At 44.5% G+C, this 72,089-nt stretch overlaps 2 protein-coding genes and 1 pseudogene across 3 annotated transcripts in view; 2 read left to right on the top strand and 1 right to left on the bottom strand.

The window, feature by feature from the left end:
* Positions 1 to 43,091: 43,091 nt before the first annotated feature.
* Positions 43,092 to 46,030, bottom strand: LOC136503983 (uncharacterized). Its single transcript, XM_066498884.1, has 5 exons — positions 46,018 to 46,030; positions 45,758 to 45,956; positions 45,347 to 45,584; positions 43,467 to 44,614; positions 43,092 to 43,359 (listed from the first exon to the last, which is right to left on the bottom strand). The coding sequence occupies exons 1-5, from the start codon at positions 46,028 to 46,030 to the stop codon at positions 43,092 to 43,094; spliced, it is 1,866 nt and encodes a 621-aa protein (XP_066354981.1).
* Positions 46,031 to 48,882: 2,852 nt separating this feature from the next.
* Positions 48,883 to 60,552, top strand: LOC136505297 (disease resistance protein RGA2-like; annotated as a pseudogene).
* A 10,089-nt stretch (positions 60,553 to 70,641) lies between these two features.
* LOC136504928 (plant cysteine oxidase 2-like) overlaps positions 70,642 to 72,089 on the top strand; it is a 2,668-nt gene continuing 1,220 nt past the window's right edge. Inside the window, exons 1-4 of one of the 2 annotated variants that reach the window (XM_066499980.1) lie at positions 70,642 to 70,912; positions 71,461 to 71,582; positions 71,685 to 71,862; positions 71,969 to 72,089. The exon at positions 71,969 to 72,089 is cut by the window's right edge and continues 83 nt beyond it. In XM_066499980.1, the coding sequence (XP_066356077.1) occupies positions 70,642 to 70,912; positions 71,461 to 71,582; positions 71,685 to 71,862; positions 71,969 to 72,089 (692 nt within the window). The remainder of the gene's footprint in view (positions 70,913 to 71,460; positions 71,583 to 71,684; positions 71,863 to 71,968) is intronic. The other variant, XM_066499981.1, reaches the window with a different exon arrangement.

Below are 72,089 nucleotides of genomic sequence, written 5' to 3'. Positions count from 1 at the left end.
ATGGCCAGCGAATATATCAACGTTCCGCTGAATACCTCCCTAAAAGGTTGGAACTCTAGATGGTTCTATATCAAACAAAGTCACCCTTTGATTCGATGCGACGTCCACCACATCCTGGTTAACCATAGTAACTGGTCGAAGAGACCCAACAACGCTGACATGGAGCAAGTAATGGAACTTCTAGAATTGAGTAAAGGCTTGGAGCTTAGGGGTGAACTGGTTGCAGCTAGTTTCATAGTTTGGCGCATCCAACCCTGCAAAGAGAGGGCCCACCCGGCATTTGACTATAAAGGTGACAACGACCGTACCTATGAAAATACAGACCGTCTAACGAAGAAGGAAGTGATAGACCGTGCCATGGATCTATTTACTTCGAATGTCTCGTTCAGCTGACCAAAAGGAATGAAGGCTTTCAACTGCACCAACCCGCCTCCTTAGGTAACCATTTCGCTTCGCGTCTATCAGGCATTAATCGCCGAGCATAGGACTGACTCACTTATGAAAAGATTCATTCGTAGGATAGGGCAATATACTTTTCAGACGTGCCGAGAGCCGATTGGCCAAAAGGAGTAGATCCTCGGCGGCCACTGCAGCATGAAGAGGGTGAGCCGAGCTCCTCGTCGGATAGTCCATCCCTAGTGTTAGAGAAGGTCCGCGGGAAGAGACCGGCAGTAGACGAGCCGGTCCAAAAAAGGAGAAAAAACACCAGCTCTCATGCACACAAACTAGGAGGCATCTCTCTTGGAGAGGACTGAGCAGTTCGGCCACGACGAACTGCTGTGCTAGAGTGGTCGGACAATGATAAGGATCAGTCAGCACTTCCGCCAAGCATGACGGAGGTACCGGTAGATGATGTCGCTCCCAAGCATCGAGCAGGGGAAAGTTATGGTCGGGCAATGGCGAACGCCCCGGCGATGCAAACTACCGAAGTCCCCGAACAACGCACAGAAGGTGGGGCCTCCGAGCACCAAGAAGAGCGGCAGCCCGCTGCGGAGGCATAGGAGTCCTCCCACAAGGCTGACCAAGCAGTCACACCTAGGGGGTCAGGCAGGCATCACCGATTCAAGAAAATCAATCAGAAGACCAAACTATAAGTATATTTGCCTTGGGTTAATTATATTGTTCTTTGATTTCACCTTGTTTCTGAGAAGCCGATATTACGCAGTGCGACGCCGATGCCCGTGACCTCAGAAGAAAAAATGATGACTGCTCCCATCCGGGAATCCCCTAGTGCTGGACGAATAGTAGACGGGCCAGCCGCCGCTCCCAACAGACCCAGTGATGGTGAATCATTGGCACATACGACCGGCACGTCGGCGACCGCAACCGCGGCTATGACCGAAAAAGTCGTTACCTTGGAAGCGGAAACTGTGGCTATTATTGATGCGCTAGAGGTTACAGATGCGACTCCATCAACTACTGAGGAGCGAACATCGTTACCCGTAGGGGTGCCAGGAGTGGTCGGAGCGGCGGTCCGACCACGGAGCCCCTCGAAGGTGCCTCAAGCGACCGGAGGAGGACGAGGTCATGGAGATCGAGCGTGCCGCGCCTAAGCCCTAGTCCGTCCAGATTCTCCGGAAACGCGGGGAAGAGGTGGTAGTCGTCGAGGAAGAAAACACCACTAGAGAGATAAAGAGGTTGAAATCCGCCGTCGCCGGAGTAATGACTCAAATCAAGGTGAGTGCCACGCCAATAACACCAATATATGTTGTCGGAAGATCAAGGTTTATCTCTTGCATTGTTAATCCGTAGGGGATAGCTCGGACAGCCGACCAACGGCACCAACTGATAAAGAGGATGGAGCCCCTTGCCGAGGAAAATAAGATACTCCGGGAGGCTTTAAGTCTTTCGGAGAAAAGTATTCAGAGGGCCCAGCGTGAGCGGGACCTTGTGGTGTCGAATTCACGGGACCTTAAACATCAAAATGGGGTTCTATCCGAGCGACTAACGGCTTCGTCCGAGCAGCTGAAGAAGACATCTGAGGAGCTGGCAATTGTATCCGAGGAACTTAAGAAGATGTCCGAGCAGTTGAGCAAGAAAAATGGGGAGCTCGATAGTAAAACTAAACAGCTCGACCGGAAGTGTCAGCAGTTGGAGGATGTATCCAAGCTGAAATCCGGTATTCTTTTTCACATAATGTGCTTTGTAGCAAGTGGCCGTATACTTTTCCGTTTCTTATATTTTGTGCTTGCAGAGCAAGATGCAGAACTCAACCAGCTTTGCTAGACCGTCGAACAAATCTGACAAGAGAAAATGAAGGAGTCAGAGCGAGCCGACAAACTGGCCGAAGAATTGAAAGGTAGGTTTCCCCTGATCGGAAGTGACGCCGTAATACTTTTTTACCATGACGAACTATTGTAATTCTTGCAGATTATCGACATAAAACCAAGGCACAGTTCGATGTGCTGGTGCAAGAAGCCAAAGTCCAGAAGGACAACTTCAACACTATAACTGCCGCAATAAAACCAGTGCTGGACTGTGTCGACGTTGAACCGGTGCCCCGTCCGGATGGTAGGCAGCAAGGGCCAGACACCATCATTTAGAGATGCAAGGCAGCGTGGGAGAACTTCAAAAACTTCAACTGCAACGCCATTTTGACCGCCGCTACTCATGCCCTTATAGTGGTTCAGTCCCATTATCCATCCGTCGACATCCAGTCGATAGGTGGTGGGTTCGCCGATGGGCTGAGCGACGCATAGACCCAGCAGCTAGAGGATGACGTTGAGGATGTGGCGAAAGTGCTTGTCGGTGATATAGACCTGTTTGGCAAAACAGAAGCTGTTGGCGAAGCTTAAAGAACTGCTCGGATATTACCGCCTGTAATACTTGATTTGTCTGGCTATGAAGAATCTGTGTATTATCAACCCGATGCACTTTTTCCCAATATAAGCTGTGTTCGATCATTTAGTTTTCACTGAACTAGATGCCTTAGTTAGGTCGTGATCCATAACAAATAACGCGGAGCCCATGCGTATGTTGGAGAAATAGGTGTTGTCATAAGACCGTGTCCTACCACCCAACACGTAGAGCACCGAGCTCATGGTACGTTTGGTGGGATGTTAGAGCCTTGGTGTCCTCTAGAATTACTATTGCGAAAAAACGTTCTGCCCAGCAGCCAACTTAAGTAACGTGGCGAGAGAAATGGCTAAAGCGGCATCCAAGCGGTTAGTTCATATCTGAAATCTAGGCCTTGACTAGCCCATAGTCCATAACGTCGAGCATAGAGGCGCTGACACGTGTAGGATGAACAGGCATGGCTAAGGAACCGCAGCCGACCAACTGTAACGCAGAGGGCGGAGCCCCTAAGCACGTGTAGGATGTAGTCTAGGACTGGGTTGTTTCCATAGAAAATAGAAGGAAAAAAGGTGTCCTGTTTGACGATCGGTGGGCTATGTTGCGAAAATTGGAAGTGCAACACCGTCGTTGTTTTTGTAGAAAAACCTACGCGACCCGGAGGAAGCATAGTAGGCGATTTTTGGAAAAATCGTGTTTGGTGATTGGGAGTTAATGTGTTCTTTGAATTGGAGATATCGTGTTTAGCGAATTAGAGAGGTGGTGTTCGGCGAATTGGAGAGGTCGTGTTCGGCGATTTGGAGAAATCGTGCTCGGCGAATTGGAGTAATCGTGCTCGGTGATTTGGAGTAATCGTACTCGGTGATTTGGAGTAATCGTGCTCGGCGAATTGGAGAAATCGTGCTCGGTGAATTGAAGTAATCGTACTCGGCGAATTGGAGAAATCGTGCTCGGCGAATTGGAGTAATCGTGCTCGGCGATTTGGAGTTGTCGTACTTGGCGATTTGGAGAAATCGTGCTCGGCGATTTGGACATACTAGTCGAGCGTATTAGAGGCCGTCGTGTAGTGGCTTACATCCCGCTAACGGTAGTTGAAGCTTATGATGAAGGAAAAAATGTAGAGAAATTATGGAGACCAGAACTTTATTAATATTAAAGTAAAGAATACATGTCTATGTTATTTCAGGGGTAGAAACGTATAAGGTGCTCTATGTGCCAGGAGTTGGGAACATCGAGTCCATCTAAGTCGCATAAGCGATAAGACCCTGGTCGAGTAACACCTTTTACGATGTAAGGGCCCTCCCATGGTGAAGACAGCTTGTGAAGCCCATCGGTTTTTTTGTTTCCGACGTAAGACGAGGTCGCCGATCACGAACGAACGACCTTTGACATTACGGTTGTAATACCTCCACAGACCTTCGAGGTACTTGGTTGTGTGAACGCAAGTAATCAGACGTTCTTCCTCGGCCCGATCAATGTCTTTTGTCCGAACAGCTGCGGCTTGGTCTTCATCATAGTTTTCTACTCTGGGTGCTCGGAATGCAATATCCGCTGGAAGTATGGCCTCTGAGCCGTAGACCATAAAATATGGAGATACGCCGGTACTGCAACTAGCTTGAGTGCATAGTCCCCAGACCACAGCTGGTAGTTCTTTGAGCCATCTGCCCAAGTGCTTTCCTTCTTTCTGATAGAGCCTTTTCTTGAGGGCGTCGAGGATCATACTGTTAGCTCGCTCGACCTGACCGTTAGCTCCAGGATGAGCAACGGAAACGTATTTAATAGAGATGCACCTGTCCTCGCAGAAGTCCCAAAAATGATGGCCGATAAAAGTTGTCCCGAGGTCGGTGATGATGCTGTTCGGGAGACCGAATCTATGTATGATGTCTTCAAAGAGCCCGACTGCTTTCTTGGCAGTAGCTGCGATGAGTGGTTTGTACTCGATCCACTTGGAGAACTTATCAATGGCGACATACACATACTGAAAACCTCCTGGCGTAGGTTTGAAAGGCCCGATCATATCCAGTCCCCAGCATGCGAACGGCCAGGAAGCTAGAATGGTCTGTAATTCTTGTGCCGGCACATGTATTTGTTTGGCGAAAAATTGACACCCCTCACATCGTCGAACGAGATCTTCTGCATCGGTAATAGCCATGGGCCAGTAAAAACCTACCCAGAAAGCTTTGCCGACCAGTGTTCTTGAAGTCGCATGAGTGCCACAGGAGCCAGAGTGAATTTTAGATAGTAGCTTCACATCGTCGTCTTGGATGATGCACTTCTGCAGTATCCCTTCCTTGGCACTTTTTCTCATCAGGCTACTGTCCACCAACACGTAGTGCTTACTTCGGTGAATTAATCGTTCGGTTTCAATTTTGTCGGCGAGTACTTCGCTGTTGGAGAGGTATTTGATGAACTGTTCCCTCCAATCGGTGACCTACGAAGGTATCATGAGTACCAACTGCTCGGCAGGGGTTACTTCTACAACTTCCTTATCTTTCTTAATGGATGGTGTCAAGAGGTCCTGAACAAAGACCCCCGGCGGAGCCATAGTGTGAGAAGATCCTATCTTCGATAGTTGGTCAGCTACTTGATTTTGATCCCGTACCACGTGGTGGTACTCAATGCCGTAGAATTTCCCTTCAATCTTCCTGATTTCGGCGCAGTAAGCATCCATTTTCTCACTGGAGCAGGACCAATCTTTATTAAGTTGATTGATAACCAGTGCGGAATCCCCGTATACCATAAGGCGTTTGACGCCGAGCTCGACGGCTATACGGAGGCCGTGGAGAAATGCTTCATATTCCGCGGCGTTGTTGGAGACATGCTTCTGAAGTGTATGAACAGAATGCCCGCACTGGCCCCATTGATATTAAGGGCGCTGTCGAAGTACATCACCCAGTGCTCGGGGCAAGTGGCGGCGATGGGTTCTTGGATTTCGGTCCACTCAGCGATGAAATCAGCGAGCGCCTGTGACTTTACGGTCGGCCTGCTTCTGAAGTCAATGGAGTAGGTGCCGAGCTCAACAGCCCACTTGATGATATGACCATTGACCTCTTTATTTCAGAGAATGTCTCCCAGAGGGAACTCAGTGACCACGGCGATCTTGTAGTATTCGAAGTAATGTCGGAGCTTGCGTGAGGTGATTAAAATTGCATATAACAGCTTTTGCACCTGAGGATAACGAGTTTTGGGCTCATTAAGTACCTCGCTGATGAAATAGACCAGACGCTGTACCTTGTAGGCGTGTCCAGTTTCCTCGCGTTCGACGACAATAGCCATACTGACAACTTGAGAAGTGGCGGCGATGTAAACCAGCAGAGTTTCATCTGGTCGTGGCGCTGTCATAATTGGAGGTTTTGTTAAAAACAATTTGAGTTGCTCAAAAGCTGTGTCTACCTCCTCCGACCAAGAAAAAAGCTTGGAGGCCTTGAGGAGCTTGAAGAAAGGTAGCCCTTTTTCACCGAGGCGCGAGATAAATCGGCTTAACGCAGCCATGCAGCCTGTAAGCTTCTGTATATCCTTGACACACGTCGGCCGTTTCATGTTGGTGATGGCGGAGACTTTGTCAGGGTTTGGTTCGATGCCCCGAGCGCTGACGATGTGGCCGAGCAGGATACCGGATGGAACTCCAAAGATGCACTTTGAAGGGTTCAGCTTCCATCGGTATTTGCTTAGGTTGGATAAAGTTTCTTCAAGGTCGGTGATAAGATTGTCGGTGGTTCTAGTCTTGACGACCACGTCGTCGATGTAGGCTTTGACGTTGCGACCGATCTATTGGTCGAGGCATGTCTGGATAGCCCTTTGGTAGGTTGCGTCGGTGTTCTTTAGTCCAAAGGACATAGTGGTGTAGTAGTATGCACCAAAAGGCGTGATGAATGATGTTTTAACCTGGTCTTCCTCCTTGAGGGAGATTTGATGGTAGCCTGAGTAACAGTCGAGAAAGGAGAGCAACTCGTAGCCGGCGGTGGAGTCTACAACCTCATCTATCCGAGGCAAGCCGAAGGGGTCTTTAGGGCAGTGTTTGTTAAGATCAGTATAATCAACACACATTCTCCATTCTTTATTCTTTTTCTTAACAAGAACAGGATTAGCTAACCAATCTGGATGATACACTTCTTTTATAAATCTAGTAGCTAAAAGCCGTTTTATTTCTACCCTAATAGCCTCCTTTTTGTCCGGCGCGAATCGGCAAAGTTTCTGCTTGATCGGCTTAGCGGTCGGCGAGACATTCAAGGAGTGCTCGATCTTCTCCCATGGTACCCCTGGCATGTCTACAGGTTTCCAAGCAAACACATTGGCGTTGGCACGTAGGAAGGAGATGAGCGCGCTTTCCTATTTGGGGTCAAGGTGAGCCCCGATTTTCACCGTCTTGGAAGGGTCGTCGAGGCCGAGGCCGATCTCCTTGACTTCCTTGGACTTGGCAGAGGCTCGGGGAGGCTTTGGGATCTCCATGTCAGCAGATGCGATCTTGGCTTCGGCGACCACGCTGGCCATCTGGATGGAGAGGTCGGTGGCTTTGGTGAGGGCAAGACTTTCCGTCTCGTAGGCATAGGCGACGGAGAGGTTGGCCCGCAGAGACAGGACTCCTATAGGCGAAGGCATCTTCAACACCAGATACGTATAGTGCGGAACAGCCATGAACTTGGTCAGGGCCGGACACCCTAGTGTGGCGTGGTAGGCAGTGTCGAAGTTGGCGACATAAAAGTTGATATGCTCCACTCTATAGTTGGTTGTCGTGCTGAACTATACTGGTAGGGTAATTTCCCCAAGTGGTTTGGATGCCCTACCAGGTACCATGCCCTAGAAGGAGGAGTCTAAGGGCGTGAGGTCTGTTGTCCTGAGTTTGAGCTCCCTTAAAGCCCCGGCGAAGAGTAGATTCAAAGCGCTCCCACCGTCGATGAGGACTTTTCTGAATAGCACCTTCTGGACAGTCACATCAAGGACAAGGGGAAAACACCCTATGTAGGGTATGTCCACCCACTGGTCGGCTCTGCTGAAGATGATGGAGATTTCGAACCATGGCCGATAGCTGGGGTTGGCGGTAGTTTCTTTTGAGACTACGGCGAGCACTCGTCGGGCGGCGAGCTTCCGTTCCCTTCTGCTTTTGTTGGAGGCAAAACCCCCGAAGATGGTGGCGACCACCTTGTCGTGGTCCTGGAAGGCGTTATTATTATCCCCTGGTGGTCGGCGTCCTCCGTTCCCACCATTGTCGTCGTTGTACTTTTTCTCCTAGAACTCCTTAGCCAAACCAAGGCAATCTTTCATCTTGTGTTTGGCGTTTTTGTGCAGGGGGCACGGGCTGTCGAGGATCTTCTTGTACTGCTCATCGTAGTTACGCTTTGCGCGCGGCTCATTGACGTTGGCAACAAAGTGATCTGGTCGGCGGCGGCGATTCTGACCAAGTTCGAATCCGTCTGGCCGATCACGTCTGCTGTCCCAGTGGAAACTATGGTCATCGTAGTGGCGATCATTGTACTATCGGTTGTCGTTGCGGTCATCGTGGTGGCGAATGTTGTGCTGTCGGTTGTCGTTCCGGTCGTCGTGGCAGCGAGGCGAGCGATTAGTGCCTGTATCTTCGTTAAAACGTACCTCCGCTTCCTCGGCGTCAGCGTACTAGTTGGCGGTTGTGATCATCTCACCGATGCTGGTAGGTGGCTTTCTATTGAACTTAGAACGGAGTTCTCGATGATGAAGTCCTCGGACGAAGGCGGTGATGACTTCGGCTTCCGTGATGTTGGGAATAGAATTCCTCATCTCAGAGAAGCATCTGATGTAGCTGCGGAGTAGTTCGGACAGCTTTTGGTTGATGCGGTTGAGATCGTGCTTGGTGCCCAGCCGCCTACAAGTGGCCATGTAGTTGTCGGTGAAAACTCTCTTTAGATCTTCCCAAGAGCTGATGGAGTTCAGGGCGAGGCTTGTGAACCAGCTCATGGCGGCTAGCGTGAGCATAACAGGGAGATAGTTTGCCATGATGTTGGTGTCTCCTCCGGCGGTGCGGACGGCAGTGGCATAAGCCTGTAGCCACTGAGTTGGGTTCATCCTTCCTTCATAGGGCTCGACTCCGATGATTTTGAAACCACGGGGCCACTAGAGCATTCAGAGTGCCCTGGTGAACGCAGGGGGCCCTTCCGGGCTACCGGGACCGACATTGGCAGTATTGCCTACGACGATCGGCTCTAGAGCCAAGTCTGGGTTGCCGTATTCCTGCTCATACTCCTGGCGATGTCGTACTTCATCTTCATGGTGCCCGAAACGTCGTTGGTCGATACACCGTCGTGCGTCTCGAAGGTTGCTGAGGTGTACTCGAGCGTCCTGTTCGACCTCTTGGTCATGCTGGCGATGATGCTCGGCACGGTGGCCTCCAACTCCCCCCTAGGGAGGTGGTGACTGGTCGGCGAAGCGGCTTTGACTGGGGCGACGATTGGATCTAGGATCAACTGATCGGCGGATCACGCTTGTGGAGCACGAAGGTCTCTGAACTTCTCGGATCTTGTTAACTTGACAGTGTGCCGCTTTAAGCATAGCGGCGACCTTGGCGAGCTCAGGCGTCTGCGGGAGGTGAGCAAGTTCGTTGGCGGCCATGACCAAATTAGCGCTCAGAGTTTTGAAAATGTCGTGGCCGTCAACACGAAGGAATTCTTCGTTGAGGTTGCGATGGAGGGGCCTTCCTTGTGAATCAAACTAGTTATCATGAGCGGCCTCGACCATCGCGATGGCACGTTCGTTATCACGCCATTGCGTGCGGTTGGCGTTCCTATTTTCATGGGCGGCGCGTTCCTTGTCTATTTCGCCATTCTGGGGGGGCTGTCGATACTGACGTTGAAAATCGCACCACCCCGGAAAGGTAGGAGAGGAGGTTGCTTGGTGAAGGTCTCGGCGAGGGGCTCGGTGGATCCTTGAGATTCGGAGTCCAGATTTTCCTTAAGGATAGTTTGGAGAGATGCTCCGAGACCCCAACCGGCATGCAGCATGTTGACGGTTGGTGGAAATTGGTCGGTGAGCTGGTCGGCGAATTTGCCCCTCAGGGCGTCCTGATATGTAGTTGCGGTGTTGGCGAGCCTGAAAGGCAGGGCGGCGGGCCCTGGAGTCTACCGAGCATTGAACGTTGACAGATCGGGATCGGAGGGTGCTCGGCGCTGAACAAGGGTGTCTAGAGCCAACTCAGCAATGGAGAGGCAATCGGCGAGTTTTAGGCCGACCCGATCGATAGATTCGATCAGATCGTCGTTGTTGACATGCCTCCTCTGGTAGCAAGGAAGCGAGCGGCGGGTGGCTGATGGAGTCAACCTCGGAAGCAGTTCCGAGATTGGATTTGCAGTTGCCGGTGTGAGGGTGGTCAGTGCAAAACAGATCTGCACCGGCTCGAGAAGCTCTCCAACTCCGTCGGTGCTAATGACCCATGTGATGGATCCGACCGTGAAGATCTGGCTAGGCTGCAGGAGGGACGAAGAGCCTGTGGAAAAAACCATCTTGTTCGACAAGGAAATAGCACGCACACTCCTACCTGGCGCGCCAACTGTCGATAGAATATCGTCAGCAGTCCACCGAGGGGCACCCCGCGATGGTAGATTGATCGGTAGAGGAGCGTGTAATCAAGAACAAGAAGGCAACAGAGACACACGAGTTATACAGGTTCAGGCCATCGGTACGACGTAATACCTTACTCCTGTGGTCTGTTGGTTTGCATTAGCTATCGTATGATTTTTCATGAATTCGTAGGGGGTCCCTGCCCGCCTTATATAGTCTGGGGGGCAAGGTTACAAGTCGGTTAGATCTAAGAGATAACCGGAAAGTAATAACAGATTACAAGAAACATGGGATCGTACATATCCTATCAGATCTCGTAACATCTTCAGGATATCCTCTCCGTGCCTTGTGGGGGTCGCTGAGTAGAATCGTGCCCCGCAAGTCTCCTTCTTGCAAGCTGGGCCGCCCCTAGGGGCATAGCCCATATAACCTGCCGTGGGTATCCGGGGTCGTATCCCCCACAAACACATAGAGGCATTGTGTCCCATTTTAAAATACTTGAGGCACTTGACATGAGTCATCTTCTTCTTCTCTTGAATCTTGCTCATGCCTTTGTTTTCTTTCTTCAAGGAGCAATCTCTTACATGGTGACCCTCTTCTTGCACTTGAAGCAAGTGATAAGAGTCTTCTTTGGTTGAAGTTGCACCTTGGTGACCTTGGAGGCTTTGTTGTTCTGTCTAGGTGCGACACTACCACACTGGGATGTGGCACTGTCGCATCCTAGAACCTCAGCGGCCTTGAGCTAAACTGTTGTATTTTGGACATATTACACTTCTTCATATTTCCCCTTGACTTTGCCACTGTTGGACTTGTGATCTTCTTGATGGGGCTTGATGCATGCTGTGGTTGATCCCTTCACAAGCTTCTTCACCATGTATTCACGATTATCTTGAGAAGGTTAAGCATTGCATTTTCCCTTCTATTGAATCAAGTCTCTTTTTGGCCTCTCAACCTCTTCCTTGAACTCTTTATTTTCTTTTGTAATGGAATCGTCACAAGTTTCTACAAGTACATGATCAACGGAAGGTTGGCTTGCTTGAGAGCAATAATTGTTAGCACGTGATAAAATATATGAAACTTGTGTACATGTGCACTTGTGAGTGTGAGGTTGGTATGATTTTACCACTGTTACCACAACCTCATGATCAATTTCTAGCATGAGATGAGAGTCCATAAGCTTCTCATGAGAGCACAAGAGCCTATCATGACTTTCTTGCAAAGTCTCATTCTCGCTAGTAAGACTTTCCACCTTGTCCTTGAGCACATAATTCTCATCTTCTAATTGAGCAACACAAGATAGAGAGTTAATAGTATGAGTTTGCTCAATTGACAAATTTTCATACCTTTCGACCAAACTAGCATGAGAGCACTTAAGCTTTTCATGCTTTTTAGTTAACTTCTCCAAGCATTTAATCTTTTAGACGAGAAGCCCTTCTTGCTTGTAAAGAGTTTCTTCTTGCTCATTAATTTTCTCTGAGTTTGAGCACCATCAACTTGTCTTTCTTGCTTAGATGTGCTAAGTGTTATTGAGCTCATCATCACTTTCAACGTCATTCTCACTTTCACTCTCACTTTCACTTTCGTTCTCACTTGCCACATTCTTCTCTTTCTTTGCCATAAGACCCACATGAGAAGTGACATAGAGAGTTGAGCTTCTTGGTGAGGTGGATTCATCATTTGGCCTCCATCGACCACAATCTTCTTCTTCCTTCAAAATGTTAGTCTCACAAGAACTAGAGGAAGTAGAAGTACCACATGTAAACACATTGTTCTCACTAACCATTTCATTACCTTCCATCAAGTCATATGTTGGTGAGGAAGTGGATGTGGCATGATCAATTAGGCCTTTTGGGAGAATCACTTGAGGCTCTTCATTTGTTGGTAAAGTTGAGCACTCCTCAAGTGGTTCCTCCAATGAGAGCAACTTCTCATCACATTTGGACTTGTCATATTTTTCTTTGAGTGTGGTCCAAATGATATGAGCATCCTCAAGTGGTTCACCATCTCCAAATATGACGGCATCAAAAACATCTTCACTCAAAGCACTAAATAAGACATTAGTAGCTTGTGCATTGTATTGTAAGTATTTCACTTCCTCTTTAGATAGATAGACCAAATCATCGCTAGGAGGTGAAATGCTCACATCTACAATCCGCTCGATATGAGGACCCATGTCCTTAAAAATAGTAAGCGCACTAGCGAACCAAGATACATAATTTGAGCCATCTAAAAGTAGAAGTTCAGAGATACCTCATCACTTGTCGACATCATCTCTCAAGGTGGTTAAGCTCGAAATTAAGAGTCTAGCTCTGATACCAATTGAAAGGACTTTCATGTCGCATAGGGGGGGGTGAATAGGCTTGTTTAAAACAAACTTGCAGACTTACTGTTAGTATAGGCGTGGCACTACTGCTCCCAAGGTATGGCACTGCCGCAATACAGCACTACGGCACTAAAAATGCAGCACTGCTGTGCCTATAGACAAGATCGAACTATAATTCAAAAACTGTCCAAGGAATATTAGATCGGGTGAATTACTGAGCTTCCTGGGGTAGTGTTGAACCTATTCCACCACTTGAATCACAGCGGAAGCTTATGCACAAGTAGATCAGGACCAAACCCTAGAATCACCGCAAACACAAGTAGCAATACAAATCACAAGAACACTAGTGAGATACCGATTTATCATGTGGTTCAGCTCGCCACTAAGGCTTACCTATGTCCACGTTATTGAGGTTGCCACAAAGGCTTTGGGTCTCTTTCAACCCTTTCCTTGTTCTCAAGTCAAGAGAATGAACTCTTGAGATGAGGGGTGATTTCACTAGCTGATTGAGGTGATTACAAACCTCCCAGAGCTGCCACACAAGTTGGCAAGCGCCACGGGCGACGCTCTAGCTAGCTAGGAGCAAGCTCCAAGAGTAATAAACGCAATCCATCAGCTTCACCGTGAACCAAGTTCTCTAGTAGATGAAGATCAGTTGGAGCTGCTCTCTAATGTAGTTTGAAAGCTTAATCTCACAAGGATTTGATTGGAAATCAAGATGAGAAGCTTGGGAGCCTTCCAATGGAGAGGAAGGAGCAAGAGAGAGCTCTGGTCGCCCTTGGGAAGAGAATAGTCGAGCTGAAAAGTAGGTGACCGTTGTGGGAGAGAAGAAAAGGTATAAATACCCCCTGCTCCCAATGGTCAGTTAAGTCGCAGCAGTGCCATGGCTGAACTGTGGCAGTGCCTCACTACGGCAGTGCCTCATGTGAACCAAGTGCTCAAGGAGATGAAGATCAGTTGGGGCTGCTCTCTAATGCAGTTTGAAAGCTTAATCTCACAAGGATTTGATTGGAAATCAAGAGGAGAAGCTTGGGAGCCTTCCAATGGAGAGGAAGGAGCAAGAGAGAGAGCTCTGGTCACACCTGGGAAGAGAATGATCAAGCTAAAAAGCAGGTGACCATTGTGTGAGAGAAGAGAAAGTATAAATACCCCATGCTCCCAATGGTCAGTTAAGTCACGGCAGTGCCGCAGCTGAACTATGGCAGTGCCTTGCCTAAACTGCGTCAGTGCCTCGCCTTAGCATGGCAGTGCCTCACCTTCCAAGCAGCACAAAAGATAGGATTGCAACGCTTGTTATCTTAGCTAAGGCTTTAAGGATATTTGGTGGGTAAATGAGCACTTGGTTGCACATTAAAGCTTGTGCATTGTATCCTCCTTTATAGTACGACTTTTTTCTAAACTCAAATTCAAAATATCAAAGAATTGAAACACCTTTGAGTTGGTCATCGCATCCTTTTATAATTGGGTGTTTCCACCATCACATGTATTATCCTCTTTCTTAATATTACTTCATAAGGTTTGCAATTATCTTTGTCTCATCTCTTCGAGCAAACACATGTTGATCTTGTGACTTGAATCTTTCTAACACAAGTGAGTTCAGTCTATTGCTTCAAGTCACTTTCACTAATGATTTGATTCTTACCACAATATGACTCCACATAGCTTGATTAGTTCCTCGACTCAATGCAAGTAATCTCTTCTTCACCTTAGCCATGGTACCTCGGTCCTCAAGCCATCGCTTGCCCTTCACCTCCGCTTAGTCCCTCAAAGCCCTTTCCTTGCTATCTTCACCTTATCAAGCCATACTCAAGTCACATCATACTAAACATCCATTGAAAAACCATTTCTTCAATATTGTGATCCTTGCTTGAATATTCTTCTAGATATGAAAGTTCAGATCAATCAAGCTTCAGTTAGACTCGCATAGAGACATATATAGATCAACATCAATGTGGTCAAGCCAATTCACGATTTCTTATATCTTTTTCATTTTGACTTGACATTCCTAACACCCACTTCAGTCTCTATCTTTATACTTCTAGCTTGATCATATTAATGCAAAGTGATTTTCTAAAACTTTATTCATACAAGCAAACCAACATAGAAATCGACATATATCCAATATGAGTTGTGTCCTTTGTTATTTAACCTTTGCTTGGTATTTCTTCACTTCTGCATTCTTGACTCATTCTTCAATCCTTGATCAAAGCTAATCCACTATGAAACTATTCTTGTTCATGCAAAGCAAGCCATTATAGAGATCAATCCATAGTTATCAACTCATGTCTCTTTTGCGATATGCCAAATATGCTTGCTTTCTCATGATACTATGATATCCCTCAACATAGAAGCCATTTCATCAACTTTATTTGCATTGTTGTCTTTCTCTTGAACTATATTGTTTCCATGATCTTCCAACACAACAATACACAATTTTGGCCTTGATTTGAACATTACGTGGAATATCATCAAGTTTGTCCTCTTGTTGAACTTATATACACTTCTCATTCTACAATCCATAAGTGTATGCAATAAACTCAATTTCTCGTTCAATACTTAGCAAACTTGTTGGACCTTAATTGGTGTTGTCTTTCAATTCACCAAAACCCACTAAAAGAATAGATGCATTTACAGATGTACGGTTTCATCGATTCGAGATGGCATGCTGAGACTCCTCCAGTCCACCGCTGGTCGCTCCGTCCGAATTCTATCTGGTCGCGTCCGATGCATGGACTCCCAAATTCTAATCCCCTTGTGTGGCCAAGGCAGGCATGACCATGTAGGGCCGGCCCTCTTGAGTCACATTGTGTGGCCACAGCATGCTCGCAAGCCACGTCACGTGTGAGGCCGTGGGCTTGGAAAGGGAAAAAAAATCTCATGAGCGCTGTCTGTATATGACGGTAGGCGTTTTCGGCGGCTGACTGCGTGGGAGCCCAGTGGGCCTAAGCACGGGAGCCCAGTGGGCTAAAGCAAGGGTGAGGAGTGAATGACAGACGTCGATTCTCCTTAGGTAGACACGTGGCAGTCGATAGGAGCATGTATGCACGAAAGCTGAGTGTACACTGTATGCATAGAATTTTTTTCCCTGGAAAGTGGAAAGGCCGTCCCAGCTGGTGAGTGGAAAGGAGCCGCATGGCTGCGGCGTGCATTTGCCAAGCGAGTTTCTTCTATTTTCTTTTTATACAAAATACAAATATACAAGTATATGTACTCTATACTTGCTGGACCTACAGGGTTGTAGATCCGCCCCTGTGTGTGAGATCTAGATCTCTGCCTATCGCATAAAAAACAACAATTATTTTGTGAATATTAGAGCTTAGAACACTTCTTTGGTATCTAAACGCGCTACTACTATATAATGTGTGGTTTTTGGTTTTGCAACAAAAAAATGTTTGTGCCATTTCTGTGAAAACTGCATTGGCCCCGTTCGATTCGCTGAAAAAACAAGCCGAAACACTGTTCTAGCTGATTTGTTGTGAGAGAAAAACACTGTTTCGGCTGAAAAAAATAAGCTAAAAAGTATGGATTATAAGAGAAGCGAACATGGCCATTATATGTCAACATTGAAATATATTTCATTAAAAAAGTTGCAATGAAAAAAAGCTCACTTGCGATGGAATCGGAATAAATCATGCTTTCTAACCGGCGTTAGAGACAACCAAAAATGCAATTTCTTTCCTTTGCTTGGATGGAGATAGAAACACATTTTTTTTAATAAAAAAGCTCGAATCTAAGAACTTTTAGTGAAAAATGTATACACTTTTAGAGGTGTTGAGAACAAAATATCCACATACGAGTAGCCATTGTTGTGCTAGAACCCATTTGGATGGTGAAGAGAATTTCATGCTCATTAGCTCATACATGCTGTGGACGGGCTCATGTACGTACATGGGCTCTCAAGTTTAGTCGAGCTTTGAAATTTTAGAAAACTTGTGCAACGGTGTGAGTGGAAAGGGATATGGTGACAGCTGAGTGTGAGTGCTGACGGTGCAGACACGTTTGTGTGGCACCGCATGATTGGGATTTGGTGTCCGTGTCACGCGGCGGTCCAGTCCAGCAAACGGCCGGCCGGCCAACCGGACGGTGAGGAGAAAAGGAGAGATCTGTTTCAGCACCTCATCAGCAGCCGCGGTTACAAGCCTTTTTTTATCCTTGAAGGAACGTACTGCCTCGGTCTCAAAAAGAATGTGAATCTCACATTTCGAGGTCATATTAGTGTTCTATTCACTTAAACTATTTCAGCAGTACTTTTCAACGAATGAACAGTATTTTTCTCTCATAATAAATCAGCATAAGCTAAATTTCAGCGAAACAAACATGGCTGGAGTGGGCTTTTAAATTGATGGGTCACACTGAAAAAGCTATCCAAGCCTATGATCATATTCTTTTTTAAGACAAGATTTGAATTATAGGATTACGTTTTTTTTGAGACGGAGGCAGGGGCGGATCCCAAGGGGGGGGCTAGCCCTCCTATACCTGATGCATCAATAGAAAATTGGGAGGGTGAGGAAGAATAAGAGGTGGAGGAAAGAAAAAAAAATGAAAAGAGAGAGGAAGAAGAGACCAGCCCTCCTTCGATATGTTCTGCATCCATCACTGGACGGAGGAGTAGGCAGTACACAAGCTTTGTTTGTTGCCTCCAGGTTGTATTGTTCCTGCGGGCTTACGCCACACGGATTTGCTAAACCACTTCATTTGAGAGTGGAGAATGCGAGGTAGACTCAGTGGCAGGAGGGCCAATGGCAGAGCCTCACGTGTCCTTGTCTGTTTGTCAGTACGTGGAACAAAAGATGACACACGGACAGACACAATGTGCCAATGCGTCAAAAGTGGCACGCACTTCGAGAGTGACCGCCGACATGCTGCAAAAAAAAATATTTTTAAATTTTAACCTTGTCTTGGCTCTTTTCTACGTATACTCGATTTGTAACAAAAAGAGGATACAAATCTAAGTGCAGAAGAAACCAATTAGTTTTAAGCTTGATCAAGTTGAATATTTATGTTTTCAAATTAGTTTATCTACGTATTATAAAAAACATTTTATAATTATAATGATTTTTGAATTACAGTACAAACACAATCACTCGTATATGCACGCACATTCACTTTTACGAACACACACATCCTTCCCCTTCGAGTACCTCCGGAAAATCTAAGCTCGAGATTGACGAAGTCGCTGTAACACCCTAGGTGTTTGGCTTCTACTAATTGCATTTCGTTTCATAAACATGTGCATCATCTATCTCATCATGCCATGGTCCCTGAAACATACATATGAAACATTCGCATATTCTGTTTGTTTTGTACTGGATTGCTTGTGAATGGTAGTAGTGCAACATATGAATGCAACATGAATTTCTCATATCTTGAAGCATGGCAACATGGTAGTAATGTGACAAGTATAGGATAACAAGGTCATGCAACATGTGAAACATTGTATTGAAACATATGTATGAATTGCTTGTTTTAATTTCTGTATCACATGTGATCATTAGAAGTGGTATAACAATTTTGTAAAATGGTTGATCATGGTCTATTACACCTTAACTATACTTAGGTTACTTGTTGGAACATTGTTCATGTAGATCAAAATGACCAAAATGTCCTCAAGTGAAGGTTTGACTAGAATTGACCCTTGGTGTGTCACTGTTTGACTGATTCAAAAGACCAGCTTAGAGACTTTGCATGGCTGTGCACTCTTTACCAAAGTTGTAGCTAATTTATCAAGGAACAAAAGTTGTTTTATGGCCAACTCATGAAAATGTGTGGAACATGGTCAAACATGGCCCACAAGTCAGAATTTCAGACTGATTTCATACTTAAAAATTTTCCTAAGTCTTTATGTGTTTTGCAGTTTCGTGTACCCAACTGTTTCACCTTGTATCTCCCTAACAGAGCCAAACCAGCTCGAGCTCCGATAACAAGAGTTGTAGTTCACATATAGATGATCAACTTTGTTAACTATGGCATAGTCTAGAACGTCATGGTTTAGGAGCAATTAGCCGTCCAACTCGCTCTGTCAGTCACCTTCGATGATCACTGAATCGTTGTTTTCAGAAATCAGTCAGTGACCGTCATGGCCGACCGGCTCAGGCGATGTTCACCGCGTGGCGTTCATGCGCTGCCAAGGTCACCACGTCGAGCGTCCACGCTCTAGAAGAGGGCCAGCGCCTGCTGAACGCGCTTGCCGCTCCATTTCTCCCTCTAGCCTTCCCCGCGCGCAGCGCCGTGTTCACAGCAGCCGCCCGCCATTGCCGACCGAGCATCACCGCCGCCGTGCGCGCACGCCACCGCGAAAACGCGTTGCCTCGTCCGCCTGTAGCCTCGCCGTGGTCTCCTCTACCTTCTCCACCCCACTATCGGTTCAATCGAGCCTCGATAAGGGCGAATCGCCGGTTTCCTTCCACCGCCGCCGTGGCTGTTCTCACCGGAGATGGCGCTCCGCGTGGCCAGCTCTCCTCGCGCCATTGCTATCCCTCCTCTACCTTGAGCTAGGTCCGGTGAACCCTACTGAAGCCCGTAGAGCCACCCGTTAGGGCTGCGACGCCGTAGCACCGTCGGAGCCGGCCGTGCAGTGACCGAGCGCTGCCGTGGCCATCACCACCCCCCTAGTTGCATCAATAGCTGCGAATAAGGGTTCCCCAAGGTCCACTAGGATGAGGCGAGCACGTATACACCCTTGCCTTCGCCGGAGAAGCTACCGACAACGAGCTTCGCCGCCGTCTCTTTCTCCTCCCCTGCCTGTCTCGCTATCACGCGGGACCCGACTGTCAGCCGCCGAGGCTGAGGCGGGAGCCCAGCGTGGGCCGTGCCACATCTTGGGCCGCGCCTGTACGCTTCGCGGGCCGCTGTTCCTTCGGGCCGGCCCAACTGTGGCTGAGTTTTGTTTCCTTATTTGTTTTGTTTTATTATTTCACAGATTTGTATTGATATTCAAAAATCTGTATTTCTTAGTATATAGATCCAAATGCTATGGTTCTAATTTTGTTGAGTTCCTAGTATTGTCTAGTATTTAATAAAAATATTATATGAGCACATGTTTTAGAAATTCTGGATGAATTAAATAGGACTTTGAAATGTGTTTTTGGATACATGCAAACTTGTTTGAATTTTATCTTGAGTTTCTGTGGTCCAAAAATTATGAAATTTTGTAGGTAATCTGTTATTGCTTAGTAGAAGCTCTGGTTAAAATTTCAGAGCTAGTGCATGTGTAGTTTTTAAGTTATAGAAATTCCTTTTATTAATGGATGGATCTTGTGTGAATTTTTATAATTTTTCTATAGATCCAGTATAGGTAAAATTTGGTGAGTAAGGTTCTTATGATAGAATGATGCTAGGAAAAATGTGAAATATGTCGCTTGACACTTTTCATTATGGTTTCCTAATTATGCTCAAATTAGACATATCATCTGTTATTTTGGATACAGCAAGTTATGTTTGCCCAATGGCTTTGAAATTTTTATGGTAGTTTATGTGCAGCATGAGATAGCTACTGTAATTTTTGTAGATTTTTATGAATAGTTTTACTATATATTACTTAAATCACCTAATTAACTAAATAAATTGGAAAAGGATATTAAATAATTTATTTAGAAGTTGGCACTATACTTTTTGATGTTTCTTAGGTATGAAAAACAAGTTGGTAAACTTGGTTTGATCAAAGTATGCTTTTGCACAATCATTAAATAATTAAGTTAGTAACCCTGTCATTCTGGACAGATTCTAGGTTTGCTGGAAATTGAATTGGTTAACATCAGAATCATGCTTTGCTGTTTACCATTGATTTGTAGAACATTTCATAAGCTTTCCAGAATGTCCTCATACAAGTCATTTGGATTTGTATAACTCTTGTTGTGATTTAATTACGGGAATACTTGTATGCATATGAAACTTTAAATGTTAAATTATGTATACCGTTACTATTTCTAAGTTGTGGTAATGTTCCTAGGTGTTAGGCCTTTAACTGAAGATGAGCATCTTTATCTTAGGTTATGCAAGTTAGGTAAGTTGATCTTGTTCTTTAAGTTAAGTTAGATACATGCTTAAAGTGATTTGAATAGGGCTAGTCTTACTCGGTAAACAAGTGTCCAGTGATGTTTTCGGTAAACACTTACTGTGATTCATTCATCATGAGCATCATGTCATTCCTTATGCATCCATGGTATTTATCTTTTGCATCGGCATGCAATAGGTGTACCGGAAGGAGTGACCCTGCTAGAATTCGAGGAACCGAGCGAGCAGCAGCAGCCGACACCGAAGATTCAGGAGGAGCAACCTTCAGGAGAAGTGCCAGACGAGGTCGCCGTTGAGTGCCCGGATCACCGTTCTTGCAACTTTGTGAAAGGCAAGCCCCGGAGCATATTAAGCCTCCTAATTTCTGAAATGCAGTTACAGTATTATTATTACATATATTGTTGCATTAAGTTTAGGTGTTGGATGCAAACACTTGCTGTATTGGTTATCCGATCCTTGTCCAGTTATTGTTTGTTACCCTGAATCCTATGTAGCTCAGGCTCGTGTAGTGCTTAGCCCTGCTTAAACACGGTAGAAGTCAGGTGATTTCCTATCACCTACGAGATATAGGAAGATACATGTGGCACGGTTGGCTATATTTGCTATCGTGGAAAAGAACCAGTCTTAATTTGAAATGAAGACCGGACGGAGGCTTGCCGGTTTGCAGTGACCCCGTTTGTGTCGCTTAAGGACTGATTCTTGGAGCCTTTTCTGTTCATATTGAACGCATGCCTCTCTCTTAGTTGGCCGGGTCTGGAGACTGACCGCGAAGCCGAGTAGCTCAACTTAGGTCGGGAGTCGATAAGTATAAAGTATGCCTCGGAAGGGAGCCGTAGGCGTGAGTCCAAGGGCAGGTGATTTAAAAGTCCTGATCGTCCTGGCAGAAGGGTAATCCCTGAGAGCGCTGGCGCTGATCGAACCCATGAATTTGGTTCCTGAGTTGTACCAAAGGTAACCCACGGCTACCCTTGCTAAGTATGCCAGGGTGAGAGTTAGGAATACCCCCTCAGCTAAGTTGTAATTCGATTCGAGTCGCCGTCTCTCCCGGTTAGTGAGAACTTGACGAGCTTATCTCCAATGTAGATACACTTAATAACTTAATGGTTCGGAAATGAGGATATGATGATGACAGCCTTATGATACCTGCTATGGTTAATATTGTTTGCTCCTAATAAGTGAGTGCTTTAGTACAGGTGCTAATCTAGTGGACAGGTAAATAATGATAAGCTTGATGCTAAGTTTAAATTGGTTACTATAATCATAAGCTCTTTTATGCAACTGTGTCAAGCTAGTCCACCTGAAAAGCCTTATATGATCCTTGGTGTCTTTTATTTCTGGTTTTGACGGGTAAGTCTAGCTGAGTACCTTCTCGTACTTAGGGTTTATTTCCCACCTGTTGCAGATGACCAGTTCTACTTTGGTTGCTGCAAGTATTGCCTTCTCCCAGTTGGGGATGAAGACTAGACCGTTGGGCACGGTCTCTACTAGTTCTCGTACCTGATAATGCTTTTGTGGGACATGACTCAAACTTGGCAACGTAATTGAAAACTATGATGTTTGTACCAAACTATGTTGCTTCCGCACACTCAAACTTGGTTTGTAATATTCTATTTCAACTCTGATGGATGTAATCCGAATGCTACTTGTGAAATATTGTAACGGATGATGTGTTGTGTTGAATCACTACGATCTTGGTTTGTATGTCGAGAGTTGGTTGAAATCCTTCGTGATTTCCGGACTACCGGGATTATGGGAGCTTAAGTACAGGAATTTGATCACTTCAGTGATTGTTTTTGTACTTACGTTCTTATGATTTGGTCGGCTCTGTTACAGGATGTAACATCCCGGCCCAGGGCTTAACAGGATTAATAGGATACTCATACCAATAAGTTGCAACTTCTTTTTCGGAAGCCCATCTACAAATAACTCCGAGGTTAAGCGTGCTTGGCCTGGAGCGATGGGTGACCGACTGAGAAGTTCTTCCGGGTGCACACGAGTGAGGACAAGGTGCGCAAAAAAGACCTGTGTTGGTCTATGAGGGCAGTCTATATCCTAGAGAAGCTATCAGATATAAGCGGGCCTGGCCTTGGAGAGGCGGGACATTACAGAATGGTATCAGAGCTGACTCTCGCGGTTTCACGGGCGCGTGTGTCGTAGTTGCGCAGGCATGGTGCGCATGGCTGGTGTGGATCCAGCGTGGTCACACAGCATGGCACATGCGCTGGCTCTGGACACACAGACGTGGCCAAGAGAGGACGCTCCTGGCTTGGGATTGATCGACGAGGACGTCGATCTCTTAAGGGAGTGAGGATGTAACATCCTGACCTAGGGCTTAACAGGATTAATAGGATACTCATACCAATAAGTTGCAACTTCTTTTTTGGAAGCCCATCTACAAATAACTCCGAGGTTAAGCGTGCTTGGCCTGGAGCGATGGGTGACCGACCGAGAAGTTCTTCTCGGGTGCACACATAAATGCGATGAACTTAACCAACAACGAGATCCATAGACCGCAAGGCGAAATTCATCAAAAGCTCATATACGTGGAGCATAATACGTTCGATAGGTTACATCCAAGCCATAGTGGTTCCAACTTACATCAAGGGTAACATAGGGTTCGATATTACATCCCAACGATTAACTTGCTACAAAGCTACTCGTTCATGCATAAGGATCAACAAAAGACTAGATCTTAGCGCATTAGCTAAGTAGTAAGCTAAACTACGCATCGTCCTCGGAGTCAGTGTCGAAGATCTCTCCTCCATCTTCATCACTAGCAGGCTCTAACTCCTCATCTTCCTCCTCATCAGGTGGAACGTCCTCAGGTCCATTGACCTCCATGTCATCATCACCTTCAGCCATGATGACACCAGAACCCATCTCATCCTCATCATCAGGTGGAAGGAGAGGGTGAAGTTGATTGTGTAACAGGTGGACCTCCTCATGGAGATTGTCATTGTACTCTTCAGCAACTACCACTTGCTGCTCTAGCTCCAACTGTCACGCTCTCAACACATTCTCTTCGTGCCAGGCTTCATTCCGTTGGTTCATCATGTGAATCAACATACGTTCACAGTTGCAGTGAGCAACTGTCAACCTCTGAACCTCAAGGGTCTCTTGGTCCCGTTCCTGTGTTACTTGCTCCAAACGGTGCTGAGCCGCATTCCTCTCAGCGGTCACCCGAGCCAGCTCTGTCCTCAGCCTTTCCGCCTCAGTAGGCTCAGGATAGGGCTCACGAGGAGCTAAACGGTGATGAGGCGCCCTGCCTCCAGTGGACTTGCGAGCAGTGAGTTTCGTGCGTGCCATCTGTAGCAAAAAGTTGCAACGTAAGGGGAGGATCATTTAAGGGATACGAAATTTAATTAGTCAGGACAATCAAATTTTAAGGGAGGGGGTAATGCTAGAAATGCCATGTATGCTTGAACATGATGCATGCACGATCCATACGTCCTCACAAACCTAGAAAAATTTAAAGGCTAGCGAAATATACGGTGGCATACATACGTTCTCTCATACACGGTAGCTAGTCGATCTACAACGATACGTTGTTAGTGTACCTGCAAAAAAATTCATTTCAGCCCAATAATTTCCCAAAAAGCATAGAAAACAAGCAGTAAACTACATACTTTCATACATACATCCCCTGATGCATATATTCTAGTATCACAGCTACCCGTCAGAGATACCCACAATTAAGTACTCTCATAGATATATGATCGAACATGTAAGTATGCGAGCAACCACAATTATTCTCCCCTAGACCGACGGTTGGACGGTCATGCTCTCACAACTCCCACTTACCAGAGCGTAGAGGTATTTTGATCCATACATTACCACCCAAGCGGATGGCATCCATATAATAGCACGCCGTATGGACGACGAAACAGAAACAAGTAGGAACCCCCAAGTTAGTACTTTAATAAGCCACCTAAGAGTCCTTATTTGGGCATAAGGGATATGACCACTGGCAATACTTAGTATTTAATTTAGGATTTTCACAATTACTTTTGTTTTAAATACACAAATGACATGTTTAGTGTCAAATCTTGCTCCGATACTAGCTGAGCTAATGTAGACGGTTGTGGAAAGTCAGCGCATGCTAGCTGAGGCTATGTGCCAGATGGCTAACCGTGAGGATCGGCATGTCCGCCAGGGACCCGAGCCGAACCAGTACAACAGCTTTAAGGACTTCATGGACACAAAGCCTCCTATCTTTCGTGAGGTAGAAGAACCCTTACAAGTGGATGAATGGTTGAGCACGATAGAGCAAAGGTTTGGATTGCTCCGTTTGACTGAAGGCATGAAGGCTTCGTATGCAGGACACCAACTCTAAGGCCCTGCAGGCATCTGGTGGACCCATCATAGGACCACCTTCCCTGCTAATATTGAGATCATTTGGAACCAGTTCCAGGCAGCCTTCAGGGGACACTTTATCCCTCCTGGCCTCATGGCCATTAAGCATACTGAGTTTATGAAGCTCACCCAAGGCAACAAGAGTCTCAATGAGTACCTCTAGGCATTCAACAACCTAGCAAGGTATGCTCCCAAGTTCATCGATACTGACGCCAAGAGGATAGCTAGCTTCAAGAGGGGACTTTCCCCAAAACTGATGAAGTCAATGGGCAACTGCAAGTGTGTCACCTTCAATGAGTTTATCAGTGACACTCTGACTTAGGAGAACAATGACAAGATATATGTTGCTTCCAAGAACCGTAAAAGGAACTTTGAGGCTGGTGCTTCCCAGTCTAAGGCTCCAATGGTATCTAAGACCTTGTACCATCTACCCAATGCTAATGTCCAGTACCGCCCACCTCAGAAGAAGAACCAAGCTAAAACCGGTTTCCGTAAGGGGTATACAATTTCCTTGCCGAAGAATACCTCTGGGTAGGGTAGCTCTAATGTTCCACCAGCAAATAGGCCGTACTGGAACTGTAACCAGCCTGGTAATTGGGCAAATAGATGTCCCCATCCTCCCAAGAATGCTCAAGGAAATGTCCGTCAGGGGCGTGTTCACTATACTACAATGGAGGAAATTCCTGCTGGTGAAGTGGTCACCGCTGGTAAGTTCCTTATTAATGATCACCCTGCAGTTGTGCTCTTTGATTCGGGTGCTTCGCACTCCTTTATGAGTTCTACTTTTGCATCTGAGCATATTATGAATGTGATTACAATTATCAAGGGTGGTTATTGTATTAGTGCTGCTGGAAATAATATCCTAACTAACCAAGTAGTTAAAGATGTAAAGATTGAGATTAGAGATCGAGAGTTCCGTACGGATCTTGTGGTTCTACCGGGGGTAGGAATTGATATAATCCTAGGAATGAAGTGGATGAGCGGGAATAGAGTGTTGATCGATACCTCAACCCATGTGGTAATGTTGAGGGATCCTGTGGATAAGAAGGGTTTTCTAGTGCAGTTACCTCATGATATCTCTATCCATAATACCGCCAATGCTACCCTAGCCAAAGCCATTAAGGATCTACCGGTTGTCTATGAGTTTCCAGATGTCTTTCCTGATGACTTGCCTAGATTACCTCCAGACCATGATGTAGAATTCAAGATAGAACTCATTTTGGGTATGGCTCCTATTTCTCGAAGGCCCTATAGAATGCCGCCCAATGAGTTGGCTGAGCTGAAGAGTCAGTTGAATGAGCTATTAAAGAAAGGGTTGATTCGGCCTAGTTCTTCTCCTTGGGGTTGTCCAGCTATATTTGTGAAGAAGAAGGACGAGTCTCTACGCATGTGCGTGGATTATCGCCCCCTAAATGTTGTTACTATCAAGAACAAATACCCTCTTCCTCGCATCGATATTCTGTTTGATCAGTTCTCCAAGGCTAAGGTATTCTCTAAGATCGATTTGAGGTCTGGCTATCATCAGATCAAAATTCATCCTGAAGATATACCTAAGACAGCTTTCTCTACTCGTTATGGCTTGTTTGAATACCTCATCATGTCATTTGGGTTGACAAATGCTTCGGCACACTTTATGTACCTGATGAATTCTGTATTCATGCCGGAATTGGACAAATTTGTCGTTGTGTTCATTGATGATATCCTGGTATATTCTCAGAATGAAGAAGAGCATGCTGAACATCTGAGAATTGTTTTAACTCGGTTACGTGACAACCAGCTTTATGCTAAGTTCAGCAAGTGCGAGTTCTGGTTGAACAAGATACCTTTTCTAGGTCATGTATTATCTGGTGATGGAATTTTAGTTGACCCTACTAAGGTACAAGAAGTCCTTGAGTGGAAGGCACCTACTACAGTCACAGAAGTCCAAAGTTTCCTGGGATTGGCTGGCTATTATCGTCGCTTTATCCTGAATTTCTCAAAAATCACCAAGGCCATGACTCGACTACTGCAAAAGGATGAGAAGTTTGTGTGGACTCCGAAGTGTGAAGAGGCTTTCTACACTTTGCGGACCTTACTAACCTCTGCTCTTGTATTGGCACAACCTGACATCGAGAAGCCTTTTGATGTCTACTGTGACGCATGTGGCACTGGTTTGGGGTGTGTTCTTATGCAGGAGGACTGAGTAATTGCTTATGCTTCGCGCCAGCTCCAAAAGCATGAAGTCAACTATCCTACCCATGACTTAGAGCTAGCCGCAGTTGTTCATGCCCTGAAGATTTGGAGACATTACTTGCTGGATAATGTGTGCAACATCTATACTGACCATAAAAGCCTCAAGTACATCTTTACTCAACCCGAGTTGAACATGCGTCAACGACGATGGTTAGAATTAATCAAATATTACAACCTTCAAGTGCACTACCACCCTGGTAAGGCAAATGTGGTTGCTGATGCCTTAAGCAGAAAGGCCCATTGCAATTCCTTGGTTAATGAAGACTTTCATCTGGCACACCTCCTTCATCCTGTAGTACTCCACAATATCACTATGGATTGCTCTCTTAGAAGTCGAATTATCGAACTCTAGAAGACTGATGTGGGTGTGTTTCACATCAAGCGGAAAATGAAAGAGAAAGAGACCAAGCACTTTAGGGTCGATGACAAGGGAATTCTCTAGTTTAATGATAGGCTTGTGGTACCCAAAGACAAAGAACTTAGAAATCAAATTATGGCTGAAGCACATTCTTCTAAATTGTCCATCCATCCTGGTAGCAGTAAAATGTATCAAGATCTCAAGCTGTATTATTGGTGGACCAAGATGAAGAAAGAAATCGCAGCTTACGTGGCAAGGCGTGATAACTATTGCAGAGTCAAGGCTATTCACATAAGGCCCGGACTATTGCAGCCACTCTCTATTCCTGGCTGGAAGTGGGAAGAAATTAGCATGGATTTTATTGTTGGACTACCCACTACCAAAAAGGGTTGTGATTCCATCTGGGTTATCGTAGATCGTCTAACTAAATCTGCTCACTTTATTCCGGTCAAGTCTACCTATCATCCTCACAATTATGCTGAGATTTATTTTCAACAAGTGGTACGTCTCCATGGTGTACCCAAATCCATTGTTTCTGATAGAGGACCTCAGTTCATGGCTCGCTTTTGGGAGTGCTTACATCAGAATCTTGGCACTCATCTAATCCACAGTTCTACCTATCATCCGCAAACATCAGGATAGACTGGGCATGTTAATTAAATTCTTGAAGACATGCTTAGAGCTTGTCTTATCTCTTGCAAAGGCTCTTGGGAAGACTGGTTACCTCTCGCTAAATTCTTTTATAACAACAGTTATCAAGAAAGTATCAAAATGGCTCCTTTTGAAGCTCTTTATGGCCACAAGTGTAGAACTCATTTGAACTGGGTGGAACCCAGAGAAAGAAGATTCTATGGTATTGATTTTGTAAAAGAAGCCGAAGAGCAAGTCCAAACTATATAGAAGAATATGACTGCCGCACAGGCTAGACAAAAGAGCTATGCTGACAAGAGAAGAAAACCTATTGAGTTTGAAGTAGGTGATCATGTTTATTTGAAGGTATCCCCTATGAAAGGAGTCAAGCATTTTGGAATTAAAAGGAAGCTTGAGCCTCGATATGTTGGACCCTACCGCATTATCGAGAAAAGTGGAAGAGTAGCATATAAGCTCGATCTACCACGTGAGATGGGAGCTATATTCCCGGTATTCCATGTGTCCCAGCTGAAGAAGTGTCTTCGTATTCCTGAGGAAAGAATAGCAACAAGGAAAGTCAACTTGAAATCTGATCTTTCTTATGAGGAAAAGCCCGTGCAAGTCCTGGATACTCAAGAAAGAGTGACTCGTACACGAGTAGTTAAATTATACAAGGTAGTTTGGAGTAATCATAGTGAACGGGATGCAACCTGGGAGCGGGAAGATTATTTAAAGGAAAATCATCCAACTTTCTATACTAAATGGTACGCTTTCCAAATCTCGGGACGAGATTTTTCTAAGGGGGGAGGGCTATAACACCCTAGGTGTTTGGCTTCTACTAATTGCATTTTGTTTCATAAACATGTGCATCATCTATCTCATCATGCCATGGTCCCTGAAACATACATATGAAACATTCACATATTCTGTTTGTTTCGTACTGGATTGCTTGTGAATGGTAGTAGTGCAACATATAAATGCAACATGAATTTCTCATATCTTGAAGCATGGCAACATGGTAGTAATGTGACAAGTATAGGATAACAACAAGGTCATGCAACATGTGAAACATTGTATTGAAACATATGTATGAATTGCTTGTTTTAATTTTTGTATCACATGTGATCATTAGAAGTGGTATAACAATTTTGTAAAATGGTTGATCATGGTCTATTACACCTTAATATACTTAGGTTACTTGTTGGAACATTGTTCATGTAGATCAAAATGACCAAAATGTCCTCAAGTGAAGGTTTGACTAGAATTGACCCTTGGTGTGTCACTGTTTGACTGATTCAAAAGACCAGCTTAGAGACTTTGCATGGCTATGCACTCTTTACCAAAGTTGTAGCTAATTTATCAAGGAACAAAAGTTATTTTATGGCCAACTCATGAAAATGTGTAGAACATGGTCAAACATGGCCCACAAGTCAGAATTTCAGACTGATTTCATACTTAGAAATTTTCCTAAGTCTTTATGTGTTTTGCAGTTTCGTGTACCCAACTGTTTCACCTTGTATCTCCCTAATAGAGCCAAACCAGCTCGAGCTCCGATAACAAGAGTTGTAGTTCACATATAGATGATCAACTTTGTTAACTATGGCATAGTATAGAACGTCACGGTTTAGGAGCAATTAGCCGTCCAACTTGCTCTGTCAGTCACCTTCGATGATCACTGAATCGCTGTTTTCAGAAATCGGTCAGTGACCGTCATGGCTGACCGGCTCAAGCGACGTTCGCCGCATGGCATTCATGCGCTGCCAAGGTCACCACGTCGCGTGTCCGTGCTCCAGAAGAGGGCCAGCGCCTGCTGAACGCGCTCGTCGCTCCATTTCTCCCTCTCGCCTTCCCCGCGCGCAGCGCCGTGTTCACATCAGCCGCCCACCATTGCCGACCGAGCATCGCCGCTGCCGTGCGCGCACGCCACCGTGAAAACATGTTGCCTCGTCCGCATGTAGCCTCGCCGTGGTCTCCTCTACCTTCTCCACCCCACCGTCGGTTCAACCGAGCCTCGGTAAGGGCGAATCGCCGGTTTCCTTCCACCGCTGCCGTGGCTATTCTCGCCGGAGATGGGCTAGGTCCGGTGAACCCTACTGAAGCCTGTAGAGCCACCCGTTAGGGCTGCGACGCCGTAGCGCCGTCGGAGCCGGCCGTGTAGTGATCGAGCGCCGCCGTGGCCATCACCACCCCCCTAGTTATGTCAATAGCTACGAATAAGGGTTCCCCTAGGTCCGCTAGGATGAGGCGAGCACGTAGACACCCTTGCCTTCGCCGGAGAAGCTACCGGCGACGAGCTTTGCCGCCGTCTCTTTCTCCTCCCCTGCCTGTCTCGCTGTCACGTGGGACCCGGCTGTCAGCCGCCGAGGCTGAGGCAGGAGCCTAGCGTGGGCCGCGCCGCATCTTGGGCCACGCCTGTATGCTTCGCGGGCCGTTGTTCCTTCAGGCCGGCCCAACTGTGGCTGAGTTTTGTTTCCTTATTTGTTTTGTTTTATTATTTCACAGATTTGTATTGATATTCAAAAATCTGTATTTCTTAGTATATAGATCCAAATGCTATGGTTCTAATTTTGTTGAGTTCCTAGTATTGTCTAGTATTTAATAAAAATATTATATGAGCACATGTTTTAGAAATTCTGGATGAATTAAATAGGACTTTGAAATGTGTTTTTGGATACATGCAAACTTGTTTGAATTTTATCTTGAGTTTTTGTGGTCCAAAAATTATGAAATTTTGTGGGTAATCTATTATTGCTTAGTAGAAGCTCTGGTTAAAATTTCAGAGCTAGTGCATGTGTAGTTTTTAAGTTATAGAAATTCCTTTTATTAATGGATGGATCTTGTGTGAATTTTTATAATTTTTCTATAGATCCAGTATAGGTAAAATTTGGTGAGTAAGGTTCTTATGCTAGAATGATGCTAGGAAAAATGTGAAATCTGTTGCTTGACACTTTTCATTAGGGTTTCCTAATTATGCTCAAATTAGACATGTCATCTGTTATTTTGGGTACAGCAAGTTATGTTTGCCCAATGGCTTTGAAATTTTTATGGTAGTTTATGTGCAGCATGAGATAGCTACTCTAATTTTTGTAGAGTTTTATGAATAGTTTTACTATATATTGCTTAAATCACCTAATTAACTAAATAAATTGGAAAAGGATATTAAATAATTTATTTAGAAGTTGGCACTATACTTTCTGATGTTTCTTAGGTATGAAAAACAAGTTGGTAAACTTGGTTTGATCAAAGTATGCTTTTGCACAATCATTAAATAATTAAGTTAATAACCCTGTCATTCTGGACAGATTCTAGGTTTGTTGGAAATTGAATTGGTTAACATCAGAATCATGCTTCGCTGTTTATCATTGATTTGTAGAACATTTCATAAGCTTTCCAGAATGTCCTCATACAAGTCATTTGGATTTGTATAACTCTTGTTGTGATTTAATTACGGGAATACTTGTATGCATATGAAACTTTAAATGTTAAATTATGTATACCGTTACTATTTCTAAGTTGTGGTAATGTTCCTAGGTGTTAGGCCTTTAACCGAAGATGAGCATCTTTATCTTAGGTTATGTAAGTTAGGTAAGTTGATCTTGTTCTTTAAGTTAAGTTAGATACATGCTTAAAGTGATTTGAATAGGGCTAGTCTTACTCGGTAAACGAGTGTCTAGTGATGTTTTCGATAAACACTTACTGTTATTCATTCATCATGAGCATCATGTCATTCCTTATGCATCCATGGTATTTATCTTTTGCATCGGCATGCAATAGGTGTACTGGAAGGAGTGACCCTGCTAGAATTCGAGGAACCGAGCGAGCAGCAGCAGCCGACACCGGAGATTCAGGAGGAGCAGCCTTCAGGAGAAGTGCCAGACGAGGTCGCCGTTGAGTGCCTGGATCACTGTCCTTGCAACTTTGTGAAAGGCAAGCCCCGGAGCATATTAAGCCTCCTAATTTCCGAAATGCAGTTACAGTATTATTATTACATATATTGTTGCATTAAGTTTAGGTGTTGGATGCAAACACTTGCTGCATTGGTTATCCGATCCTTGTTCAGATATTGTTACCCTGAATCCTATGTAGATCAGGCTCGTGTAGTGCTTAGCCCTGCTTAAACACGGTAGAAGTCAGGTGATTTCCTATCACCTGCGAGATATAGGAAGATACATGTGGCACGGTTGGCTATATTTGCTATCGTGGAAAAGAACCAGTCTTAATTTGAAATGAAGACCGGACGGAGGCTTGCTGGTTTGCAGTGACTCCATCTGTGTCGCTTAAGGACTGATTCTTGGAGCCTTTCCTGTTCATGTTGAACGCATGCCTCTCTCTTAGTTGGCCGGGTCTGGAGACCGACCGCGAAGCCGAGTAGCTCAACTCAGGCCAGGAGTCGATAAGTATAAAGTACGCCTCGGAAGGGAGCCGTAGGCGTGAGTCTAAGGGCAGGTGATTTAAAAGTCCTGATCGTCCTGGCAGAAGGGTAATCCCTGAGAGCGCTGGCACTGATCGAACCCGCGAATTTGGTTCCTGAGTTGTACCAAAGGTAACCCACGGCTACCCTTGCTAAGTATGCCAGGGTGAGAGTTAGGAATACCCTCTCAGCTGAGTTGTAATTCGATTCAAGTCGCCGTCTCTCCCGGTTAGTGAGAACTTGACGGGCTTATCTCCAATGTAGATACACTTAATAACTTAATGGTTCGGAAATGAGGATATGATGATGACAGCCTTATGATACCTGCTATGGTTAATATTGTTTGCTCCTAATAAGTGAGTGCTTTAGTACAGGTGCTAATCTAGTGGACAGGTAAAAAATGATAAGCTTGATGCTAAGTTTAAATTGGTTACTATAATCATAAGCTCTTTTATGCAACTGTGTCAAGCTAGTCCACCTGAAAAGCCTTGCATGATCCTTGGTGTCTTTTATTTCTGGTTTTGACGGGTAAGTCTAGCTGAGTACCTTCTCGTAATCAGAGTTTATTTCCCACCTGTTGCAGATGACCAGTTCTACTTTGATTGCTGCAAGTATTGCCTTCTCCCAACTGGGGATGAAGACTAGACCGTTGGGCACGGTCTCTACTAGTTCACGTACCTGATAATGCTTTTGTGGGACATGACTCAGACTTGGCAACGTAATTGAAAACTATGATGTTTGTACCAAACTATGTTGCTTCTGCACACTCAAACTTGGTTTGTAATATTCTATTTCAACTCTGATGGATGTAATCCGAATGCTATTTGTGAAATGTTGTAACGGATGATGTGTTGTGTTGAATCACTACGATCTTGGTTTGTATGTCGAGAGTTGGTTGAAATCCTTCGTGATTTCCGGACTACCGGGATTATGGGAGCTTAAGTACAGGAATTCGATCACTTCGGTGATTGTTTTTGTACTTACGTTCTTATGATTTGGTCGGTTCTGTTACAGTCGCTATCGATGGACACGGTGGGCACGCAAGCAGCTAAGGCACCTCAGTTCACTAATTAATCTAATTGTACTTACTCCATTTGGTACTCCTTCCATTCCAAATTGTAGGTCGCTTTGACTTAACTTTTGTAGTGTATCTAGACATAACCTATATATAAGTTAATAGCAAAATCTGTGTACCTAAAAAACAAAAAAAAAAGACTTACCATTTGAAACGGAGAAAGTATCATGGATGTTAGCATTTAAAAAAAACAAAAGTTGATCAAACTGAAAATTATTGAATCGTACAATGTTATTTTTATGACGGAGGTAGTATAGTATGAATAATCACGGTAGCATCGGTTGTTCAACCAAAGTGTGTGTTTGGTTTGTGGGCCGGTAGAGTAACCAGCATATGAGAGACTCAAAATATGGTTAAAGGCATGCACCATGATTTGTTTCCCTCGTGCAAAAGTTTAGCCCTGTCACGTCGAATCTTTGATACCTATTAGAAATATTAAACACAGACTAATTACATAAATTGAGGTTAATTTGCGAGACGAATCTATTAAATCTAATTAGTACATGATTTAATAATGTCGTGCTACACTAAAAAATTGCTAATTATTGATTAATTACACTTAATAGATTCGTCTCTCTAATTAGTCTACTCCTGTGTAATTAGTTTCATAATTAGCTCATATTTAGTCATTTTAGAGCAAGTATAATAGCAGACTGTAAGCTGACTAAATGTTGAGGTGGAGGAGAGAGGGGAGGAGAGAGAGGAGAAGCGGGCTGTAAGCTTACAGTTGACTTAGGCACAAGAACCAAGAAAGTCTGTGAGAGAGACAAGTGGACCATGTATTAACTATAAAGAGCTAACTACTATATGAGTGGGCTGAGAGAAGGCTACAAAAAACCTTACAGCCAATAAGTTGGATGTATTATTAGCCTCGCTCTTAGTTACCATCCGAACGCCAAGTCGGATGTATTATTAGCCTCGCTCTTAGGCCTTGTTTAGATTGTAAATTTTTGCAATCTGGACATTGTAGCACGTTTCGTTTGTATTTGACAAACTTTGTCTGATCATGGACTAACTAAGCTCAAAAGATTCGTCTCGTAATTTACAACCAAACTGTGTAATTAATTATTTTTTTATCTATATTTAATGCTCCATACATGTGTCCAAAAATTGATGTGATGGAGAGAGAATGAAAAAACTTAAAATTTGGAGGTGATCTAAACAGCCTTACTTACCATCCGAACGTTCTGACTTTGCTCCAGATCCGGACACAGCCGTACTACAACAACTGAGGTAGTGCTGTCTCCAAATTGTGGGCACCTGTCGTCTGCCGAGACTGCGGCTACGTCTAGGTTCAGTGAACCTGAAAAGGCAGCAGTCAGCAGAGTTGTACTCCGTACCTGATTCACAGAGCACAAGCAGGTAGTTTTTGATTTTTTGGTATTGGAAATTTCACAGCGCAGCGCAGCGCACCCTCGGCAGGCATGGATGATGGATCTCAACAACAGTGACGGGGGGGTGGGGGTGTTCAGCGTCATCACGGACCAATCATGCACTCCGATTAGTAAGTAGTACTCCTCCTACACTCCGTAGCACCTGTTAATTTCCTCAGAAATCATCTTAGTTAACCCCATGCATGGCATGGCGCTAATTGATGGAATTTGGAACTCGTAGGTCATGCTGTGTGTACCTTACAATCAGTGCCGGCCTTGGAGTAGGGCACGAGGTGTGACGGTCGAGGCCCCAAGCAGAGGAGGGGCCTAAGCTCAGGTATACAAACCCTAGATCCTATAGTCCATTAGGCATTAGCAAACTAATGAGAAGAGAGACATAGAATTGGTCAGGCGGCCCAAAAAGACAACATCGGCATTTCTTTCCTAGTTTTCTTTCCCCACGGCCCTCGGATAGAGAGGAGGCGAGGAGTCACGCTGCACACAGTACACTCTGATCGTGCACCTTACACATGCGGAGCTGGCAAGCCGCGCCGCCGCGAAGAGCTAAGACTACCGGAGACACGGACACAGCACACGAGGATGGCGACCAGGTATGACTCCACGACGATGACATCTTGATTCTTGGCTTCTTACGAATTGCGATCACCGATAAGTTGTTTATGCCCAAGGTATTTTTTCCTTTTTTATTTTTAATCCAAATTAATTATTTGTATAGTATTCCAGACTTCTAGTACTTTGTACCCATATAGTTATATTTTTCTTCTAATTTAGGTGTTAGAATTTTAGAATGTTACATAAAAAACATTTGTCATGGGTGAGAAAAGAAAACGAATATATTGTTTTTTTTAATCTACATTGTTCCTCAATAATTATCATACATCTACAAATATATTGCTTAATCTATATTGTTCCTCGATAATTATCAGACATGTTAAATTAAAAATATATTATTAAATTTTCTTTCGTTTTGCAAGTAAAATTAGTATCTATATATTATAAGATTTTATATAGGGTCAAGAGAGGCCCTTAAAATCTTAGGACCGGCACTGCTTACAATATACAGAGTGTCAACTCCATGCTTCTCCCTGATTGGTGATTGGTGATTGATTGCTCTCCTCCGACTCCAAGGCAAGGACCAAGGAAGGAGGATGAGATTAAAAGAAGCCAGCTGCTTAGCGCTGCTGCTAGCCTGCTCTAGTGCTCTGCTCCTCCCACGAGTCCACACTCAACCTCACCTCACCTCACCTCACCTCCTTGGACGGATCTATATACACTGCACAGGGTGCGGGCACACTCACAAAAATATCAAAAAATAGTGATTATGATTAAATTTTCACCGTATTCGTACCCATACGATAAAATCATATACACCCAAGACCAGCGCACCCCCTCGTATTTGCTCTAGCTCCACCCTGCCTCCTTCGCTGCTAGCCTGCTACTGATCGAGGTGGATTGGGTCTACAAGACTGCAACACATGGCATGGCATGGCATCCGCTATATATCTCCTCTCATCTGCTTCCTCCATCCAATCCAGTAATCCACCGTCGTCAGTTCGTCACACTACACATCGCCTACAACCACCAAGTCACCAGTGCATCATGGGAAGGGAAACCCCGTCAATCCAGGCTATCAGACCAGTGGATTAATCAGGGAGGGAGGGAGGCAGTCAGTCATTAGCCTGCTCTTAGTGCTCTAGATGGACCAGGTGCGTCTCCATGGATCATCTGATCCGATCACCGTTATGTACCAACAAAGTAGCCTTCCCATGTCCATTTCCTTCCCCACCGACGGTGATGACAGACAGGGACACAGTGAGTGGTAGGTGCTCCTGCTACCGCATGACTGCTGGTGCACGGTGGACGCGCGTCAAACGTGGCGCTGTTTTTTTTTTCCCTGATGCTGATGACGTGATGAAGGGTACTGAATAATAATCAGTACTCCAGTGGTATATTCAATAGTCCGACCCAGCCAGCCAGCCTCGACAGGTCCGACAACCGTCCAGCGCGCCTGGCGTATCCAGGTCCACACTCCACCGGCCCACAACCGTCACAGCTCGTGCTCGACCAAACCAGCGCCGCCCCTGAATGTCGCACCTGCGAGCCGCCGCCGCGCCGCCTCCTGGATGTCGCACCTGCGCGCCGCCGCGCCCTGCTGCCACCGCACTCGGGTAGAAGAGAAGAATCGCCTCGAGCACGCCGGGTTCAGCGTCGGCGCTTGAGGTGCCCATGGAGCTTCTCCATGCCTTCGAATCGACTGGCCTCCTCCATCATTGGCACTTCGATGCCCCACTGCTCCCTTCCAGGCAACTAGGGATCTCGTGCAAGGTGTCTTGGCGGGCGGATTCCCTAGGCAGGCGGCCGTGGTGTCCCGAGATTTACCGCCCGGCGAGGTCATTCCTGACATCACGCTCGTCCCCAATGTGGTGCGGCAGCCCCAGCTCTTCCACTACCTTAAGGGATCCAGGTGATTTTCCTCCCGTTTTACTCCTTGCGCTACTACAACAACGTTGACCATGACCCCAGCTGGCGTTAATCATATTGTTCTTCTCATTTTGGGAGGAAGTGGTGCAGCAGCTATGGAGAAGGAAGAGGATTAGGGAAGCTTATCAGCCTGTTTGGCTGGTGCTGATACGATCGTATACGATCGTGGATTATTACTGCTGGCTGGTTTAGTGTGAGAGAAAAATACTGTTCTGGCTGGAAATTTACGATCGTTTATGACCAAGCGAACAAGCTGTATGATTGCCAGCTGCCGTGAGGATAGGTAGGGCTCCTGGTCACTGCGATTTTGGAGACTGTGGAGGGGTTCAGGACCCCATGCTTGGGGGCTGCTTGCTCGGTGGAAAAAAAAGAACACAGAAAATGGAAATACTTGGTGACAATTTATTTTACAATTGATTTTTTTTCTTATTATCTTATGGTAATCCAATCATACTTATGTAGATCTTTAGAAGACATCCACATGAATTGCATTTGCATCCATGAAAATATGCTAGCGGCTTCATAGTCGTTCTACATGCAGTTGGTAGCCTAATCGAACCTTTAATCATGTGACTAGAGATGTTAAGTGCGGTGGATATTTTGGGAGAGCAGCAGGCTTTTGGTATCCACCCAGGCTCTACCGTTTTGAAGCTAGCAGATACACCTAACCATGTGAGACCTGTGGAGCATATAGTCTAACGCAATTGTAATTACGTATATTAGGGGTTTTAAGCCACAGTGGATATTTTGGAAGGGGCTGCAGTAGTCTTATATCTGGCCATCTTGCTTACTATAGAGTTTTCACAACCATATATCACTTTTCTTCTTCCTAGTTCATTAGCTTCCTTTCTTATGTGCTCATCAGCTTAACCTTGGGGATGAACTGATCTGGGAGGTTACAGGTTGAAGGGCATTGTGAATTTGTGATGCAGACTGAGTCTTACAGGTTACAGGTTCAATCTCCATTTGTGGTGTTATTTGTTTATTGTAGACAATCCATCTCTCCTCTGCTCCTACCGCTGGTCCTGGCGGCCTGCCCTCCTGTTGCTAATGCCTCTCACTCAACCTGTCCTACATACTGAGGTAAGACTGGTCTTGAGGTTCTCTAATTTTATTTGTTCATTAATTTGTTAGTTAAGGGAGGAAGGTACTCATTTGATCTATTGTATGGGAGATGACCTATTTTCATCGACTTGTCGACTGAGGAAATAACTAAAGATTTCTGGTCTATTTTATGAAAGGAATGAATTCATGTGCTACTGTATTTTTATTTGTGAATATAGATACCTAATATTTAATGTGTTTTCAACCAGAGTGTAAATGTTCAGATATTTGTGCTTCGTTTCCTGAGGAACTCCTTTTTTCTAGATTCCGAAGCATGACATATTTTTATTCAGATTCCCGGATTAATCAAATAGTTTTTTTCATAGTGGCTTGATGGATCACAAAATCCACAGTTGCTAATGCGAGTGCCCCAATTTTTTTCTTTTTTCTAATAAAAATCTCACGGTGGGGACTTCCCCTGCTGTACATTTTGCTCAAAGAAAATGCGAGGCATTTGCGTACGCTTAATTTTTTTTAGTAAACCTCTACAGGTCACAAGAGCACAACACTCAAACTGTCATGTGGGGCCGTCTGTACGAGAGGAGGAGGCGCACTCGCAACGTGCGCCGTGACGCGGAGCACGCGGAGGCAGCAGGGACTCCAGTTTAAGTTGTTTCCTTTTATTTAGGAAAGTTTGTTTCCTTTTATTAGAAGAGTTCGTTTCCTTTTATTAGAAAGCCACGTGCTATATATTATTGTACGGAGAACCTTTATAAAGCAAGCAATATATTATCATCTAATCTCCCGTCCCTTCTCCAAACAAGCCTAGGCTGCAGAGGGGAAAAACCTCGCCCTAGACGACGGAACGAGACTACGAACTCCGTAGTCGAGGGCCGGCTACCCTAGGGCCCAACGCCCTTGCACACAGACTCTCAGAGCAAGCTAGCCGTCTTTGCCCTAGGCCCAAATAATTTATCCCTAACCATAGCTGTGCATTTGTCCAAGAGTGGATGTTGTTTTCCACATCTATTTTCAATTTCTTGGTCCCAAAATTTCATCCATCAAAAATAATTCTCCTTATTCAGCTACTTCATTATGATAAATTTCTTGGCCAACAAATTTTCATTTGTTTCAACCATAATCATTTTCTGTAATATATGTTGCACAAGTCTTTATGGTCAAAATCTTCTAAACCATAAAATTGTTTTAATCAAATCACTAACCATGTAATCCACGTTGAAAAAGTATAACAAGTGTTGTCATAGATTCTATTGAGTCATCACCAACTCATTGTCATAGATTCTATTGAGTCATCACCAACTCATTAAAATAGTAGCACCTAACTATAACTATCATAGATTCTAATTTTTCACTACTAAATTGTCTCCATGTTGAAAATGTGCACCTCTGAATTTTTGGTTCCCCTGCACACAAAAATTCAACCGTTTCATGCCAAAAGATCATCTTTTACTAAATGTGTCCTTTGTTTCAAATGTCATGCGGGTATTTTTGTTCAGCTTATGTTTAGGAATGGGGAAGAAACAGGCTTTAAGGGATTGCAACACATGACCATCATGTGATCTGCATGCTATTACTAATTGAATTCTGGACTCAAACATGTTCTCATGAGGTTAAAAATTGTATATGCTCTGAATTGTGAACTCAAATTGAATCTTTTCCTTTATTTTCATCCTTTTGTTTTTGAGATGTCTAAATGATAGAGTGATGAATTAGTTTGTTGTTTTCTTTTTGCTGGATGGCATGTGATTGAAAGTGATGGAGTGGACGATGTTTGTAGCTCTGTTAACCCATCCATGTGATCAATTGCATGCAACTTTCAATAATGGATTGCTTTTAGTCAGTACCAGTGTACTCTATGCAAAGGGATCGATGCTGGCAGTTTAGTTTCACCTTATCTCTGCTAACCTTTTTCCTGTAATTCGCAACCAGTAACATTAATCAGAATATTATATGTTTCTAGATGCAAACCGAAGTTCATTGAAACGTTCATGTGGCTTTGGATGCTTGTTCCTGTAGAATATATATGCATTTTAATTAGGATTATCGCATATAAATGCAAACATCGCCTTCATTTATTTCCTGAACTTGCTGTTTCTGCAGAAATACTCAGAAATATTCTTTTGTGGCATGGGTATTTGTTATCTAGCTCTTTATAAGCCTATGTTATTTTTGTACCTTAAGTAGTAGGCACACCAAACTACTATGTAGTTACAATCCATGTTGATCTGTTGATTTTTCTGCAGCCTATAAATATGCTAATCTGCAAGAGAGTAGGATTCTAGGTTTTTTTTGGCCTTGCTCAGGCCTCCTTTCTTTGGCCTTCTTTTTATACAACTCTTTGACCTCTCTATACAGTTGTATATAGTGGGGGTCTCCCATGCTGTACTCATGGTTCAAAAAGGAAAGAAAGAAGAAAGAGAACTTTGGCTAATGAAGAAGAAGAAGATACAACCGCTGCACTCTCTTTGCAGTAGCTTAGTTAATTTGTCTATTACATGTTTAGAGCTTGCTTACGTTCTTGCACCCCCAATATTATCACCTTTTGTCCTGTGTTGATAATCCTAACTTGCTCATCATAAATCATGACCTAATTTGCTCTTGTTAGTTGGTGTGCTGAAAATCTTTATTGCCTTTCTAGCTTTGTATAGTAAATTTAATGCCACTTGCATAATTGGATATTTAGCATCCTGAAGTTTTGTAATAGCAGTCTAGTAGATGCTCTAGAGGTGTTATTTGTTGGCTATCCATTGTATGCTAATGTATAATGTATATAGCGCCTCTACTCTTCTGAAGGTTTGTGGCACCCGTAGATGAAGTGCTTGCTTCACTTCCGAGCCAATGGGTACTCAACATTATTTCTCACTGATTCAAGATGTTTCCTTAACCTTTTAGCTTTTTGGTTTATACTCACTCTGCGTATATTTTATTGTTCAAGAGTCTAGAAAGATTTCTATGCTGACAATTGCTCAACATATATTTTTTCAGAACTAAACCTAAGACGCCACTTGTCTAAACCTGTCAATTGTGCAGTCTCTTCTACTTGCAAATTCAAAGCTATTTTTCTTTGCAACTATCTATCCTATCCCACTGAGGCAGATTAGCAGTTTATTTACTTGCAAATTATGCCTTCATCTTAATTTTGCTTAGCTTTGGAAAAAGTGAAAAGACCAACTGTTTTTTATGAATAATCCATTAAGCTAGTGTCCAAATGACATGGCTTGGCTATAAGCCAAGCTTATTGGCCTTGCTCTTAAGGAATATATCAGGGTTTTTATTTTTCATCTCAGAAGTGCTAAAATGATTGTTGCTAAGACCTAATAAGCTACACAATGCAGTATTCAACTGTCATATCTTGAAAAATTTATTTGATAATTTGCTTTCATGTGAACTCTCAGCTTATAAATAATGTTTGTCTGGATGTAATCTCAGATGGGATGCTATATTGTAATATACATTATTCTTTACGCAATGAATTCTTTTAATTTCTTGTCAGAGTCGAAGTCTAGGAGAAGTAGTTTCCTAATGAGAAACTTCCGCTTCTTACCATTTTCTTTTCAGCATGATATTTTGTTTTGGACTGCATACTTCAGAGTTCAGTCACACCCTAAACTCTGATCAAGTGAAACTATTACATTTTTAGCTAGCACTCTCTTTGCATCTTTACTAATTTTCTGCATTGATCAGACTCGCAGATTCATAAGCCTTTGTGCTATCTGACATACTCTTTATTTTTGCTTAAAAATTATGTAGGTTAGCAGTCGTTTACATGCAGGATGATTCAAATCTTCCGACCGCACTTTTCAATTATGAATGGGCACACCACCGAGAAGAGTGCAAAACGAGCTGTTATTATTTATTGCACTTTTTAGGTCAGGTAATAAACGCATATAGCTGTTGGTGGCGCCTCCCAGCTTTAGTTGCTTTTATTTGCTATATTCATACTTGTTTTTTCCCATTCAAAAATTTTGACTCATTGATGTTTATCCAGTTATTTAAGAAAGCACAAATTAGTATCTGAGTTTGCAGGAAATCCGTATGCATGGTTTACTCTATTATTAATCATGAAGTTCTTTTTCAATGTTTTCTTTTGTTTCGCTTCTTTTGACAGGTTAAGCAATTAGCAGCGATTAGAGAGGCGACAGAAGCAAGGGTTGTATTAGTTTTGTTTTTTCTTTTTATAAAAAATATTGTATGTGATTTAGTGGAAAAAAGGTTTATGGTTTGAAATACGATTGTATGATTCATTTACAAGGCCGGCCCTGATTTTTTTGAGGCCCGGGGCGAAACCACAATCCGGGGCCCTTTATACATACATGACATTGATAGTACTAAATGTAAATACATATATATAAACACTTAACTGCGGATGCAATAGCAATATTCATATGAAACAATTCATAAATATTAAATTACCTTAAAAGTTCCTATATTAAATTACCTTAAAAATTCCTTCTAACATTCCTCGATGCGAAGTCATTGATGATGGTATCAATATCGATCTCATCCAACAATCGCTTCTCAATGCATAATGTTGCCAAACCATTTAACCTCTCTTGAGACATTGTAGATCTCAAATAGTTCTTCAACAATTTTAGTTTTGAGAAGCTTCTTTCAGCTGATGCCACAGTCACAGGCATAGTATACAAGATCCGATAAGCAATGGAAGCATTAGGATAACAATCAGCTCCATAGCTGTCATGGGTGTATCTGGCAAAGTGAATTATAGAACACTCAACTCGGAAATTAGATCATTTAAATCAATGTCAGATGAACCATTTAGCGAGAAAACTGTTGCTAGTGTTGTGCAACACAACTTTAGCTCAGGACCATCCAATGCCTTCAAGTTTGCTGAACTCATTAAAAATCCAAATAATTCTCTGAATGATTCCAATTCTTGAAATCTAGTCTCCAATGAACGGACTGCCATATCAATTATAACCGCGAAGTAACTAACTTTAAATTTCTTCTCACCTTCCAAGAGTGCTTCCTCACTATTATTTTCATCAAAATGCTTCTTTCTAAGAGCACGTCGCTTTACTGGGAACGATGGCTCGACACCCATTTCAGATGCAATTTCCGTTGCATTGACCTTACTAGAAGCATACCCATCATTTCTATAGGTTTTAAAGTAATCCATTATGCCTTGTATCTGCTGCATGGTAGACTCAATGCACATAGATGGTGACTGCAACTTCTTGCTTACTTTATTGACAGCAAATAAAACATCATGCCAAATAACCATGCCAAATATAAATTCAAAGCTGCCAAATACTTCAAATAAATTATTTGCATCACTTCTATCCTTTGGTTCTACATCTCTATCTTCACTCAATGCAAGTAAAGCTGCCCTTAGCTGAGGAGCTTGATATCTAATTGCTGCAACACTTTTAATACGACTCTCCCAACGTGTGTTGCACAAAGATTTCATAGTTAAACCATCAATATGATCAAGCAAAAAATTCCATCTTTTAGTAGAACCAGCAAATAAGACATATATCCGTTGCACAATTCCAAAAAAAGAGTTAGCTTTGCTACAAGACTTAGCCATATCACAAAGAGTAAGATTAAGACTGTGGCAAGCACATGGCATATACAAGGCTCTTAGATTTATATCACACAATCGACTTTGAACTCCCTTGTGTTTTCCTTTCATATTAGAACCATTATCATAACCTTGTCCCCTAATGTCATCAATGTTAAGACCAAAGGACTTAATGGAATCAACCAAAACATTGAAGAGCCTAGAACCAGATGTGTCATCTACCTTCAGAAAACCAAGAAAGTACTCCTCTATTTTAATTTTACCTTCACTCATGTTAACACATCGAACCAACAAAGTCATTTGTTCTTGATGACTAACATCTGGGGTGCAATCAAGAATAACTGAGAAATATTTGGCATCTTTAACAATCTTGATGATAGAATTTATAATGTCAGAAGCCATAAGAGAAATCAACTCATTCTGAATTTTGTGGCTAAGATAATGATAATGAAGATCATTATTTTGAATATGTCTAAGATGGTCTTGCATTACCAAATCAAACTCTGCGATCATCTCAACACAAGCTAAGAAATTGCCATTTTGGTCATTATAAAGCTGCTCGTTAGATCCTCTAAAAGCCAAATTACGTCTACCAAGGAATTTTACAATGGCAACTATTCTCATCAGTACTTGCCTCATGCGCTCTTTCTCCTTGGAGATTTGCTGCTGTAACTCTTTATCAATTGTCTCTTATTTGCCTAATCTAGTTCTCAATTCATTCCATGAGTTCATATTGGTAATATGCTCAACAGTAATTTCATGTTCCTTCAGCCTTTCATTGATATGTTTCCAGTCTCTATACCCATCATTCCCCAATAAAATCTTGCACTTTTTAGAATTAAAAAGCTTACAGCAAAAGCAAAATACTTTATCCAAGTGTTTGGAATAAACTAGCCATTTCCTGTCACGTAGCTCTCCATTACTCATTTTTCTATGATAATGAGAATATGCAAAATGCCTTAAATTATTGTCGAAAGGGAATACAATATTATCTTCTCTTATAGGCCCCTTTTCAACTAATATATCCCTTGCTTTGTTATCAAGATTATCCTAATTTCTTGGATCATAAATATCCATGTGACACACCGGTTCCTCATCAAGACTACTATTTTCTGTAGTATTTAAATTAAATATGTGCTCATCATTACTCACATTGTTTTCTTCCATGTTAATGCCAACATTGTCATCAGGAGGACCTTCATCTTCTGGAATAATCTGTGTTGGTTCCTTCCAGACAACTATCGCCAACTCGTTTGGATCTTTTGAAGTGTTTGGATTATTCTTCAAAAACTTATGCATAGAACCCCTCTGTGATTGTATGAACTCATCTATTCGTGCTTTCTTTTTCCTTTTCTCACCGCCGGAAGCATACTTTCTTGATGACATGATGCTGTTAAGATTTAGAGAAACAATTAGATAAAAAAGTAACTCATCTAGACATCTACTCGCGTTGCTGGCTCAGTGTGGCTCACCGTGATTCGTCGTCGCTCGTCTGGGTCGGGCGGTGTCGCGGAGATCGCAGCGCGTCGGTAGTGTCGCGTGGCGTCGAGTCCAGCGTCTCACGGAGTCGCGGTCTCGCCTCGCGCCGTCGCGCAGGCGCACGCAACAGCCGCGCCCTCGCGTCTCACGTTGCCGGTCGCCGCCGCCGCCGCGCGTGTCGCGTCCGCCCACCCTGGAGGAGTCTGCGTGTGGGCGTGTGGCTTCTCACGGAAGCTAGCTCTTTCTTTCTTGATACTTCTCGCGGACGCCAGGAGGCCCAGGACTGCAGGCCAACAACGTTCTGGGCCAAATCCAAATACTAATATACCTGCAGGCCTGTATACCTGGTGTTTGCATACTTGGGGTGGGGCCCTACCTAGTTGGGGGCCAGGGCAGCCGCCCCGCTTGCCCGCATCCAGGGCCGGGCCTGTTCATTTACCTTTAAAACCCGAGTTTTGTGATCAGCATCATCATAAATATATAAAATCATGTTTTTACCTTCCAGTTGGAGACTCTTATTTGTTGCATCTTGCCTCACCTATTTCAATATGAAATCTACCATTCAAATCCAAAAATAAGAAAACAATACACGTTCACGTTCACCCGTCAGAGAAACCATCAGGCTAAAAGAAAATCGACCAAAATCAACTGCAAGGAAAAAAAGGGAAAAAATCGGCCTCAAGAGCCGACCACGTGATATAGAAAGATAAACTAAAAGAAAACCGAGACAGAATGAAAAAATGGGAAAAAATCAGGCGCAAAAAAGGAAAAAAAAAATCAGCCACAAAAAAAGCGAAAAAATTGTACTAACTAGCGCAATCATATATATATATATATATATATATATATATATATATATATATATATATATATATATATATATATATATATATATATATATATAAAACCAGCGAAGAAAACGGCCGGGCACCACTAGTATGGACCGCGAGGCCATATATGCACGACACGTAGACGTGGGACGTGTATGGCTGAACAAATTTTTGCACGCCAATTATAATAAATAAATGTGTAAGATGTGACGTGGCAGTGCAAGGTGTAGTGTAGCAACAAAAATTAGATTACACACGAACAAAATTGCCACGGCTTGTATCGATCGATGATGGCCTGGTAGTGCATTGCATTGCAGGCTGCGGACTGAGGCGAACCGTTTGCCGATGCTCGCTACCTAAGCCGGCTAGGAGGACAGGAGCAATATCCATCCATCCATCATTTTACGCAGAGACGACGACGAAAACGTACTGGTCCTGTGGTCCACGACGGGATTTTTTTTTTCTTCTCCATTTTTGCCCGGTGCGTCACGACAACTGCAGAGCTCTTTCCTTTCGCTACGAACGAGATCATCATCCTAGCTATTTTGCCCACGTATGTACGCCCACAAGCTGCATCTATCATCACGTACGTCATGGTCCACAGAGATCCTTTTTTTATTTGATTTATAATTTGCTATAAAGAAGAAAATTAAAACCACCCTTTTGAATATCGTCGCGCGCAGAGAACACGAGACGATGACTCGCGACGATCGACGACCTAAGGCGGTCCTAAGCAGAAGTAGCTATTTTTTCAGCTTCACCTCTCTCTATTCATTTACAAAGCTATTATGAAAAAAAAATATTTATTAAAAAATAGCTTACAATAGCTTACGAAGTTGTTGGTGAAGCTATGTCAAATAGGCCCTAAGTTAAATAAACACAATCAGGAGTCTTCGTGTAGACATATTAAAAGTGATCCATAGTTGAGTAGTCGACCCATGGTGTGTGGGCAGGTGGCGACCAGCTGGCATATTCTTTCTGTAATATAGATAGTAGTACGAATAGGTTGTAATAGGTTGTCGCAATTTCCATTAATCAACCATATCGGCTAAATCGCTTGACACCGGGTACTGGATACAATCTCACTAGAGGCTCAGCCTCTTAACAAACTCGTCCAATGACAGCTAGTTTATGCGCTACGCGATTACACTTCACGAGGGGGCATAAATCGCATGGGAAACAACAAAAATTCTCGGCCAGCAGCTCCTTTAGTTCATGCACAAGGCAGCCTGTCGTTGATAAACGAACACTACTTGAGCAGTTGTTGACCTGTTCTGTTGCTCAACGAAACAACGGCGTTAGACGTAACGGTGGCAACACTGTCACTTGGGCGAGGGAGCACCGTACCGACGATGGACACGGACGGACTCACGCACCGTTTGTGCCGTTTGCAAATGGATTTTTTTTTAGGAAGATTGGCAAATGGATTATCGCCCGCAACCAGTGTGGGTTTTATTTTTAGGAAACATCATAAATGTGGGTTTTATTTTTGTCAAGCTAAAACAATTTTCAAACATTTTTTTAAAAAACTACAATTTAGGACTTATAATTGCATTTTTTTTCTAGAAAGTATTTGGGGTTTTCTGTGAAAAAAATATTTGTCATCCGATTTACCCCTAAACTATTAACGTACTTCGGTTTCCTCTTACGGGTGACGTGGTACCACGTAGTGCGTATAACGTAGTGCCACATAATTTCATATTTTATTTAAAAAATATTAGCGTTTTTAAAAGTTGATGGGCTAAAATCCAGTTTTATTGGTAAAAGTTTTTTTTAACGGTGAAAATGACTTTATCCTTTACTCCACGGTGGCTGTTTATTTAGCGTGTCATGTCAGATCTATTCGCTAAACGAAGAGGTATGAACCTACGGTGAATCAGATAAAAAGTTTAGGGATCTAAAAATACAATTTTAAAGTTGATGGACATGGACGACACATCACCAAAAGTTAATGGACCTAAAAATACAGTTTAAAAGTTGATGGACCTGAATGACACACCATCAACGATTAATGGACCAAAAAATATAATTTAGAAGTTAATGAACCTAGATGACACACCGCAAAAAAATTAATGGACCGCGCCTCGCCATCTACTCTCGCAACACTTCCAAACTTCCATTACATGCACATTCACCACTTCCAAACTCTCGGTACAGCTTCTAGGCGCTCCAACTCCGTGACGACCGCACCGCGGCAGGGACGATCTCCATCCTCTGCGCACGTAAGCATTTTTATTTGCTTTGACCTTGCTTTTGCAGAGCAAACAATACTGAGCTAATTACAGTACTCTGATCTATAGCTCCTACTAACAAGCAGTGTCTCAAACTTGCTCTGATCCGCAGCTAGGATCTTCGTCATCCAACTCCCCCTCAGTCGAGATGGAGATGATTGCCATCAGCAAGGCGCGGTGGGCAGTGGGGAAGGCGCTGGGTCCTGTCTCTGATGGCGTGCTGGAGTTTTGGGCGGCCTGTTCGGAGCTAGGCCCCAACATCCGCGCCCTCAAGCTGCAACTCCTGTATGCGCAGGGGATGCTGAACAACGCCCGTGGCAGGGACGTTTGCAACCCTGCACTGGGGCAGCTCTTGCAGGAGCTCAGCCACCAAGCGTACGACGCCGACGACGTGCTGGACGAGCTGGAGTACTTCTGTTTCCAGGACGAGCTCGAGGGGACCTACGAGGCAACTGACGCTGACGCTCGGAGCCTCGTCCTCAATGCTCGCCACACGCCCACACGGCCAGAGCCGTCGTCAGTAAGCTGAAGCTTCCCTCATGCTCGTGTGCTTCTGTGGTGTGTCAGCATCCTAGAAAGCCAAACTCAAGTTCGGCGGGTATTAAAGCCGGCTGATAAGTCGGCTGAGGCTGTTTTATTGTGAGAGAAAAATACTGTACATTCTAGCCGGCTGGTAAATTCAAGCGAACAGACCAAGCTGTTTTGTGCCATGGTCTCTACAATTCTTGATCTGGAGCTGCAGGGAACCATAGCCTCCACCGGCACCGCTGCCCAACAAGGCACTGCTTTTAGTCAAACCACCAGAAATACGACCCCACAGATTATAGAGCCAAAGTTATATGGGAGGGATAAACTGAAAAATGACACCATAGATGGAATAACATCTAAATATTGTGCCAATGACGATCTCACTGTGCTCTCAATAGTTGGTCCAGGGGGTCTGTTAGATTAATTTGGGCCAGACCCATTATTTATTCTAATTAATCAAATAAACTTCAAAGGTCCACAATTATTGTTAAGTGGAAAAGTGATTAGTACCATATGGGAAATTCATTAAAAAGGTTATCAACTTAAATAGTGAGTCTTAGGACTCTCACATAGACAAGTTGAGAGGGAGAACCGGGAGACCACACGCGCGCGCCGCCGAGGCCGAGGCTGTGGGCCCAACCACCCTGTCCAGGTTCATTCCCCCGACAGGGCCTAACGGACAGATGGGGAATTGCGCGGCTATAATGAGGGGAGGGCGCCCCTGTTCCAGGTGTGCGAGACCCTGACTCTTCCTCTTCATCCTCTCCGCAACATCTGAGCGCTGAGCTGTTCGTCTGCATCTGCGACCGGAGTTCCCTGCGCGCACAGGGAGCTTCGGTAGCAGGCCTCCGGAACTTCCCCCGTCAAGCGTACCTGCACGGGTAGGCGGGGAATCAAGTTTTTGGGGAGCGCCGGCTTCCCGGTGCGACTGCTGCCCCGTCTGCAGTTTCCTGTTCGGGGGCTTCTGCTTTCTGACTGGAGAGTCTCGTTCTACTGCTCCGACGCCGCACCTGCAGGAGCTTCCCGTGCCACTGCTCCGACACCGCACCTGCAGGAGCTTCCCGTGCTACTGCTGCGACACCGCACCTGCAGGAGCTTCCCGTGCCACTGCTCCGACACCGCACCTGCAGGAGTCTCCCGGCGCGACCTCCTCTGCAACATGGTGGACACGAGGAGGACTGGTGGACGCACCAACAACAACGACGGAGAAGATGGTGGCTCACTGTCCGCGGGTACCGGCAGTCCCACCCTAGGGTATAAATCTAATCCCACTGTGCGCTATTGTTCATATGCTATTCTGTTAGCGTTTTTAGCGCACTTGGTTGCTGCACTGTTAAATACTATCTGCAGTAGTGGTGCTGTTACAGTATGGTTAGTGGTACTGTTACTATTGTTTAAGTCGTATTTATGAATTAATATAAGTCGTAAATTGACCAAATGTTCAACAATCCAAAAACTTGATAGGTCATTTTCGGCTGCTAGTTTTGCTGCGTCACTAAAACCACCACCATTGAAAGATGATGGATCCAACTATAAAGTGTGGCGTGTCCGCTCCAAGCTGTGGTTCACTAGTATGCGTTGTGAGCACGTGATCAAGGGAAAGCGCATTGAACCTCCTGTCTCTCACGAGGAGGAGATTAAGTTCAATGAGGCAGATAACTTGTTTAAGGGGGGTCTCATCAGCATATTAGCTGAAACCATGGTGCAAGTGTACATGGATATGGACACTGGCAAGGAAATGTGGGATGCACTTGAGGCCAAGTTCGGTGTTGCCGATGCTAGCACTGAATTGTACATCATGGAGAAGTTCTATGACTACAAGATGGTCGATGACCGATCTGTAGTAGAGCAGGCTCATGAGATACAGATGCTGGCAAAGGAACTCCAGAACAATGAGTGTGAGTTGCCTGACAAGTTTGTGGCCGGCGGTATCATCGCTAAGCTGCCACCTACTTGGTCGAGCTTTGCCACTACTCTAAAGCACAGGAGGCAAGTGTTCAGTGTGACTGATCCCATTGCTACTCTTGGTGTGGAGGAGAATGCTAGGGCAAAGGACACTCATGGCAAGAAAGCGCATGAGGAAAGTTCTAGCGTCAATCTGGTGCAAAAGAAGAACTTTCATGCCGCACAGAGGAAGAAGAAAAACAGGCCTGCAGTCAAGCCTAAAGCTGCAACTTTTAAGAAGAAGGGCAAGGAAAAAGAAAAGGGCCTTTGCTTTGTCTGCGGTGCATCTGACCATTGGGCAAAAGAGTGCCCTGACCGCAAGGACAAGCAGAAGAAGTCCGCAAACATGGTTGTTAGCGAATCTGGAGGATTTGGGTACGGTAATCATCTACCTACAGTTTTTTCAGTTTGTCTCTCGCCTGAGTGGTGGGTTGACACGGGTGCTAACATTCATGTTTGTTCTGATGTTTCTTTGTTTTCTTCTTATCAGGAACAAAGAGGTTGCTCCTTGCTGATGGAAAATGGTACGCATGCTGCTGTACTTGGTGTTGGTACGATCAATCTGAAGTTTACTTCGGGAAAGATCGTGCAGCTAAAGAACGTGTAGCATGTCCCCTCCATCAAGAAGAATCTCGTTAGTGGATCTCTATTATGTAGAGATGGCTTTAGACTTGTATTTGAGTTCAATAAATGTGTTGTATCCAAGTATGGAACCTTTGTTGGAAAAGGCTATGAAAGCGGAGGCTTATTCCGCTTCTCTTTGATGGATTCTTGTGATAAAATTGTGAACCATGTGAGAAATGATAATGAGTATAATGTTTAGCATTCCCGACTCTGTCACATCAATGTTGGTTGTATGACGCGCTTAGCTAGTTTAAAATTAATCCCTAAAATCGATCTGGTCAAAGGGTCTAAGTGCCATGCTTGTGTTCAAGCGAAGCAACCTCGCAAGCCTCACAAGGCTGTGAAAGAGGCGAGAAATTTGGCACCGCTAGATCTCATTCATTCTGATCTGTGCGAGATGAATGGTGTATTGACCAAAGGAGGAAAGAAATATTTCATGTCTCTTATTGATGATAGCACTAGATTTTGCTATGTGTACTTGCTAAAAACAAAGGATGAAGCAATGCATTATTTTAAAATCTATAAAGCTGAAGTAGAGAACCAATTGGAAAGAAAAATCAAACGGTTGAGGTCTGACCGTGGGGGAGAATACTTTTCACATGAGTTTGATTCATTCTGCGAGGGACATGGAATTATTCATGAGAGGACGCCTCCATACTCCCCCAATCCAATGGGATTGCCGAACGAAAGAATCGCACTCTAACTGATTTAGTTAACGCCATGTTAGACACTGCGGGACTTTCCAACGAATGGTGGGGTGAGGCTATATTGACGGCATGTCATGTCCTGAATAGAGTTCCTACAAAGAATAAAGAAGTAACACCATTCGAGGAATGGGAAAAGAAAAGGTTGACTCTCTCATACCTACGCACTTGGGGATGCTTGGCCAAGGTGAATGTGACAATCGTCAAAAAGCGCAAACTTGGACCAAAAACTGTAGATTGTGTGTTCCTCGGTTACGCTTTACACAGCGTCGGCTATAGATTCCTAGTTGTAAGCTCTGGAGTACCTGACATGTGGGTTGGTGCAGTGATTGAGTCCAGAGATGCTACATTCTTTGAGAATGAATTTCCTATGAGAGGAAATGAACCTAGCACATCTAATCAAAAACCTGTTGATTCCCCCGTGGCGCCAATAGAACATCTTGAACAAACATGTGTTGAGAATCCAGAGGAGGATAATAGTGGAGCTACTCGAAAGAGTAAGAGATAGAGGACTGTAAAGTCTTTTGGTGATGATTTCACTATATACCTCGTGGATGACACTCCAAGCACCATTGCTGAGGCATTTTCCTCTCCCGACGCTGACTACTGGAAGGAAGCAGTGTGAAGTGAGATGGATTCAATTATGACCAATGGAACTTGGGAGATTGTTGATCGTCCTTACGGGTGCAAGCCTGTAGGATGTAAATGGGTGTTCAAGAAAAAGCTTAGGCCTGATGGTACGATTGAAAAGTACAAGGCAAGGCTTGTGGCTAAGGGTTATACCCAGAAAGAAGGCGAGGACTTCTTTGATACTTATTCACCAGTGGCCCGATTGACCATAATCCGAGTACTGCTTGCCCTGGCTGCGTCTCATGGTCTTTTCGTTCATCAGATGGATGTTAAGACGGCTTTCCTAAATGGGGAGCTAGATGAGGAGATCTACATGGATCAGCCTGATGGCTTCGTAGTAGAAGGTCAAGAAGGAAAGGTGTGTAAATTATTGAAGTCTTTGTATGGCCTAAAACAAGCACCTAAGCAATGGCATGAAAAGTTTGATAAAACTATGACATCTGCTGGTTTTGTTGCGAATGAAGCCGACAAATGTGTGTACTACCGCTATGGTGGGGGAGAAGGAGTAATCCTATGCTTGTATGTGGATGACATACTAATCTTTGGGACAAGCCTTAATGTGATTGAGGAAGTCAAGGACTTTCTGTCAAAGAGCTTTGACATGAAGGATTTGGGAGTGGCTGATGTGATACTAAACATCAAACTTCTAAGGGGAGAAAATGATGGGGTAACACTTGTACAAACTCACTATGTGGAAAAGGTACTGAGTCGCTTTGGTTATAGTGACTGCAAGCCCGTGTCCACTCCCTATGATCCAAGCGTGATCCTAAGAAAGAACCGAAGAATAATGAGGGATCAGTTGAGATACTCCCAAATCATCGGCTCGCTAATGTACTTGGCTAGTGCAACGAGGCCTGATATCTCATTTGCTGTGAGCAAATTAAGCCGGTTTGTTTCAAATCCGGGAGATGATCACTGGCATGCTCTTGAAAGAATATTGCGCTATCTAAAGGGAACGTCGAGCTTTGGCATTCACTATACGGGGTACCCGAAGGTACTCGAGGGCTATTGTGATGCAAATTGGATATCTGATGCTGATGAGTTAAAAGCCACAAGTGGATATACATTCACACTTGGAGGTGGCGCTGTTTCCTAGAAGTCTTGCAAGCAGACCATCTTAACAAGGTCAACAATGGAAGTAGAACTTGCAGCACTTGATACCGCTACTGTTGAGGCTGAATGGCTCCGTGAGCTCCTTATGGATTTGCCGGTGGTTGAAAAACCTGTGCCCGCAATTTCTATGAACTGTGATAACCAAACAGTAATTATCAAGATAAATAGTTCAAAGGACAACATGAAGACCACTAGGCATGTAAAGCGGCGGTTAAAATCTGTCAGAAAATTGAGAAACTCCGGAGTAATAGCATTGGACTATGTCCATACATCTAAAAATCTGGCAGATCAATTTACTAAGGGACTATCGCGTAATGTGATAGATAGTGCATCGAGTGAGATGGGACTAAGACCCACATGAAGTTCTATCGTGGTGGCAACCTGTCCTATGTGATCGGAGATCCCATGAATTAGGATGGTGAAACAAGCTATGGATAGACTGAGGGAAGAGACCCTTTTTAATAAAGGTCAATCTCTTGAGCAATGCACTTCTCTTCCTATCTGTATGGCAGGTTGGTAAATACCTCAATGTGATCCGAGTGGCTTAATGAGAAGCAAAGATGTCGGCCTACGGGGCATCTTAAAGGAACACACCTATGTGAGTTCGATTGCTAGTCGCAATCTATGAGATTTGGGTGATCTCTAGATACTCATGAATAGGCCAGGAGTATGACTTATATGCTCCAACCAGAGGGGATGCTACAGGCAGCCTAGTATCAGTAAAGGAATCGAGTGAGCCTCACTTTGCACAAAACTGTCAATTCAAGGCATAGTCCATTGGTCAGTTGTAAATGAGTGTAAACTCCTTTTCTAGATGGATGTTCAACTTAACAGTCTCCATCGAAACACTGGTATATCAAACAAGCTCAGATCTGAAGACATTAACTGTGGACTTCTGAAGTTTGGTGGGGATTGTTAGATTAATTTGGGCCAGGCCCATTATTTATTCTAATTAATCAAATAAACTTCAAAGGCCCACAATTATTGTTAAGTGGAAAAGTGATTAGTACCATATGGGAAATTCACTAAAAAGGTTATCAACTTAAATAGTGAGTCTTAGGACTTTCACATAGACAAGTTGAGAGGGAGAACCGGGAGGCCACACGCGCGTGCCGCCGCCGCCGAGCCGAGCCACGCCGCCCGCCCGCCCACGCGCGTGACGCAACGCGACGCGCCGAGCCGAGGCCGAGTCCGTGGCCTGGTTTGGTTTGGCCTGGTTTTGTCGCTTGGCCCAACCAAAACCCTAGCCGCCGCAGCCAACTCCCAACGCCCAACCACCCTGTCCAGGTTCATTCCCCCGACAGGGCCTAACGGACAGATGGGGAATTGTGCGGCTATAATGAGGGGAGGGCGCCCCTGTTCCAGGTGTGCGAGACCCGACTCTTCCTCTTCCTCCTCTCCGTAACATCTGAGCGCTGAGCTGTTCGTCTGCATCTCCGACCGGAGTTCCCTGCGCGCACAGGGAGCTTTGGTAGCAGGCCTCCGGAACTTCCCCCGTCAAGCGTACCTGCACGGGTAGGCGGGGAATCAAGTTTTTGGGGAGCGCCGGCTTCCCGGTGCGACTGCTGCCCCGTCTGCAGTTTTCTGTTCGGGGGCTTCTGCTTCCTGACAGGAGCTTCCCGTGCTACTGCTGCGACGCCGCACCTACAGAAGCTTCCCGTGCCACTGCTCCGACACCGCACCTGCAGGAGTCTCCCGGCGCGACCTCCTCTGCAACATGGTGGACATAAGGAGGACTGGTGGACGCACCAACACCAACGACGGAGAAGATGGTGGCTCACTGTCCGCGGGTACCGGCAGTCCCACCCTAGGGTATAAATCTAATCCCACTGTGCGCTATTGTTCATATGCTATTCTGTTAGCGTTTTTAGCGCACTTGGTTGATGCACTGTTAAATACTATCTGCAGTAGTGGTGCTGTTACAGTATGATTAGTGGTACTGTTACTATTATTTAAGTCGTATTTATGGATTAATATAAGTCGTAAATTGACCAAATGTTCAACAGGGTCTTGGGAAGACAACATTCACACAACACATAAATGAAGACATGAAGAGCCACTTCCATGTCCGGGTATGGGTATGGGTATGGGTATGGGTATGGGTATGCATCTCTCAGAATTTCAGTGCAAGTAGGTTGGCACAAGAAATCGCAAAACAAATCCCTAAACTTGACAATGAAAATGGAAATGAAAGTGCTGAAGATCTGATAGAAAAAAGGTTGCAAGCCAAATGGTTCTTGCTTGTCTTTGATGACATGTGGACAGATCACGAAGATGAATGGAAAAAACTACTAGCCCCATTTAAGAAAGTACAAACAAAAGGTAACATGGTAATAGTCACAACAAGAATTCCGAAGGTGGCACAAATGGTTACAACAGTAGGCTGTCCAATAAGACTAGAATGGTAAGTGATCAAGAATGCATGTGTTTGTTCAAAGCATGTGTGTTTGGTGACCGGCAAACATGGGAAGGGCATACTAATTTGCATGGTGTTGGATGGGAAATAGTGAAGAAATTGAAAGGTTTCCCTTTGGCAGTAAAAACCGTTGGTAGATTACTAAAAATTGAACTTACCCTAGAACATTGGAGAAGAGTACTTTGAGAGTAAAGAATGGGAATACCAGGCCGGTGAGGATGATATTATGCCAGCGTTAAAGCTTAGCTACAACTATCTTCCTTTCCATCTACAATAATGTTTTTCCCACTGTGCCTTGTTCCCTGAAGATTATGAATTTGGAAGGGAAGAGGTAATCCACTTGTGGATAGGACTAGGGTTGTTAGGCCTTGATGATCAAAACAAGAGAATTGAAGGTATTGGACTAGGTTATTTAAGAAACTTGGTTAATCATGGCTTCTTCCATGAAGAAAAAAAAGGGGATGGCCGCACTTATTATGTTATACATGATCTACTCCCATGACTTGGCAAGAAATGTTTCAGCACATGAATGTATTAGCATACAAGGGTCTAATGTGTGGTCAATACAGATTCCTGCATCTATACATCACATGTCCATCATCATAAATAATTCAGATGTCCAGGACAAAGCAACCTTTGAAAATTGTAAGAAAGGCCTTGATACACTTGGTAAAAGATTGAAAGCTAGAAACCTATGTACTTTGATGTTATTTGGAGATCACCATGGAAGCTTTTGCAAGATATTTAGAGCTTCTTTGGCAGGGCTCCTGCAGGGGCTTCAGCTCCGGCTCTTGCAGGGGTCTGTTTTGGAAAGGGCTCCGCATGGGGAGCCGGTCAAGAGTCGGAGCCATTTTTTGCCTGCGCAGGAGAAGCCTAAAAAACGAGCTTCGCGCGGCTCCTTGTTGTGGGTTCACGTCGTCTAGTGCGAAGGAGCCGTTTTGCTAAATGTTTTCCAGAACGGCTTCAGCTCCTCCAGAGGAGCTGCTCCTTCAGAGGAGCCAGAGCCGGAGCCATTTCCAGAGGAGCCAGAGCCCTGCCAAACAAGCCCTTAGTGGTATGTTTCGGGATGCAAAAACCCTTCGTGTCATTTTATTATATGGTGCATCGTATGATGTGGAGGTTCTGTTGCACAGTTTCTCACAACTTGTCCATCTTCGTACTTAAGGATAATGGGTTATGTATTAAATTTAAGAAGTCTATTTGGTAGTATATCAAGATTTTATGACTTGTTGGTCCTAGATATAAAAGAATGCATCACTTTTCCTGATATAGAAAAAGAAGAGATCTGCTCTTGTACAAGAGATATGAGCAACCTAGTGAACATTCGTCATTTTCTTGTGGGAAATAATTCTTATCATTGTGGAATTTTTGAGGTTATGAAGCTTAAATCTATACAAGAGCTGAGGAGATTTGAGGTCGAAAGAGAAAAACATGGTTTTGAATTGAACCAATTAGGGAAATTGATACAGCTCCAAGGGTCATTGAAGATTTGTAATCTTGAAAAGGTTGGTGGTACAACAGAACTGGAAGAATTAAAATTAGTCCACTTGCAACACTTAAACCGATTAATATTAGGTTGGGATGGAAACCAGTCTGATAGGGATCCAAAAAAGGAACAAGATGTTCTTGAATGCCTTAAGCCACACAATAATCTTCAAGAAGTGTTCATTAGAGGACATGGAGGTCACACATACCCTACTTGGCTGTGTTCAGACCACTCTGCTAAGAATTTGGAATGCCTTTGTCTCAAAGGTGTAGCCTGGAAAAGTTTTCCACCTCTGCTAGGAGAGTTGTTGATGGTTGGCGAAGAGCACCCAAGCGTCGCAGGCCAAACCTTTCAGAATCTGAAAATTCTAGAACTTGTCAACATAGCAACGCTGAAAAAATGGAGTGCATATAGCCCTTTCTCTAAGCTAGAGGTACTCACTATCAAGGATTGTTCTGAACTTACAGAACTGCCATTTCTACACATGTTTCCCATCCTACAAAAGATATATATTTCAGACTGTGTGAAACTAGTGTCAGTGCCACCAATTCCGTGGAGTTCTCTGTCCAAAGCTGAACTGAGGAGAGTGGGTGCTAGTATTCAGTACATAGATTACAGGAAAATTGAACAGAAAATGAGTGTAGGGTTCAAAAAGGATGCTCTTGATCGCGAACTCTTGAATGTATTGGCATTCAGTAATCTGGGTGAAATAAAGGAGTTCAGGATCAGTGAATGCTCACCTGTGCCTCTACATCACCTGCAACTACTCAATTCTCTGAAGACCTTGGAGATACGTGACTGTAGTAGTGTCCTGTGGCGAACTGAAGGTGAGAATGATTCCCCATTCGAGTTCCCAGTTGAACGGCTCGAGATATATGATTGTGGTGCCACTGTGAAGGAATTGGTGCACCTAATCTCTTATTTCCCTAGCCTCTCAGCGTTGGAACTATGGGGCTGTGGTAACAAACAGGCAGAAGGATCAGAGGAGACAGAAGCTGCAGGAGGACAGCTGCCCTTGCCCCTTCAATTAAAGGAGTTGCTCCAAAATCTGAGGTCCCTCCGATCACTGGTTATAAGGGATTGTCCCATGCTTCTATCCTCCAGTTCGCTCCCTTCATTTTACTGCCCTTTCCCAACTTCCCTGCAGTCCCTCCAGCTTGGTAGTGTAAAGGATGCCATGCTTACGTTGGCTCCTCTCACAAATCTGGTCAAATTGTTCCTACGGGATTGTGGGGGTCTAAGATCTGAGGACCTATGGGCATCTCCTCGCCCAGGGTCGTCTCAAGGAATTAGAAATCTCGAGAGCGCACAACTTACTTGATGTCCCAGAGCCTTCGCAGATGTGCGGACAAGATCTTCCCCAACATAGCTCCAGGCTGCAGGCGCTTGAAACGGATGGGGAAGCAGGAGGCGCTGTTGCTGTGCCCATCGGTGTCCACTTCTCTTCCTCTCTCACCAAGCTAGAGCTTGGATGGAACAACGACATGGAGCACTTCACGAAGGAACAATCAGAGGCTCTGCAGATGCTCACCTCCCTCCAGGTTCTTCGAATTCGGTGGTACTCTAGGCTGCAGTCCCTGCCGGAAGGGTTCAGTGGCCTTCCCAACCTCAAGAGATTAGAGATCAGGTTCTGTGGCTCCTTCCGGTCGCTACCCAAGGGCGGCCTTCCAAGTTCACTGGTGGAACTACATGTCTCATTCTGTGATGCCATCCAGTCACTGCCTCCCAAGTTCCCTGATAGAACTACACATAACTAGTTGCAGTGCCTTCCGGTCGCTACCAAAGGAAAGGCTTCCAAGTTCACTGACAACCATTACTGCTGACAACATTAGAGATCAGAAGGTGTCCTGCTTTCCAGTCGCTGCACCAGGGCAGCCTCCCGAGGTCCCTTCAAAGGCTAGATGTCACGGATAGCAACAAGAGGCTACGGAGGCAGTGCCAGAAGCTGCAAGGAACAATACCGATAGTTTACCTACGACACTAATCCAAGGTAACAAACACTTCCCTTTTTTTGCACTATTGTCCAAAAAGTCCCACCCAAGGATCTCCCATGTTCATTACAGAATCTGAAGTAGTTCAAATTTTGTTTGGTACCCCTCTCCCTTTTTACCAAGTTATTGTATGATCAATCACATTTTTCGTTGCCAACTGTGTGCAGGGTTCTTTCTGGATACATTCTCTTCTACTAGGCTGATATGACAAGCCCTGCTCCTGACACCTGGTCCATTCCATGCATTGTAAGAATCTTTTTCTTGTTTTTGTTCAGTAACATTAGAGAAATGTTACTCTTTTTCTTGAGTCTTTCTAAAATACTTCTGTCCAGTTGTATAATAGTATCCTTGCATAGATCTGCCACAGCATATGACATTTAGACTGAACATGCAGGCCCTTTCCTTATTCACTTATTGTTGTTTACGTTTTACCAAGACTGCTTGATTCTCAGATTTATTTGTTTTAGCGACATTTTAATATTGAGTTTGTGCTAAGTAATGTCTACCTCAGATGTTGCACTATGGCTTGGGTCTTGTGATAGTGTCACACTGCACTGTATGCAAGGGACAACAGTATTCTGAAACACCCCTCTTCCAGTATTCTCTGATTTATTAGCTTCCTCCATCCTTTCCAAACATTAGAACTTGTCCCAACTTCCTGGGATATCTCTGACGCTTCGATCGAAGCCGGCTTAGAGGATCGGAGTCCCAACTTCCTGGGAGGGGCCAATTTCTCACAGCACAGAGGAAGCCTTGGTGCTCGGGCTCGATGGCGCATCCACTGCACTCATCAATGGTGGTTGATCTCTGCTATAACCTGCATTCTATTGACATCCCTCCCCTTGTTAGTAGCGTTGTCAGTCGCTGATGCTTGAACTATGTCCCAGCACATATGGAGGCATCTGCAAAGGCCTTATCAGAAGCGAAAGGAGCTGTCAAACCCTGAATGGCTAATGAAAAGGAACATCTTGCGTTTGCTGAGCAGAGCAGCTTCTCTCAGGTAGTGGGGGTACTCATCCCTTGCTGAACATTTGAAATCTAGGCAGGCGCATGAACGAAAAGTCATGGCAGAAGTTGATAGACACATTCGCCCTGTTCGTTTGGCTTATAAGCCGTACTTTTTCAGCCAACGAAGAGTATTTTTCTATCACAACAAATCAGCCAACAATACTTTTAGTTATGGCTTATCAGTCAAGCGAACATGGCAATTATTTCTGAAACATGGTGCAGGTCAAACGTCGTGCTACCGACGGAGGCGAGCATCGCATCGCCGGAGGAACCTCCCGCGCGACTCCGGCCTTTTCCCTGACAAAAGTATGTATACCCGCGACACTGACACGCGATCAGACATCGAGTACGTGGACATCGATGGCGTCATCAGCGGCGCGCCGGAACCCCAAAGCACGTTGCACTACCGGATTCAGCTTCTTTGCCGAGTGCTTGCTGATATACACTCGGCAAAGCCTTTGCCGAGTGCTAATCTGACACTCAGCAAAGAAAAGTCGTCGTGACAGCGAGCGCCACCGTGACGACGGCTTTGCCGAGTGTCAAGATCAAGCACTCGGCAAAGGTCGCCGCTTTGCCGAGCGCCGTTGACTCAGACACTCGGCAAAGGTGGCCACTGTGCCTTGCACGTGGCACTCGGCAAATCTGTGATTTTTGCCGAGTGCAATGGCCTTTGCACTCGACAAAGCATGTTCCCAGGTAGTCACTTTGCCGAGTGTCATGGCCATTGCACTCGGCAAAGTGACTGAAAACAGCCTTTTTTATTTGTTTTTTACATCCCATCCAAACAAACAGAATATATATATGACAAACATCACCAACATCACATATATATTATCAACAACACATATATATCACACCACATATATATCACAAACGTCACATGTCTCACAATATAACACAAATAAGTTCACAAGTAATCCAAATGCTCCATCATCTATAACCACAATTGCAAATAGAAGCACCATTAACAACCACAAGTATCATCATCAAGATGGCCAATGAGACTAATTTGGTGAAGGATTCGCTAAAGCATGAGGATCGTTCGATGCCGCTGATTGATTCTGCACAAAGGAGAAGAGATTGCATGTGTGAGACAAGATAAATATATACCATACATGAATAAAACTTTCATACTCCACTGGGTTTGACTGTAAGCATGAACATACAAACTAAAACATTTATACTCACAGGAGTAGAATAGTGAAAAATGTGTCACATTGGAACATGGAGTACCAGGTACTCTATGAGGACTGCAGAAAAAGTTTGAAGGTCAAAAGTGAATTTTTTTTGGTTTGTCGAGTGTCAAAAAAAATGACACTCGACAAATCAGAGCTTTGCCGAGTGTCAGGAGAAGACACTCGGTAAAGGGTTAACGGCGGTGGCCCTTTGCCGAGTGTTATGGTTTAGTCTTTGCCGAGTGTTATTGTTTGCCGAGTGCCGGTTGTTTGCCGAGTGTTTTATCTCTGGCACTCGACAAATAGCCTCTTTGCCGAGCGTCCGATAAAAAGCACTCGGTAAAGTATGGGACACTCGACAGAGAAACCGTCTCCAGTAGTGTTGATGATCTGTTGGCCTGGCCGGTCCATCGTGGAGCTTCGGAAGAAAGACCATGGTGATCGAATGGGTACCAAGACCAAGACCCGGCGCCGTTCCCCTATGACGACCTGATCAGTGCCGCTGCCGCCTCACAGCTCCCGGAGGGAGAGCATTGTCGCGGCTCCTGCATCTCGTCGCGGCCGTACTGCGATAGCTGGTGCGGCTGTATTAGATGAGTGGAAGTGGAAGTGTAAGTGGAAGTGGAAGATGCACTGAACTCAAGCACGGAGTGGTGGTGGGTGGTGCATAGTTATTAGGACCGAACCGGAAATCGAACCGGTGAGGCCATCGGTTCACTAGTTCATTGGTCCAACCGTTAAGAACCGGTTGAGCCACCGGTTCGATAGTTTTGGACAGGATGAATTGAACCGCCTACAAATACTTCAAACCGGTGTAATATAATGAAATATAACCGATAATTAGCAACATATAGTTGATCATATATACAAATAATCTAATAAAGAACACAATTATTTAACCATTTTCCAGCTAATCTAGTTACAATTATATATAAAAAATATGGGTGAAAAGATAATATATAGAGAACTTACGAATTGGTTCCAAAAAGACTTAAATAGTAATTTAAATAGTCACGGTTATCAAAATAATCTCAAATGTTGAAATAGAGTGTACTATTGGAAAGAGCTCATCAAAATAATTAAGATGGATATATTATGTATTTAATTAAGAGAGCTCAATTTTTTTGAAAATTAAAAATGCGGCGTCCAAAGTCAAGAAATGCATGAAGCGTGGCAGGCAATGTACAAATGCACACGCCACTCTCCAAACGTTCACAGCCTACACACGTCCTCCAAACGTTCACAGGCGCAGGCGGCAGTAGCAGCCAGGTTGGGCCCAGCGGCAGATATGCACACGGCAGCAGGAAACAACAGCGCGCGCTACGAGACCAGAGCTCCAGACCGGGACGGTCCAGACAGAACCGGCTGGTTCACCGGTTCCTTAAAAAACCGACCGGTTCAACCGGTTTTTAGCGGTCTGATTGCATGAACGGTCTTTTAAGTGAACCGAGCTGGTGTAGTCTCTGGTTCGGTCTTTTATCGGTCCGACTGCCGGTCTGGTCCGATCCAAATAACTAGGGGGTTGTGAATGGTGATGCCGATGCTGTACTGGCCGGCTCCTGAGTGCTGATGGTCCGAGAGATAATTCGAGATGGCAAAGAAAGAAGGAAAGATCTCCAACGCCTTTTTCTTTTTCTTGGATGGATCGTTCCTGTGTACGTGGTGTGCATTTTGGGTGGTCAACTTGCATGTGGCACATGACACACACGCGTGGACGGCAGGCAAGCATGGCATCTGAGGTGATGGCACGTCCATATCCATTATGTGGGCCTGTCTTGAACTTATCGGTTTGTTCGGCTGATATTAAAGTCGGCTGATAAGTCAGTTAAAACTGTTTTGTTGTAAGAGAAAAATACTATAGATTCTAGCTGATAAACTGACTAATAAGTTTAAGCGAACAAGCCAATCAGTTGGCTTATCAACTAAAATCTACAGTATTTTTCTCTCACAATAAAATAGCTTGAGTCGACTGATAAATCGGCTCAAACTATTTTGTTATGATTGCTGCCGCTGGTTGGTCATGGGGCAGCAGCAGCACGCTGTTTTGTGTACCACCGGACTGCCAGTGTTTGCCTTGCTGGTATCGTCCTGGTTTTTGGAGGCGCTGCTGCTACTGCAAAATATCTTTTTCAGCCCGTTTTGATTGATTTCTAGACTAATAAATCCGACTCATACGGGTTTGTTAGAGAAAAATCTCTTCTCATCTCCGTCCTCCCATCTCAGGCAAATGGATGACCTACACTAACTTTAGGTGTCATGTCAACTTTGCTGCCTGGCTGGAGCCTGCCTTGTTTGCCACTTTGCTGCTCGGCTCTTTGCTTTGCTTTCCGACCGCAAAAATATCACATGCCTGATACCGATGGAGACAGGTAGGATGATGCCAAGTGCCCACTGTGTGTCGTCACGTATGGGTTTAGGCCTGTTTGGTGGATCTTCAGACCACTTCGACTCTGACTTGTCCATGCATTATCTTTTACCTTTTTTTAAAAAAAATCTGTCTACCCAGTACTACCTGGGTGTTTTGGAGCCTACCAACACTCGATTCTTGCTCTTTTTTTTTTTTTGCGCTTCAGTGACACCAACCTCCCCTTTCTCTTATCTTCTTCCCCACCAGAGTGTTGCATTGGCACCTAAATACTCGATTGCGAATGGAAAACAAATTCGGGTGTTTATAACCCAAGAAACACTCGATTATTATGACCATATGGTCAGAATCAAATTAAGCAGATATCTTTTATGAATTGCAGATAAAGAGATCTCCATATGGATTCAAGATTAGACATGCATAAAAAATTTTGAAAAAGAAATGAACAGAACAAAGAATTTTCAAATAGTTCTATAGTTACACCAATTGTATCTAGAAGTTACACCAAATAATCATGTAACTTTAATATAACTACGGTGTAAACCCAATACAAATTTATAATAACTATAAATAAATTTAGGTGTGGGAAAGAATGATTCGCATGCAGCGGAGAGGAGATGGTTGAAAATGAAGTCAGCGTGCAGTAGCAGCATGGTCAGCAGCTATCTTCTCTTCCGGAGCTAGGGATGAAAACGGATACGGACGGATATCACCGATATTATATTTGTTTTTATATTTCTGTCCGGATTCGGATTCGAATATGGATAATGTCAACTATATCGGATATGATACGATTAGATATCGACATCATAAACATGCGATTTGAGTATTCGGATACGGATACGGTATCGGATGTTGGATATCCGGATTCGGATACGGACAGATCTCAACCCCTCTAAACGGATTCGGTTTCGAATACGGTCAGAAAATATCCGTACCGTTTTCATCCCTATCCGGAGCAGGGTGCATGGGTATACTGTGCCCGGCTGCCCGCTGTTTGGCAAGTGGCCTCGTGAAAAGGCGGAAACCGTTCGGTCCAAACGGCCGGACCGGAGGCACGCGCGGAACAGAGCGCGGGAAGGGTGGGCGGGAAGCCACGCGCGGAAACAGGAGGCCACGTACGTAATGTTTCCTTTCCTTTCCTTCTTCTTATTCTTTTCTTATTTATTTTTTCTTTTTCTTTTCTTTTGTTTTCTTTCTATTGCTCTATTTCCTTGCTTCTATTTATTCTTCCTTTTTTTCTTTTCTTTTTAGTTTTCTATGTTTTAATTCTTATTTTATTTCTTTTTCTTTTATTATTTATCTTTAGCTTTTATTTTTTTTATTTTGGTTTCTTTTCATTGTTTTTTCTTGCTTCTATTAATTCTCTCTTTTTCTTTTTATTTTAAGTTTTCTAGGTTTTTCATTCTTATTTAGTTTTTTATTTTTCTCTCTTTTTTTCTCATTTCCTTATTCTTCTCTCATTTCTTTTCTTTATCTTTTCATTTCTTTTTTGTTTCTATTTTTTCTTTTCGTGCTTCATTTTCTATTTTTATTTCTTTTTTGTTTTATGTGATTCTTATTATTCTTTTTATTTTTTAATATTTTATGTTTCTTTTATTATGTTTTTCTTTGATTCATGTTTTTTGTATTTTAATCTTTCTTTCATTTTTTTTCCTTTTCTTTTCTTTTCTTTTCTGTTCTTTTTCTTTTTCTTTTTTTCTTTTCGTGAATCATTCTGTTGGGTTCATAAACCCAGGGTCCCTCGCGGATCAGCTTCCCCGTATAGGCTCGGCCTAAGCAGACAGCACGCAACTCATGGGCCGGCCCAAATATCTGAGCGATGGGCCGGGGAGTGATCCAATCTCGAACCGGAAGGCCAGGCCGAGGAGGAATAGCACCCGTTTTTTTTTACTCCGGCCTACCTCTCCGACTAGAGCGCTCGCTTCGGTCTCTAGCCCGTCTCCGGACGGCCTCTTCGACCGGAAGGCCTGGCCAAGAGCACCGCCTCCGACTCCGACCCCGCACTCTCTGACCGGGGATACGCCCAGCCCCTGCTCATCGCTCTTCTCCGACTGACACGATCAGAGCCGACTGGGACCAACCGACCGGGGACGCCCGCTCGGTAGGGACCAGGAGACGTGCGGAGAAAAGCAAGGCAAGGCGCACAAGTCAAACCACGATACCAGGGATCGTACCCTGCACACATGCAGGAACAGTACTCTGCAACCGCCTTGACACAAATAGTATTGTAGGCGCCGATATTTCTCTCTACAGTATTGTGGGCGCCATTAACTCTCATACGGTAAGCCCCCCCCACATGCCTTTGGGCATCGATAGTATTGTGGGCGCTGGGATTTACCGTACTTGGTGAACCTGGTGAAACTCCTCACATGTCTCTGGGCATCAACAGTATATGCAGATACCGACGTCTGCCATACCCAAAGAAGGCAACACCACCTCCCATAGGCATCTGACACTCAACAGTAGCATCAACAGTGTTGTAGGCGCATACCATTATCTTGTACCCGTCAGCGTGGGTAACAAGGCTTAGTAGCATACGTACCCTCTTCCTCTCACTTGTAAAGCCACCCTCTTCATCCATAAAAGGGGATACGCTCTCTTTCAAAAAACTAAGTTGATTCAAGTTCCAAAAGGTCAATCTAGGCTCTCCAAGTCATCCCAGATTCATTAGATCAACCAAGTTCACTAGCTCATAACCACAGAACCGTCAGGTTCGGACCTCAAGCACAGGCTTGAACACTTAGCTCGTAGCAGAGATCCTGTCACTCTCGGCCCTTCCGACCGGAGTCCGACCAGACCTCTCGTACACCCCATCTTTTTCCTTCTCGTTTATAACCCCACTGCAAACTTCGAGCACCTGAGCTCAGGAATAAAGTCACCAACCGACTCAAACTAGATGTAGGGCACGTTGTCTGAACCAGTATAAACCCTGTGTCATTGAGTGCTAGGCCACCTCTGATCACAACGTACGACAAAACTATAAATATTTACGTGTTGGTCACTTTCTGCACCGACACATTCATTTTTTGTTTTCCCTTTATGTTTTATGTGTTTATTATTATTTTTATTTTTTATCTTTCTTTTTTTTTATCTTTTTTTTCTTTTCTTATTATTTTTATGATGTTCTACGTTGTTTTTTTATCTTTATGTGTATACATGTGATGTTCTATGTTTTTTATGTTCACGTGTTATACACGATGTTCTATGATGTTTTCTTTATGTTCACGTGGTATGCATGTAATGTTCTATGATGTATTTTGCGATGTTCGCGTAATATACATGTGTTCTCGTAGTATATATATGTGATGTTCTATGATGTTTTTTTTAATGTTCACGAAGTATACATGTGATGTTCTATGATGTTTTTTTGATGTTCGTGTGGTATATAATGTCATATTCTGTGATGTTTTCTGCAATGTTTTCCTAAACGCTAAACGGTAAATAGTCGGCCACCTGCCGTTTAGCCATTATTCGGGCAAAACGTCCAATTAAACGGGGTAAATGGCCAATTACACGGAGTAAACGCCCAATTAAATGGAAACGGCGCACCACCGTGTAGCGTTTACACGGTGTTTAAACGGAATAAACAAATATTTAGGCGAACAATGGTTTTTTGTAATGTTCATGTAGTATACATGTGATGTTCTATGATATTTTTTGTGATGTTCATGTGTTATAAATGTGATGTTCTATGATGTTTTTTATATGTTCACGTGGTATAGATGTGATGTTCTCTGATGTATTTTGTAATGTTTGTGTAGTATACATGTGATGTTCACGTAGTATCTAATGATGTTCTATGACATTTTTCTGTGATGTTCATGTAGTATACATGTGTTCTATTGTGTTTTTTTTGATGTTCTATGGTGTATTTAGTGATATTCACTTAGTATAAATGTGATGTTCTATGATGTTTTTTATATGTTCACGTGGTATAGATGTGATGTTGTATGATGCATTTTTCGATGTTCGTATAGTATACATATGATGTTCGCGTAGTATATAATGATGTTCTATGATGTTTTTTTGTGATGTTCATGTAATATACATGTGTTGTTCTATTTTGTTTTTTTGATGTTCTATGGTGTATTTAACGATGTTCACTTAGTATACATGTGATGTTCTATAGTATATTTTATTACGTGTTTTATCCTTACATGCTTTACTCTAGATTTCATTACTTTTTTATTTATTTTATTTATTTTTATGTAATATAATACTAATTTCATGTACCTAAACAGAGAGCATTCTTCTTACAAAGACGGAACATTATTCTTTGAACCTAGAACATCGTCTCTGCTCAATAATAAAAAAATGTCCTATCTTCGTAAGTCAAATGTTTTTTAAATTTTTTTATTTAAATATATATCCACGTGGGATTTTGTTTTGAAGGATTTATTGTAAAAAATCTGATGGTGTAATCGAAATTTAATTTAAATGTTTGGTTTAAGGGTTATAACTTTTTTTTTAATTCAGTTAAAAGCTATTGTATGGGATGTGGGTGAGGGGGTCCTACGCAGCCTGCGTGAGGCATCTATCCGCGCGCGCACGCTCCTTGGGGCACGGGCGGGAAGCTGCAGTTGCAGTGGGCGAGAAAAGTGAGCGGGAACCATCGGCTGGTGGTTTTGGTCCGATTGGCTGGACGCTAGCAGCCCTCTTGAAAAGGCTCCTTCCTTCCTTCCCTTTCGTATCAGCATCAGGCAGGGATAATATAATATAATATAATATGACACGAAACATCGAGGAAAAGCGTCGCGGCAAGGGACCGGACCGCAGAAGAAGAAATATCTAGTCTGTGTTTTTTTTATTGTTAATTATGTATATACACGCTGTTACTCTCTCTCTCTCTATATATGTCCGGCCCGTGTGTGTGTGGATGGAGACGTGTGGAGACAAGGTGGTAAAGACCGGGCCAGGTCTTATGCTACAGAACAAATATAGGAGAAATGGTGTTTAGCTGGATATACAGGAGTTAGCTGAACCGTGAGATTTCCTGCTGCAATATTGGTGGAATTCTTACGGTGGGTGGACTTGTATGGAGGTTGGGATAAAAAACTTTCTTTTTCTTTTTTTTTATCTATCTAAAAAGAATAACTCCCACGAGAGATGTGGAGAATCCAGCAGGCAGCAGCACCCACCCCCTGAATGCAGAACGAACGCTGTTGCCACTTCAGGCTACCGATACCGGCCGGCCTCCTGTCCCAAATCTGGGAGGGAACGGAGCTGACGTCACGCGGCGCCCGGGGTCGGTCAGCCCTCAGCCGTTGGTGACACAAGCAACGGCTGGACGACCTGGTGACGAAGCGAAACCGCTCCAGGAAGTATGGCCCGGTCAAGCGCGGCTTGCGGGCCCACGTGTCTGCCGCACCGGAGAGGATGACGAAACCGTGGACTCCTCCCACCCTCGGACGCCCGCCGTCGGTTTTGCCGCGCCTCCCTTTCCGCTTGCGCCCCCGGTACGGGCCGGCGGTGGTGGCCGCCACACCGACAGCGACCAGACGACCAGCGCCATCCTCATTCCTCTCCCTCTCTCGCGCCTGGCCCATGGGTTCGCGTCCGTCGGTCGGGTCGGGCCGGTCCAGGTCCAGGCGACCACACCCCATCGGCCCGTCCCCAATTCACCCGTCCTGTTGGCTCGCTCGCGATGGCAGGAACGAACAGCCCACGGTTTTGCTCGCACTTCTCCATCCTCCCCTCCCCGCCTCGTCCTCGTCAGCCGGCTACTGCTTATAGTCGCCTGCTGCCGCGGCCCTTTTCGCTTCCACCAGTCTGCGCTCCGCTTGCCTGCCTGCTTCGTCTTCACCACTCCGTGCGGCTACCGCGTTCCTGGTTCCTGCTGCTCCGCTTCTTGCGCCGGCGGCGGCGCTGTTTCCAGCTCGTTCTTTTTTTTCCCCCCGTGCGGCTGTCGATCGGCTGGTCGATGAAGGTGGCGGCGGCAGCGGCGACGGGCGCGGGGGTAGTGGAAGTGAAGCTCGAGCTCGAGGTGGCGTCGGCGCCGCCGGAGCCCGCGGCCGCACCGACGGAGCGGGAGGCCAAGAGGCGCCGGGTGCACGTGGTGCCGGGTCCGCCGGGGCGCCGCGTGCAGGCTGCCGCCGCCGTGCAGCGGCTCTTCCAGGCCTGCCGCCACGTCTTCAGGGGCCCCGGCACCGTGCCCAAGCCCGCCGGGGTCCAGCTGCTCCGCGACATGCTCGGTGCGTGCGTTGGGTCACCCCGCTCCCCTCTCTTCTTTGCTGCTGCAAGTCTCTGCAACTGCAACTTGGTGGTGAGGCTACCTGTCTCCCTGGCAAGTAGGCTATTGCTATTGCTACTGGCTAGTTCTCCGTTGGGACAAAAGGTTCCGCAACTTCGTGAGCTTTGGTCCATGACCCGATTCAATCAAAAACTGAAACATTTCCTAACTGATGAATAGTTTGTATGATCGGGAACGAATTGGCATGCAGAGTTTTTCTGAATCGGCAAGGCCTCCGGGTGCTCTGTTCAATTCTACTAGATACGAAGTAGTACTTAGCTGCTCTGCTTACTATGTTCAGTTCTACTACGACAATTGCTTGGCGAAATGCAGTAGGCCAAGAGCATTTTCAGTCACCATCTTGTCCTAGAAAATCAAATGTACACAGTCTATGCCATATATAACATGAAACGCATATATACAGTCTGAGACTTGCATAGAGTAGTATATCATGCATCTGTTTAGTGCCTCGGTTTACTGAATCTGAATTCCTGCTCCTACCATTTGCAGACAGAATGCGACCAGAGGATGTTGGCCTAAGCCCAGCTCTCAGGTACTTCAGGACTCGAGACGCCACTCAGGGCATCCCGACAATCACGCACACGACCATCTACAAGTGCCCGAATTTTTCGGTACGCAGCAGTAACCGCCGTGTTAAGGCTCCAAGCTGAATTTTGATTTTTCACAAAAAACTGTCTTTTAACTTCTCTGATGTACTTGCATTGGCTTGGCAGATGGTTATCCTGTTCTTGCCACGAAACGCGGTCATCCCTCTTCACAATCACCCTGGAATGACGGTGTTCAGCAAGCTGCTCCTCGGGTCGATGCATATCAAGTCGTACGATTGGGTCGATCCTGAACCTGATCCTTCTGCGAGCACCTGTTCTTCATCGTCGTCGTCCGATGGTCAGTGTAAGCTTTCTCCTCACTATATTGTCATCGGCTTGGTTGTCTGTTCTGTTGTTAACCCTCTGTACCAGATATATATGTTCTAACGCTAAGATTTTGTTTTCTGCAGTGAGACTGGCAAAACTGGTGATTGATGATGTTTTTACGGCGCCGTGCGACACCTCGGTCCTGTACCCAACAACCGGAGGGAACATGCACCGGTTCACCGCCATTGCGCCTTGCGCGATCCT

This window comes from Miscanthus floridulus, chromosome 14, assembly GCF_019320115.1.
Source record: "Miscanthus floridulus cultivar M001 chromosome 14, ASM1932011v1, whole genome shotgun sequence".
Taxonomy (NCBI): Eukaryota; Viridiplantae; Streptophyta; class Magnoliopsida; order Poales; family Poaceae; genus Miscanthus; species Miscanthus floridulus.
Note: the sequence above shows the minus strand (reverse complement) of the source record. Positions and strands in the feature narration are given on the sequence as shown.

Excerpts from the sequence above, each read along its gene's own strand:
- LOC136503983 (XM_066498884.1), bottom strand. Across the intron at positions 45,585-45,757 it reads CGAGGCGAGACCGCGACTCC|CATCATGTCATCAAGAAAGT; the intron begins GTGAGACGCTGG and ends AAATCTTAACAG. Across the intron at positions 44,615-45,346 it reads TTAACATGGAAGAAAACAAT|AATGAGTTGATTTCTCTTAT; the intron begins GTGAGTAATGAT and ends CACAAAATTCAG.